The sequence below is a fragment of the Cryptomeria japonica genome, chromosome 8, assembly GCF_030272615.1.
Source record: "Cryptomeria japonica chromosome 8, Sugi_1.0, whole genome shotgun sequence".
In the NCBI taxonomy this organism is placed as follows: domain Eukaryota; kingdom Viridiplantae; phylum Streptophyta; class Pinopsida; order Cupressales; family Cupressaceae; genus Cryptomeria; species Cryptomeria japonica.
This window is the reverse complement of record NC_081412.1, coordinates 724,761,215-724,833,303: the sequence shown is the minus strand read 5'-3', so window position 1 is coordinate 724,833,303 and position 72,089 is coordinate 724,761,215. Positions and strand designations below refer to the sequence as shown.

The 72,089-nt window shown below is 35.7% G+C and overlaps 1 protein-coding gene across 2 annotated transcripts; it reads right to left on the bottom strand.

Moving 5' to 3' along the window:
• Positions 1 to 35,050: 35,050 nt before the first annotated feature.
• Positions 35,051 to 37,995, bottom strand: LOC131046825 (receptor-like protein 11). Of its 2 annotated transcripts, none has more exons than XM_059210792.1 (2): positions 37,575 to 37,995; positions 35,051 to 35,184 (listed from the first exon to the last, which is right to left on the bottom strand). In XM_059210792.1, the coding sequence occupies exons 1-2, from the start codon at positions 37,891 to 37,893 to the stop codon at positions 35,153 to 35,155; spliced, it is 351 nt and encodes a 116-aa protein (XP_059066775.1). In that variant the 5' UTR covers positions 37,894 to 37,995; the 3' UTR covers positions 35,051 to 35,152. The 2 variants fall into 2 exon arrangements, 1 of the variants encoding a protein (XP_059066775.1); XR_009358804.1 differs by having other exon boundaries at positions 35,056 to 35,184; positions 35,300 to 37,990.
• Between the last annotated feature and the right edge of the window lie 34,094 nt (positions 37,996 to 72,089).

Here is a 72,089-nt window from a genome sequence, read left to right as displayed (position 1 = left end):
GTACTAGATGCAATCTGAATTCTGAAACCACTTTAGATTCTACACTTGCCATTCTTGAATTTCAAATCATATCTCTTATCAACCATTTGGCCAACACTCAAAATATTATGCTTTATACCTTCTATATACAAGACATCATCAATATCATGCTTACCATCAAGAGAAATGGAACCTCTATCATAGATTATACAAGATTTGTCATCACCAAATCTAACAATACCACCATCATACTTTTCCATGCTCACAAACTTACTCTTGTCACCTGTCATATGATGAGAGAAACCACTATCAATAACCCATTCATCTTTCTCTTCAACTTTAGCAGCCAAAGCTTTCTCCTCATTAATGCAACTAGCAGAATCAGTAAGCACTGGTTCATCTTCCTTGATAACAATAAATACCCATTCATCATCACCTGAATTTCCTTTCTCAGATTCATCATCTATCACACCTTCATCAATGACATAATAACATTTCTTATGATAATTTGTCTTATATGGTTTCTTAGGAACTCTTTTCAGACACCTTGAAGCAAAATGTCCTATTTTATTACATGAAAAACATTTAAGAGGCAACTTTCCTTCATACTTACCGAATCCTTTAGGAAATATCCAGACAATAAGGACTTCAAGCTCCTCAAGTTTTTTTTATTGTTCTTGAATCTCCTTCATCTCATTTTCATATCTCGTACTCTTCTTGAGGAACATTCTCTCAGATCATATCGTTGCTTTCCCAAAATAGTAGCTTTGAATGCAGATTCTGTCTTAGGAAGAGAGTCACCAAACTCACTCAATTCAAAGGCAACAAGCTTACCAATCAACATGTCTCTAGTCACATTAGTCACAGTCTGGATCTCTTCAATAGCAGTAGCTTTGTACTTGTAAGGACAAGGTAAGGATCTCAACAATTCACAAAAAATCTATGATTCTTCCAATACTCCATCGGCACATATGATGTGCACACAAGCTCATTTACTTTCTGCATAAAAGAAGTAATGTTCTCATCTTTGCCCATCTTCAACAACTCATACTTTCCGTTCAAGCTCTATAACTTGGCAATCTTCACATGACTATCACCTTCATACAACTCAACAATGCTTCCTTAGCTCTAATATTGTATTCAAATTACTTTATCTCATCCAGAGTTGTAGGACCATTTTGAGGAACAATATATTTATTTTTAGTAATCTTCCAGTAGTCTTCACCAATGCATCTCAAATGACATTCCATCCGGATTTTCCAGAGAGTGTACTTAGTTCCATCAAATTTCAGACTATCCTTCTTATAAGCATAGGTTTCCATCTCGGATCACCTCAAGCGGTCAAGCTTCTTTTGGAGGATCTAGCTTTGATACGAATTGTTGGCAACAATGCAAAAAAATGAGAGGGGGAGGGGTGAATCAGTTTTCTGAAAATCTTAACTCAACTCAAACACAATTTCATAGCTGATAATTAACCATGGGGGCTTCACTAGCTAGGCAATATTATATCACGTGCACTTATATTGGGGGGTTAATATTTTAAAAATTAAGAACAATATATTGCCTATTTGGTGAAAATAGGGGGGTTTTTAATTTATACTATGAAAAAATACAATATTTGGTGAAAATAGGGGGGTTTTGAATTTGGGCTATGTATTGGGAGGGGGTGACAAAAAGAAAGTTTAGGGCAATATTTTTTTAAAATAGGGGGATTATTTAGTATGCCATGAACGCACATGCTATAACCCAGGCTCACTAAGTGAAGCCCCCGTGTAATTAATAGTGAAAGCACAAAGCAACGCCACATCAATAACACAAATAACACCAAGATTTTTGACGTGAAAAACCTAGTTAAGGGAAAAACCACAGTGGGAACCTACCCACAATATGATGATACCCTATTAGAAGTATATGAAAATATTACAGCGGGGAATGCACATACATTTAGGCACACTGCCTAGAGCTCACTGTCTTACATCTGGAAGATCATGAACTGATAGAATAACATCTCCTCATGCCTGGTTACAGTTCCGGTTAGGCACATAACAGTTCTCACTCTTATTCTTCACACTTATTCTCTACTACCGAATGCTTATTACATTATTCACACATTACATATTATTCCCCTCACAAGATTATAACATATAATTTTACATGACATCAATTGATCAACCTAATCAAGGTCGGCTCACACACCTAAAATAATTACAATGACATAGTTGTTGATCAAATACAAAATATCTCATGCGGACCAATACAATGTCGACTAAGACATAGTATGGACCTAAGCCACCACCTCGAACATGAAACTCCTCCAAGAATTATTCCTCGAACATCTATAACATGCTACAATCATCATGTCGGCTAAGAACATGAAGAACACCACTATATGGATAAAAATCATGAATAACATGCTCACCAATCAATGTGGACTGCCAATGTGCATAACACATAATCTAAAAACATCCACAAGCAATCTAAATCACATCGCAACAACTGCATCAACTCGGATTACTAGAATTGTCATCATCTCTCTACCGAAGCTCAAGAACACTAACATAACTAAATGTCAAATTGAAAGATTCACTCGTGGACCTCTAAATAATGAACCACTCAAACTGAGGACACACATCAACATCCAAAACACATCCCACAGATCAATATATTATAATGCGGAGCAATATAGAGCAAATTACCGAACACTGCCAATACTAAACAACTGAGAAACCGACCACAATACCAAATCTCATAAATCGATCAAATATCCATGCAAACCATTGTAACTTTAGCCGAATAAACTAGAGATACTTAACTCAAAACCCTTTAATCCGCAACCACTCATTTGCAACACACTAACTAAACCAACTCACTTAATATGACTACAACACTGAAACACACAGATGAATATGCTAACATCAATGACAACACATCACTCAACCAATACAAACACATATTTGCACATTATCCCAACAGTCATTCAATGAAGATGTTAAGGTGTAATATTTTCTACAATGTGCTAGAGAAATAGAGTTTTCTAGATATAAGAAAAAGCTATAAGTTTTCCAAAAAAAAACAACTTTCTAGTTTTAGAACTCTCTAGAATTATAGAAGCTTCTAAGCTCAGCTATAAATATGAAGTTTTGCAATGCCATGCAAGGTGACATACGCAATGTATTGTGGCTTATGATATTGGAACATACACACAATGCATTTTTTTTGTATGTTATTGGCAATACATAATGTGTTATGGATGTATGTTGTTGGATTGAATCAATAAAAGCTAGATTGTTATTTCAGTCATTTCTCTCTCACTAGTACCTGTTTTGCCTTGTTCTCTGCTATTATTTCAGTTCTTAACTATATTTTGGGCCTATTTTTTACACAAATCCTCTTCATGGATATCTTACAAGTAGGGCATTACATGATACTTATGTTTCTTTGAAGCATTCTATCACATAGTTCATGTCCCTTATCATTGTTTTCACCACGGGAGATTCACTTAGTGAACCTAGGTTATAACACGTGTGTTCATGGCATACTAAAGAATTCCCCTATTTTTAAAAAATATTGCCTTAAACTCCTTTTTTGTCACCCCCTCCCAATACACAGGCTAAATTAAAAGTCCCCCCTATTTTCACCAAATATTGCATTTTTTCATAGGTCGAATTAAAAATCTCCTATTTCATCGATAGGTAATATATTGTACCCTCATTTTTAGGATATTAAACCCCCCAATATGAATGCACATGATATAATATTGCCTAGCCAGTGAAGTCCCCGTGGTTTTCACATTTTCATACATGTCTACCAAAGCACACTTCTTCTTTGGTCAAATATGCCTGAGCAATTTTGTAGGTAGTCATTATTTCTTCTCTACAAAGCATGTTTTTATAGAGGAAGGAAATAAAGATGAGATCTAGTCGAGGGAGAACAACATTTGACAAAATTATTAATCCTTTTGCAATGCAATAACTTTAAGGCATGCATGGGTGAGTGGGAAGGAAAAGTAGGTTTAAAATTTAATCTGAGAAAATCAACCAAATGGTCTTTGTTGAAGGAAAATTGAAGTGGAACGAGTCACGACTAGGCCCACACCAACCAGTTAAGCAAGTCAATACTTAGGGTGTGCTGGTTAAGCCCAACCCGAAAGGAGTCATTTGAATGTTTGAATTTTACACCACTCTTCTTCTTACTATAGGTGGAGACAAGGTTTTACCATGTTGGCTCCCAAGGGTATAAAAGCAAGGTTCAAGACTTAGGAGCAATTTTTATGTAAGTTGGTTTGAGAGGTAAAATTAGGTGCATGACCACAAGTGATTACTATTTACTACTACATTTGTGTTTAAAATTGATCTAGCAACTTCTCCTACACAAGATAAAAAATGATATTTTTTTCTAATAAATGAACTTAAATATTATGTGCATATACATAGTTTTTCTATGATCTTGTTTATAAGACACAACTAGAGAGAAAAGTAAACCCTAATGTCTATTGCAAGATAGTTGAACATGTTGCATTAGGAGACTTCACTAGGCCGCCCCACCAAGCTGCCTTGGGGGAAGTGGGTAAGACTTAGATTTAGGTATGTGTAGCTTGATGATATAAGAAAACAAAGCCTTAACACTTTGTATTCCATTATTTCCAAGAAAAATTTGCATTGTTATAACTGCATCTATTGCTTTTTTGTTTTCTAATTTTCTTAGCCTTAGCCTAAAGGTTATATGATTATGGTGTGATCATAAATATCAACTATATGTAAATGATTTTATTTGGACATAAGGTTCATTAACTCTTTGGACAATGATTCTTAAATTGTAGACATTAAAAATTGTTCTAGGTCTCTGATGACACTTTTCATTAATTTTTTGTCTATGCTAATTAAATAATTTTTAATTAGTACTAATATTCTTCTTCTAATTCCTTATAATTAAATAATTTTAAATTATTATAATTTTTTTAATAAGTAAAATGGATATTGTATTAATTCATAAAAATATTTACAATCAAGTTTCAAGCCCTCATAAAAAATGGGCAATTTCCAACCCCAGGATTTCATACAAACAAAATTACAGATAAAACACCCCCCTGAACCGAAGTTCACCACCTCAGATTGATAGCCCCAAAAGGATTGGTAATTACACAATACAAAAATTCACTACACACTCCGCCTTCATCTACCCCTCCTCTGCCACCGCCTTGCCCTTTTCATCCTCTACCACATCCCTTGCTTCATTCTGCATCACCTCCTCCGAATCGATGTTTCCACTTGAACCCTCTCCCAAAAATAGAACATGACCCCTTCTTGCCCTTCCTCTCCCAGTCGGATGACCTCGCTTCCTCCGAGGTGGATCCATCCAAGCCTTGAAAGCTTGAAATTCTTCGTCGAGTCCCCATTTTGCTAAGTCCATCCGGGCCTCCTAGGTATTCACATAAGCAATGTACTGATTGATTCCATGTAGCCCTATCCACGCTGAGGCCCATTGCACTTCCTTGTTGCTTATAGCACCCCAAAGTAAGAAGGGATTCAGGGGAGGGGCAAATTCACTCATGTGAATCCAAACCCCACCCGGGAATTCAAATTCCTCCATGTCACAAACCATTGCTTGAGTAGCTCCTGCATACCACCTAACCACTCTTTCTTCACGCACCTACCCATGATCTCTTCCACCGACCGACACGGTTCCAACTCCAAACACCACACCATGAATAGGGAAACAATGTCAGAATTGGTGTGGTACCTTAAACCCCCTTCAAGATACTCTACATGCAGCAAAATCTTAACCCTGGTGATGAATGTCCTATCTTCAAATTAAAAAAATTGGCTAGCCTATCATCTGAGTTATGCTCCTAGAAAGTGACTTTTTGCTTGCTCATTCTCAGAGAGAAATTGGCCTCCATTCTACCTCATGCTCTGCAACACCACCTTTGGCTTCCTTTAGATGACAAATGATGAGTAACACTTTTCTTCCTTCTTGGTTTATAAGTCTCTCGCCCACCCGATGTTCCCCTTCCAATTTGGTAATGGGCATGAATTGGTGACTTTTCCAACTCAACAAAATCTTGCCCCGAGTTTGAGATTTATCGATTGTCGGGCTCATTACTCCTACATCATCGCACACACAGACAAATCATTCCTTACCGCCATCATTCATCTTGGCCACGATGCATTGATTGTTCTGCACTTCTATCACCTCCCCTGTACACCAATCCTAAATTCATTCTATACCTACACACACGATGGTAGAGTACCATCAAGATGACTCGACCTAAACATCCAAGTCGTTGAGGTACTTCTTCGGGCAATTCTGCATTAAACCATCTCAATTCTCCTTGTTTGAAATCCATTACTTCCTTTGCTTGTACATCTACCTCAACATTTCCCTCCCTTAATGTGTGTGAAATTTTGAATTGAGGAAATTTCATTTAGAAGCTTATTAATGACCTTAATAATCTTGTCAATTTTCCAATGAATTGTTTCCCCTTTCACAATTACTTGTGTAATGATTCTAGAATACCCTTCCAGTTGGAGTTGATTCACTCCAAGTTGTTTAGCCATTTGAATGGAGGTGCTGCATTAGCTTCCACCAAATTATTATTTTTAACACCCATACCTAAACCACACTTAGCTAAAATCACTCCCTCGTGATTGCTAGCAAGACAACCAACACCTGATCTACCAGGATTACCCCTTGTTGCTCCATCAAATTCACCTTAATCCAATTTGTATCTGGAGGACACCATTTAATGTTTTGCCTCCACTTTTCGAGAGGATCAACTCTAGGAGATCCATTAATGGGTTTAAATTATTTAATTGTTGTTCAAGGGATCAATTTCATAAATCTAGATTAAATTGACAATTCAAGGGATCAATCTCACATCTAATCAGTTATGTCCAGGCATACAATCAATGAAAAAATTAATCAGTTGATCAAACGGTCAAATTCTAAGATAAATTATCTTTTTGTTTTTTAGTTAAATCTGTAATGTGATGTATCTTGTGAAACAAAGGGTAAAATTCATAATAATTAAATATGTTTTCCTTTGATTTAATTCTTAGAAGGGAAATTTTTGTGCTACTAATCATTTGTTGTAGCGTTGTGGCAATTGTGGTATGAATATTTTGATATGAAACTACTAATCAATTTATGCAAGACAATTGTCAAAGAAATTTGAAACAAGAGTGTTTTCATTTATTGGTTTAAATCACACTTCAATTTTTTTTAATATAATGAATGAGTATTTGATCTATTTGGTACTTTTGACCACTTCATGTTGTATCCAAGAATCTTATGAAAGTATATTCCTCTTCCCTTGTCTTCGTGAAACCTGGGTATAAGAGAACTCACAAGATTCTTTAGGAAAGGCTTCCTTGGGGATTTCATCATCCCTTGGCTTGACCTTAAGCAATATTTTGTTTAAATTACTATACAAAAATGGTGAGCGTGAAATTGTAGCTCACCCTACAATCATATACCAATCATTTCAATTGAGAAGGGGATGTATGGGCCCTAGAGTGGTTGAATAGAGAGTTAAGTGTCTCACCTAAAATTTATATGCATAGGTGTCCTTTAATATTGACAAAGAACCTTTGTGATTGTGAGGCCAACCCTATACTTGATGGTTCAGGGAGTGTGGATTGTACCTTGTCAATATTCATCATGTACCTTCCATAGTAAAGCAATAATTCCTTAGTTCATAAGGTGTCTAGACCTTTGGGGTAAGAGAGAAGGAAAATATTTTGTAGGCTTAGATCTCTATCTGTATGCTATGGATAGGTATCTTATTGCAGCGGGAGCTCTATTAGGTAGTATCCTTTGAAGCCTTGAGTAGGACAAGTGCTTGCTTATATTTGTCTGTAAAATCATGTGTTTATACCAGTAGAGTCAGTCCAATATTTGGTCTAATTTAGGCTCTTGATGTGAAACTCTGGATCTTAGAGTCTATAGTCTAACTCAACCTATTATATTCTATGTTTTTTTATTGTTTATGAAATTGATCGAAACTTAAACCCAAAACTTAGAAAATAACCAGAATCTCACATTTGATCCAATCAATCTCATAGTAAAAAATCCATCATCAATTAATAGGCTTAGTTCTTGCATCTTAGGTCATAGTTGGTCTCAATAAAAAGCCCATCATCAATTCTTTAGCCTTGGTTGATATTTTAATTGTGGTTGTCCATTTTTGTGTAGTGTTCATAAATTGATGGTGCATATTCAAACTAGGTAAACAACTAAGTGAAAGAGTTGGCTTACACACAGATGACATAATGGCGAAGTGACGTGGTAGCTTGATTTGATAGGTGTTACAAGAAATTAAGTACTTTATTAGAACTATTTTCTTCTATACAATCAAATGCACTTGTTGAAATTTATTATTTTGAGCTCTGTAGTAATTTATAGTTAGAACTAGGGTTTACAGACGAAGTTTGAAGAAATGCATCTTAAGCAGTAAGTGGGCTTATTTTTTAGTTCTTTATAATTTTTTTTTTGTAATTGGAAGCTATTTCATGCCCTTGGTAGGAAAAGTGAGTTGAAATTTGTTAGTCAAGAAAAACCCTAGGTTACAGAGCTTTTAAACCCTAACTTGTGAATTGAGCTAATTGACTAAAAAAATAAGCAAGAAGCCTCTTCAAAAGGTTGATGAGGACCTAATCAGGTAGCTTGATGGAAAGAGAGTGCCTCTACTAGTACATGGGTATGGGCGGTATAAATGATAGATTGTTGGATAACCTACATGAGGTCAAGTATGCTAATATACTAGAGCCCAGATGAAACCTTTTTGAACATTGGTACTAGAAGAGAAGTTTGAAGATCCCAATGAGAAATGGATGGGAACTCGGTATGGGTAAGCCAACAATGTCAAATGTATTTTTTGATATAAACTTCATTAGATAAATAGCCCAAAGGTATGATATAAGAAAGAAATAAGTGTTAGCTACTAACGGGGTGCCAAAAATACTCCTTCTCTGACTTGTTTTATGTTGGGCTCCACTTGGATATGTGTCACAATATTATGATGTTGGGGGCATGACTAACTTCTCACACTTTTGGTTTTGTGACACCATGGTCCAATAAGATTGCATCAGAGTGTTCTACTATGTCTCTAGCTTGCAATGGGGACATTGAGGATGAGATAGTTTGCATTATTCCAGGGGACTGACATGATAGAAGGCCATGGGCACACAAGTGTCATCAATTTCCTTTTGAAAGACAAGAAAAATTAAAGCATAGGCTTAGTAAATATTTTGGACTAGTCGAGAAAGGTTTTAGGTAGGAGGGGCTGGTGATAGATGAAATTAGACCACGTGAAGTTATAACTTACAACCAGAAATTAACACCGCCAGGTCAATAGTAAAATATAGTGAGCAAGACTTAAAACTCAAAACATGACTTGCAGGCTAGGGGTTTAGGGTTTTAGGAGATTCAAGAATATACCCTAGCTTGAATAGAGAATTATGAGGCAATTTTGACTCAAAATTTGTATGTTCCACCAGGATGCAAGGTGGAAGAGACCTTCATCCAAAGATATCTACCTCAAAAAATAGATATCTTTAATAAAGATGACATCTTTGAGAAAGGGGAAGGAGAATAAGATTGCAGACCTTTCCTATTTCTAGGAAAAAGTGTATTCTTAGTGAGGGATTGCACACATTCACTAAGGAGAGATTATTTGTGAAATATGTGTAATTTCAAACAAAGAATAAGTCCAAACCAAGGGACACACATATACTTGCTTGAATGATAATTCTATACAAGAAAGGGCATCCAGTTCTAAAAGATGCAACTCAACAAAGGAAAAGTGAATCCTTAGATAGAAGAAATGATTAAAAACATTTCTTGCTCCCCAAGTGTGAAGACATGGATAAATATGCTATTATGTTGCTCACCGAGTATGATTGCATCTGAAATTGTACCTCCATGGATGAAAATGAGCCTCCAAAAGGTAAGCTATTGATGTCAAATAGTTAAGAGCAACATAATAGGAATTTAGATGTTATTTAGAATGGTGATGACAAAAATGCCACTCATTGTCACCTTTTACTTGAATGATACACGAATCGATGAATTGTTGAATTTTAATATTCTTACACTCATGAGTGGAATGGCCAAGTAGTTGATGATACACACAAAAAGTAGGATTGTCAAGATCTTGTCTATGTTTTCTCCTTTGTTTGGGCCAAAATAGGGTAATCAAATTAGCTTGAAGAAGACTAGACAAAATATTATGAGAAGACATGGATGCACTAGATGATGAGGGAGGGGAAATAAAAGAAGATATTGAAACCTAAATCTTTGTCAAAAGAGTGTGATTTCTCATGACCTTCAAAACTTTGTTGCACAAATACTAAACCATGTCCATTGTATCCATTTGTAGAATCAGATATAGGTGTTGAAATGTGTAGAGGAGAGGGTTCACTCTTAGTTTTGAGGTTCAAAGAGCTCCCATCATTGTCAAGACATGTGTTGGAAGAAGAGGTTGGAATAGAAGAAGCTTGGGTGAATAAAACATGAGACTCCTTAAAGGATTCATACTTAGATTGAGGGATATTATATCCACTAAAGGAAGGTGTAAAGTCTAATGAACCAAATTCCTTTCTATAGCATTAGTGATATGAAACTGTATTGTAGAAGGAATCATAGTGTGAAAGGGATATATGCATCCTACTTCATCATGAACAACTTCGTAAGGATTAGGATCAACCTTGATTGTGTGGAGTTAATTGCTCTTTATGAATTTGCTTGTGCGATGATAGAAGGGATTTGTTTGACAAAATGAATCCACAATCTACCTAGAAGAAGGTTAAAGCTGAGATAGTTGGGCATGACATGAATAAGTGGGTAAATTCACAAGTCCTATTTTGATAGGTAATATGACTATAATAAGTGACTCTATAGGAAAATTATCAAAGCCATGAACGAAAAGAGGATAAAGTTGAATAGAAGAAATTCCCAATTTATCTTATCCAAATAGTCAACACAAAAGATGTTAAGTGTTGATCCATTATCAATTGAGGTACCTCTCATTATTTTCTCATAAATACAAGGAATGATCATAAGGAGACCATCTCTCAAAGACTCCTAATGGCTAGTTTCATTACCGTTCAATAAAAATGGTAATATTCATTCCACTAATACCATTTACCATATAAGGTACTACTTTACACCTCTTACCTTAGAGGGCTAGCCTTTCCCAATGTGAGTTCTATATCAATATGTGAAAGTACATTTGAGCACTTTTCCCCTCCAGTAGCAATGTACCACAAAGAATAAAAACTAATAGGTCTTAGGCTAATAATTACACATCGAGATCTTTGAGGGAATCCATGAATGGAGTGGCCATCTACATGCATGAGATTATTAATTCCTCTCATCTTTTCTTCACTTCCCAAATCTCAATGAACCAAAGCTAATGAGACTCTATTAAGCACAATAATGACTTGACACTTAATGTACAAATTTTTCTCTCCTCCCTTTATTTACCCCATCAAAAGTATGCTTGAGTTAATCCTCTAAGGTGATGAAATACCTAAAGAAGCCTTGTAAAGAGAAAATAGTCTAAGTGTTTTCTTTGTCCAATATTTTCTTATAGTGCAAGGATAGGACATACACATGTAGACCCTTAGGATAACACATGTAGAACTAAAAGAGTTCCTTTTCTCTCTAAGATCACTTTGCAACATGAGGAGATATCATACTCTAAAAGTCCTAAAAGAAACAATATTAATTCCCTCTAGAAAACAAAGTGTCCCTAATTCTACTGAGTTGTTCTAGTCTTTGACGTGTGGTGCTACAATAAACAAATTAGTAGTTTTAAAAGATTGGTCTTGAATAAACAATTTTTCTTTAAGAAATGGATTTGGAATAATAATAAAAACCATGCAAAAAAACTAGTGTATAATGCTCTGAAATAAATTTTTTATTGAAAATATATGCTCATTGTTAGATTAAATAACCTACTAAAATTTCAATTTTTTCATATTCTACCACCTTGTAAAACTAAATCTCTTTTTTTTTGTTGGTAATTTTTAAGACACGCATGGAAATATAAAGAAAAAACCCCTATTAAATTTTAGAGATCTTTCCATAAATGTAAAGAAATAAAAAAAAAAATCTAATTTACATCTTGAAATGCAAAATGTACTAAATTTAACATACCTCCCTCAGTTTGGAAAAATCTTGTAAAATAGTTATACCAAACCTTCAAGTTATTTTCAAGATATGATTCATGAAAGAACATATATTCCAAGAGTGTGAAGAGGAGAAGCATGCAGAGAAGGAAGGAGATCTCAAGCTGAAAAGCAAATGGCTCAAATTCTTATAGAAGGATGTTTGGGTTTCAAATCCTGATAAGGATCAAAATATTTAGTTGGTTTGGTATTGTTGGATTGTATTTTTTTTTATATAAACAATAAATATAATGTTTATATGTGGATAGACATAGATTAAAATAGACTGTTTAAAATTGATGATCTCGAGATGCTAGTTTTGATATTGATTGTAGTTTTTGTTCTTATGGTGGATGGGTAGTTGCAGTAGGATTTGATGGTGCTCATGAACATGATATACTTTGATACATGTAATTTTTTGAATATTAATATATCATAATATATCAATTTTATCGATAAAAAAAGAACATTCCATTATTTTGGATTGATTAAATAATACAATGATAGTTATTTTCTTTTATTAATTAAATTATTTATGATTATCAAAATATTTTGTGGTTTGCCTGAGACCTTGATGCATCTCTTCTGGCTCTATAGAAGATCCCAACAACTGTGGGTTTGGATTCATGACTTTTTTAGGCCTTTTCGACCTGAACCCCTTTCTTGGTTTCCCTTCAAATTTACCCAAATTTGGCATGCTTTCAGGATGGAAATCCTTTTTAGTTTATGGAAAGATAGAAATGTTTTATTTATTTTTCTCACAACTCTCTTGATATTCATGTCTCTTTGTACGCTAAAGCCTGTATATGTAATAATGTGATGTTACAGATCTAGGTGGAAGCCAATAAAGTGGCTTTGGAGGTGGACCACTTATAGGTTTTACTTGATCACTGGGGTAATGTCTCTTGTACAGTTTCTAGGATTCTATCGGATCTTGCTTCCTTCGGTGATCGCTCTCCAGCTCGTGACCATCGACACGGCCGCAACTCTTTGGTTGACAGTTCCCGCACGCCTTGTTCCTAGGCTCCTTGTCGCCACTCTGGAGGGAGTAGATATTTCCCGCGTAACCACTCTACTTGTCAACCCCACAAATGTATGGGGTAAAAAGGATGATGTGGATCCTTCACCTCCATCTGATGCTATTTAGGTTTTTTTTTTAATGTTTATGGCATTGTAGTTTTTTGTTGTTCTCGCGCTGGGCCCATGTGACTCTCGGGGAGTGACTTTATCCTCCCACCCTTTTTTTGCGAATATTGTAAATCTTGTAATTTATTAATGGAAATGCCTATTCATAAAAAAATTGAGATAATATCGATTACTTAATGTTTATTAAATGTGGATAATGATGATTGCATGTTAGTAATATATTTGATGATATAAATACTCTTTATCACCAAACCACTATTATACATGCCACGTCAATGAATATTAGTTCTTTCTTATATTTATATATTCAAAATGCATATATTTAAATACAATTATATCAATATGTATGATCATATACATATGTATAATGTGTATGTACACATTATACATATAAATACATATGCATAGACATAAGAATGCAAGTTATTTTTCTCAAATCTTATCTTATCTTATAAAAGACAAGTATAGTTTTCTTTTCAGAATTGAAAATATAGTAAGATAGAAAACTCTCGAATTAGAAAATATAGTTTTAAAATCAGAACATAGTTATAACTTATAACTACATTTCTTCAATAGGAAACAAAGTGAGGAAACTAGAACTAATGAACGGAAACCTGGTATAACCATCCAAAGTTTGACAATATGCATAAGATCATTTTCTTACTATTAAATAGACTCAAAATATAGGAGATCAAACACAAATCTGAATTCATATGTCATTCCAAAAGGAAAATTCGTTAGTTTTATAACAAGAAAAACTGTCTTTCTCATAATCAGGTGAAATGGAATCAAAAGAACTGATACAGTTAACCTTAGCATGAAAAATTAAGAATTAGAAATACTATAACAATTGTATCAAACCTTTTTAAAATTATATGCTGTGCATTTCTATCTAGTATAATATGTTACTGAACTTGAACTTATACTTTGTATTCGTTGAAAAGTTGTCTTTAGTATATATATATATATATATATATATATATATATATATATATATATATATATATATATATATATATATATATATATATATATAAAATTAATTCAACATATCTTATTTAAAATACAAGTTATTTCTCAAATCTGAATGTGTCATTTTGTATGTTGCATTTAGAAACAATGATATAGAAAAAAATTAAATTTCATATTTTCATTTAGAAATACAAAAATATAAACAAATAACATACATTTAACATTCTGCATATATAAATATCGATGTACAAGAATTAATCTCTTTGGTTGCATATGAGTGTAGGTCTTGACAACTCAAAGGTAATAATATTGTATATAGTAGATTTATGAATATATGATAGAGTTGTGATAACATATAGTAGATATAATTTCAATAAAGTGGGAAATATTAGAGACGTTAAATCATGGAATGAGTTAGGTTATCCTTTATGTATAAATGTCTTCATTCAATTCTTAATGTTTGGCATGTTCATTGATTGAGTCATTAATTATTTAATTTAAGAATGTATACACATATATGTTCATTTGATTATATATATGTATTACTATACATACATGTATTATACCTTCTTTAGTAAATATTGCATAATCTTTTAATGATGAAATCCCCATTAATCCTATTTTGAGTTAGTACGCTTCTTTAAAATTGTATCATTATTACTTTAGAATAGCAGGTTTTATGAATATTCTTTTCAAAATTTAACTCATAGACTTATAATTGCATGTATGAAAGTGTGTTATCATCTTGTATAATAGCATTTCTTACCTTATTATAAAAGAAGGACTATGCATAGATTCATAATGGTGATTAATACTTGTAAGAAATGAATATAGACATGCCCTTATGCTTTCATGTGTTCATTAAATGCTTTTGTATACTTATCTACCTATGTCCAAAGACTTATTGGAATGAATTGGAAATCATGATTAAGATGCTATATTTATCCTTGTGAATGAGATGGACCTCGAATGATTAAGTTTGACTTCAAATAGGGATGTTACTTTTAGTTTACCACACTTCCATTACTCTTGCTAATATTACTTTGGTAGTCTTCCCCGTGTTGGGATAGGAATGAATGATTCCAAGGAAACAATTACTTCATGGTAGGGTAGAAACACACTCCAACAATGTTCTCACTTGCAATTAGGTGTTAGGTTCTAGGAATTTCGATCAATTTGATCTTCATGTTTTGCTGTTATGTACTCAATGTAATTGACCTTATGGTCAAATGTAAAGGATTGTGATTCCTTATGTAATATTTTGTAAATAAGTTATTGTACTAAACATTCTTATAATTAATGTAATAAATATTTGATCTATAGATATTAAACATGTATCTTTAATTTATGCTCTTTGTGTATGTTGTGAGTTATGTAATCATGGAGGATGTTACAAAGGTTGATGGCACTTGAATCCTAACAATGAATGCAGATGATTTATTAATTCAGTAAAAACTTGTGCAAAATGTCCCATTATAATTGAAATCTTATTGAGAGCACGAGTCAAATATAACATTAATTTTATTACATTTCACTTGTAGATTGATTTGGAAAATTTATGTGAGTTCTTAACTTTATAGGTTTGAGTTGTCACCCACATTTTGTACTCTTTTATTGAGTATAGCACATGTGAAAAAATCATCAAAAAATCTAAAGTAAACTCAAATTCTAATGGCTTGCAAATCACATTGACTTGCTTGTGGAACTATCACTTAATATTAATATAAGGGTTCCTTACTATATGCCACCCTTATACGAGTGTGAATTCTAGACACTCTTCTATATTTGAGAAAAAATAGGGACATTCAAATTTCTACAATGAAATTTTGTTTACTAAAATCTTGATATTTCTTAGTGAAATTTTCTTTATGCAACAAAAAATGTTGAACTATAATTAAAATATTTATTGGGTCAAATATTATTTGGATATTTATAAATAGAAAAAGAGAATAGGGATTTAAACTTTTCCACAATAAATAAATGTGACAAAAATACAACCATAGTCAAGCTCTAAATTTGTAGCCTTATCTATGTTACACCTAGACGTATAAGTGAATTATCCACATACCATCTGTACACAGAAAAACATGGTGATCAAAATGAATAAATTGAGATTAGATAACCTACATACCAATGAGACTTTTGGTGCAAATATAAACTAATTTTAACTAGTTTAACTTCCCAAGGGGTGTCCCATTGTTCTCTATCTCACGAGATCCCTAAAGTCAATGTTTTGCTCTGTAGGTCATTGAGAAAATGACTTAGGAATGACAATTCCAAGAACACATGATAGTGTGATCTATATGTATGAATGCATTCTAAGATCTATATGATATGTTAAAAGATATGATGATTAAGTTAGGATGAAGATAGTGATATGATAATGAGATTACAAATTATCCTAACATGATATCCTAGCATGGATATACTATTGATATGAAAATGCTTCTAAATGTTATGATGATATTATAACAAAGAGAGGCTAAAATGCTTAGTAAATTAGACTATAATGTAGATGCATGAGACTTGGATCTTGGATAATGAAGAATGTGAGCTCTATTTATAGGGAAAATAGGGCAATGGATGGTTAAGATTGAAAGTTATCAATCCATGTGAGGGATTCAGTCCAATCTCAAGTTGACAAATGTCATCTTGAGAGGGCTTGAGAGGAGATGTAAGAGGAATTAAATGCCTGAGGAGACATGGAGGTTACCTTAGGAGGTAAGGTTATAGCTAGGTTAGTGGATAACCAATGGATAAATCCTTTACCCAAGGGGTAAACTCTTGTGCAAGGGTTAATAGGATAACTAGGGTCAAAGCCATGAGTGCTTGATGAGATCCTTGGGTTAGCTGAGGGTTAAGTTAGAGAGAAAGTCTCTAACCATGAGGGGAAGGTTGAGTTAACCATTAATGGTTTATAAGACTTTGGGGACAAATTTGTAAGAGTCCCTCCAAATTTGGGGGAAGTCAACAAGTTAGCTTGTTGAAGGAAATAATATAGGAGTTGAGAAAATACAACACCACAGGAGCCCAAATAATCTCTGCAAGCTGAAAAACCTGTTACAAGGAGAAGCAATGAAGCAAATCACAGAAGGAAAGAATACACAGGAAAAATATGCTCCAAAAGATGAGAGCTCAATAATCTCCAAAATATATTGTCAATAATAATCCTTCTTCATACAATGAAAAGAAAGAACTCAACCTTTAATAGGTCAAGAAACCCTAAAAGGGAAAACCTAGGTTTGCACATAATAATTAATTAAAACAATTAATTATATGCACCTAAAATTAGCTTAAGTGTAAAAGAGATAAAGGGAACTTAAATAATTAAACAAATAATGTTTAATTAATCAAGTAAATATCTGAATACTCTAACCCCCCCCCTAAGCTAGACTTAGGGAGAAGCTAAAACCTAGAACAACTACTAAAAGCAATAAAGATGGGTCTCGGCAACAAGGCCTGATTAGGTACCCAAATACAATGAAATCTCTATGAACTGGAGAAATAGAGAAAACCACGTGGGAACAAAACTCTACTCCAAAAAGAGATGAAAAAGAATATCACTGAAGCATGAAGAACCTGCAAACTCTGTCAAAGAATAACTGCTGATCTGAAGAACATCCACTGAACTAGAACATGACCAGGTAGAGAAGACTGTAATCTGCATGAGTGCCCTCAAATGACACTACTCGAATCAGGAGGCAAACAAGGCAAAAAAAACTGAAATCGAAGATACAGATGGCATGAGAAACCAAAGCCTAAAGAGCTGATCAATCAAACCACAGAAGCAGTAGAACCAACAGGATAAACCTCCCCATAATGCGGAAGTGGGAGAGGGACAGGAACACTAAAAAGGATAGCCAAAATAACTGCATGATGAAGAACCAAGAACATCAAAGGTGCTGAGACACATCATCATGAGGTAAATGTCATGGAAGGAACACTCACTTGACAAAGGAATATGGCAAACAATAGGCAAACATCAACCTCCTCATGGCACTTGATCAATAATGCATGTACAACAAGACACAAGATATGCAAGATTCCAAGTAAACAATGCATGATGGCACTTTATCTCAGTGTGTTTGCATAAATACAAGCTACAATGATAAGAAGACTGGAAAAAGAAACGAGAATCAAAACAGAGACACCCTACTCAAAAAAGAGATCCTAGGACCTGAAACAACCACGATATCCACCAGAGTGCCGAAAAGAAAAAAACTAAATAAAATATGCATGGAGAAGAATCTGGAAAAAAAAACTCATATTTCTGGAAAGTACACAACACAAGCTTTCCGAAAATATAAAGTTTTCGAAAAACGGAGTTTGCATGCTCATTCTACGTCTCCTGGAGTACAAAACTAGACCTCACTTTGACTGTTAAAAAAAATAGTCAAACAGAAAAATTAGAAAAAATTACCAACACCATGAGGTTGGCCTCGGAACCAACTTTTCGACGCCTATTCATTTTCGAAAAAACGACTCCGTATGCCCAAGATAGGGCCAAAAAACCAAACCCCCCTCTGAAAAAGCCAAAAAAGGGGTTTGGTTGCACTTTGGTGGTCCGGTGGCCAGTGGGTGGTGGTCGGGTGGTGGTTCGGTGGCTGGGCGGAGCCAGGGTGGCCGGCGGGCTGGGCAGAGATTTCTCGATGGCAGAGGAGGCTGGGCCGAGTGGAGCTTTTCGACGGCGAGGGTCTGGGCGGGGCAGCGGCGGTGGGGCCGTAGGGAGGCCAGCGGCGGCAAGGCGGGGCTGGGGACTAGCAGTGGCGACGGGCCGGAGCGCGGTGGAGCAGCCGGAAGCGGAGCGGGAGGGCGTTGGGCACGCAGGGAGGTCGGCGGGGGGGCCGGGAGCTAGCAGGGGGCCGGAAACTGATGGAGGGACCAGAGGGTTGGCGGCCATGGAGTAGTATGGACCTGTGCAGAGCCTGCAACAAGGCAGGGGCCCCACGGTACCCTGCGTACTGTGGGGACCCCCAAAAAAACTTTTTCCCCCAAATTTTTTTTTTTCTTAAAAAGAAACAAAAACTTCTTTTATTTTTTTCGCTTTTTTGAAAGAATTTTTTTTAAAAGAAAATTTCAGCCTGCATGCCGTAAAAAGGCAAAAAAATTTTAATTTTTTTTTCTCGATTTACATGCTAGGGCCGTACGACCTGGATCTGAGAAAAAAAATCTCCCAAAGGCTCAGGAACCAAAATAGGTCAAATTTTATATGACCATAGGGGTTTTGGGGCCTTCTAAGCACGATGGTGAGGTCCGTTTAGGCCCAAAGTGCTCAAAAAAAAGGGTCAAACCCTAGGTACATAAAAAATTCTTGAAACCCCAGATCTGCTTCCAAAGCAAAAATTCTCAAAACAAGAACAGGCAGCTGCAGATCTGAAGCTTTGATACCATATAGGAGTTGAGAAAATACAACACCACAGGAGCCCAAATAATCTCTGCAAGCTGAAAAACCTGTTACAAGGAGAAGCAATGAAGCAAATCACAGAAGGAAAGAATACATAGGAAAAATATGCTCCAAAAGATGAGAGCTCAATAATCTCCAAAATGTATTGTCAATAATAATCCTTCTTCATACAATGAAAAGAAAGAACTCAACCTTTAAAGAAACCCTAAAAGGGAAAACCTAGGTTTGCACATAATAATTAATTAAAACAATTAATTATATGCACCTAAAGTTAGCTTAAGTGTAAAAGAGATAAAGGGAACTTAAATAATTAAACAAATAATACCCGAATACTCTAACAAATAAAGTCTTAAATGCATTTAGAAGACTTTCTTCCAAATTTGAGAAGTGACCTCCTCAAATTTAGGGAAAGGACATGATTAGGAGTTGATTAGGCTAATAAAAAGGGTTTAGAAGAATCTAGAAGGCTCTAGAAGAGGTTTAGGAGGCAAGTGGGAGATGTAGGAAAGGGCAAGTGGGAGAAAAAGAATTTTAATTAAAATAAATTTTTTTTATTTCAACTAAAATAGATGCAACTTGCATAAATACAAGTGGGGGATTTTTATAAATAAATTAGATTTATTTATTTGCAAGGGTCAATTTAAATAAATGCAAATTTAATCAAAAGGAAGAAAGGGGAATTAATCTAATAAAGTGATTTATTTAATTAAAGGCTAGAAAAGGTCTAGATGAATTTAATTAAATAAAATGAATAATTTATTTAATCAAATAGATGAAAATGAATAAATTAATTAAATACAATTTAATTAATAGGGGTGATGGGGTTTAAATAAATATTAAATATTATTTAATAAGGTGGTTAGATTTATACATCTACATTATTCATTTCTTAAAATATGAATAAATTGACAACATTGTGAAGTCCTTTTTCTTAAATACGCTAAAGAATATATAATGAATTGAATATCCACTACAAATAAACTATGCTAGAGTTTAGTAAAGAAGGTTTTGATTCAAGTAAATATTAATTTTAAGTTATATGATAATTTTTTTTTTCTTAAACAACAAGCTATTGGAAAGTATGTAGCCATAAGAATGAGAATTTCCACATAACCCATAAGAGAAATTTATGAAAACAAGTATTCAAAATCCATATGAAAAAGAATAGACAACATATTGTAGACGTATAAAAATGACCACTTTCCTAAGTGAATATTTAATATTCATTTTAACCTCATTCCTCTATTTAATTAAATTCTTTATCTTCATCTATTTGATTAAATAAGCTACTTAATTTATTTAATTAAGTTCACCTAAGCCATTCATAACCTTTGATTAAATAAATCACTTTATTTAATTCATTCCCCTTTCTCCTTTTTAATTAAATTGATCCTTGCAAATAAATAAATCCCCCACTTATATTTATGCAAGTCGCATCTATTTTTGTTGAAATAAAGTAATTTATTTTAATTAAAATTCCACCCCATCCACATGCAAAATCCTACATCTCCCACTTGCCTCTCTATACCCCCTTCTAGATTCTTCTAATCACTTCTAATTTAGCCTAATCCATCTCCTAAATATTGTCACATCCCTAAGCAAAGGGAAGTCACTTCTCAAAACCTCAAAGTCTTTGAAAACCATTAAAGGCTTTATGTCCTCAATAAGTTAACCCTCAAAGTTTTCATAACCATTAATGGTTAACTCAACCTTCTTGCATGATTAGAGACTTTCTCTCTAACTCAACCCTCATCTAACCCAAGGGTCTCATCAAGCATTCATGACTTTAACCTTGGTTATCCCTTTAACCCTTGCACAAGAGTTTATCCTTTGGGTTAAAGCTTTATCCAATGGATAACCCTAACTTAACCTTAACCCTTACCTCCTAGGGTAACCATCATGTCTTCTCAATCATTTAATGCTTCTTAAATCTCTTCTCAAGCAGTCTCTTGTTGACAATTGTCACCATTTCATTGCTGAGAATTGTAAACATGGATTTATAACTTTCAATCTTGGCCCTTGATAAGATTATCCAATCTTGACCATCCATTGCCCTATTTTCCCTATAAATAGAGCTCTCATTCTCTCATTTTGATATCCAAGTTTCATGCATCTAATCTATAGTCATTTTATTAAACATTTAGAAGTAATTTTAAATATCATAGCATATCCATGTTAGACTAGTATATATTGTTAGGATAGGATTACTAATTCGTATCATAACATCATATTCATGCTAGTTTAAATCATCATAGATTCAATATCATTCACATCTAGGAATGCATTCATACTAAATTAATCAAACATCACTCATTCTTGTAGTTGTCATTCCTAAGTCACTTTGCTCAGTGATTTGAGAGCAAAGGCATTGACTTGAGGGATCCTATGAGATAGAGAACAATGGAACATCCCTTGGGAAGTTGAGCTATTTAAATATAGCTCCATAACTTGCACCTAGAGTCCCATTGGTGTGTGGATCTTTTTGAAACCAAATTTTATGTTTCTGCTAACCACTTTTCCCGTACACACATACTAATCAAATATGATAATAAATAACCTGGTAAAACCCTCATGAAAGAAAAATCCATCCTCTAGAAGAATCCATCCACCACGTATTATTCAACAATGTAACATTACAATACATCTATGAACACCTTTGAATCACAAGCTCTCTACAAGCACTCCATGTGAACAAGCATGTAACCACACATCTCATTCCATGCTTCAAACCCTCAAAAATGCTAAACAAGAGATGCTCTCAATCCCTTAGCCAAATTAGCCAACTAGGCAACCTTAAACAACTTTCCCTTGTGGTTGCTTTTATAGAATCAAGCTCCCACAAAACCATCAAGTGGTAATACATAAAACCATGTGACTAATACCATGAGATTACAAAACTGTGAACCCACATTTAATATTGGGTACTAATTTTTCACTCTATTAACTTACTTTCGCCAATATTAAATAAATACATTACATGTGACATACAACAAATAAAGTGGCCCAAGAATGTTAACTCCTACTGATGCACATCCATCTAGGTTTCCATAGGTGCACCACACACATAATAATAAATCATACATTATACACATTATGCAATGTGTACAACGCCTAATTCTAAACACAAGCAAAATGGCATAAGTGACATTTAAACTTGAAAATCCTATTTTAAAATATTTTAGTTTAATAAATGAAATTGTATTAATTATAAAAATAATTTATCTTGATTTTAAGGTAAAATTATTATTTTTTTTCATTTTATTTTTTAATCCTTTTACTACATGTAATATTTTTAGATCTAACAAATAAAATTATTTCTTAGTACAATACATTTATAGAATCAAAAAACATTAAAATAAAGGAATTTTTTAGATGTAAATTAAAGGCCACAAAAATATTTTATGTTTCTAATTTTATTTTGTACCAAGTGTTTGGAACAAAACTTATAAACATATTTGGATCTACCCATATGAAAAAACAATACAATAATAATACTCATGATGAGTTTATTCAATCTATCTAAAAATGATTAATGCACCATTAAAAATCTTCCAATTTCTCCACAATTTGCAAGACACACAATAATAAATTTAAATTAAATAATATTTAAAAGATTAATAATAAGGAGAATGAACTTTGAAACCCAAAAAATAAAAATAAATAAATAAAATAAATCCAAAAGAGAGCTCACCTTAAAAAATATCCTTTCGTATTGTTAAATTTTGAAGCCATGGAAATAAATATTTCTATACTATATCAATTCCATCAAAGTATTTTTGTCCCAATCTCTTTATTAGTACAATAAATATCACCACAACTCCAAAACCTGCACTGTATGACAATCCCACTCCAATACAATACCACAAACTTTCCTTTCTTTATTCTTCTTCATTAGTAGATACATAAATGAGAGGAGTAGGAGTAAATTTTGGCCAAGAGCACTTATTTGGTAGTGGGCATTCCCATAAATTTGAATTTCCTTCATATGAATATTTTGTAAATGTTGCCATGTGTCCTTGGGGTATGTTGTCTAAAAGGTTGTTGTCAGATAAGTTCAACACTCCCTTGTAGCTCAAAGATGCAAGCCCCCATGAAATTTGTCCTAAAAAGTGATTTGTAGAAAGATCTAATCATTCTAGCCAACTCATAACTACAATACTATTTGTAATTGTACCATTGAGATTATTCATGGATGGGTTGAGCAACATCAAGCCTTTCAACTTTCCTAAATCAGATGGAACATTGCCAAACAATTGGTTGTTGGAGAGGTCAATGGATGCTATTGTGGAGAAAATATATGGGTAATACTCATCTCTTCCTTTAGAATTCATATTCAACTCATCCTCATAAATGAACAATTATCCATTAATGAAATACGTTTGTATTTGAACCATGATAAATCCTTGTTGTGGTTCTATCAACATTGCTTGTAAACTAAAAATGTTGTATGGTATAAAGCCTGATAATTGATTTGAAGAAAGGTCTAATATTTGGAGGTGCTTCAACTAGCCAATTTCTATTGGAATACTAGCTTCAAAGTTATTTTTCCTCATTGCTAAGACTTGTAGCTCTAAAATGTTTCCTATTAACTTTGGAATTTGGCTTTTCAATAGGTTTTCCCCAACATCTAAAAAATTCAATTTTGTGCAATTTGATTTTTTCAGAGAGGGAATGTTCCACTCAATTGATTGATCTTCATCACTAGTGACTATAGTTGACTTACCTTTCCAAACTTATATGGTATCATACCTCCCAAATTATTATCTCCAAAATTCAACACTTGAAGTTGGGAACAATTGGCTATGCTTGAAGGGATGATTCCATTCAAATGGTTATTTGCCAAATTTAATATTTGTAGTGAAGATCTAATTTGCATGCTTGGAGGAATATTTCTTATTAGTAAATTGTCATTGAGTAATAGTATAACTATATGAGGAGGCCAAATTGGTGGTATCTATCCACACAAAGCATTATTAGACACCTCTAGGACCTCTATTGCCTTCCCACTAGATGTATTTAGTAGAAGCTGGACTTGTAGATGCTTTCTTGTGTGATTGAAGTAGTGTAGACTCATATATAGTAGTAGCCAAGAAGGAATCTCTCCAACAATATTACTACCATCTATTCATAACTCTTCAAGTGATAATTGAGTTGAAATCTATGTAAGGGGATTCAACCATCCATGTTACATGATTTTATATAAAAACCCATCTACTGGAATGACGGAATCCAACTGGTGCTCATATTAAGTACACAATTGAATAAATATAGGTACACTAATTTCCTATGCTTTTTAAAGAAAACCTCTACAATAATTTGAGAGACATTGGAATTAAGTACATAATTGGATAATGTTAAAGACTCTAATTTTCTAAGTCTTTTTAAGAAATACTCTAAAATAATTTGATGGTTGTCTAATGAGAGAGAGAGAGAGTTTTAAGAGTAGTGGGATATGTTGAGGAAGCAATAATTTAGTTGAGTGCATTCCCACCAGCATAGAGGTTAGTCAGGGACAATAACTTTGAAAATGAGGAGGTAGTATTTCCATTCAATCAATTGTATGACATGTCCAACATTTTCAATGAAGAGAGATTGCCTAAGGAATTCGAGATACAAGCACTCAAGTGATTTTAAAAAAGAAATAGAATAGCTAGAGAAGATAGAAGAGAGAGAGAGTAGGGAATGCTTCCTTGATTCATATAAAGATCTAGGGTAGCTAGAGAAAATATATTTAATAGAGAGGGAATGCTTCCTGTAAGTTTATTCTAATAAAGAACTAGGTTAGTTAGAGAAGAGAGATTAGATAAAGAGGAGGAAATGTTTCTCGTTAGTGTCGATTTATAGAAAGATTTATGATACTTATAGAAGATAGATTAGATAAAGATGAGGGAATGATTCCCAAGAGTGTATTCATAGAAAGTTTTGGACTAGTTAAAGAAAATAGATTGAAGATAAAGGAGGGAATGCTTCCTATGAGTTAATTATTAGAAAGAGATGGATTAGTTAGAAAAGAGAGAATAGAGGGAGAAGAGGGAATGCTTCCTATGAGTTGATTATTATAAAGAGACAGGCTAGTTAGAAAAGAGAGATGAGAAAGAGAGGGGGGAATGCTTCCTCTGAGTTGATTACCAAAAAGAACTAGTGTATTTAGAGAAGAGAGATTGGCAAGAGAGGAGGGAATGCTTTCTGTGAATTAATTCCTCGACAGATTTAGGCTAGTTAGAGAATAGAGACTAGAGATAGAAGGAGGGATATTCCCACTCAACCTATTATAATATAAATCTAGTTGTGTGAGAGAAGTGAGGCTTCTAAAGAAAGGAGGAAGAGTGCCTATTAATCTCATTCCATATGGACACATGTTTGCAACTAAAGTGAGGGTGCACAAGCTCTCAAATATAACGCCCTCCATTTCAAATGACAGGTGAAATATTGTAATATCAACACCAACTACATGATGAGTTGTGCTATCACAAAATATGTCATCCCAAAGGTAGCAATATCCTCATTTATCCCAAAAACTCAGTACATCTGTAGGATCATTTAGGTCGGCTTTGAAGAGGAGAAGAGCATGGGCTTCCCTCTCAATAAATTCGCAGCAAAAACGAAGAAGAAATTGTGTAATGATAGTAAACAAAAGTAGGTTGGCCATGGAAAAATGAAAGGTTGGGTGTTAGTACTTGTAATTTAGGGTTGTGTAATGAAAATGAGAGGGAAAACTATTATAAGGAAGAAGAGGTGGTTAATGGGGTCAAAACTTGAACTTCTAGCGGGGTCTAGAAATATTGATAAACAAGCATGATGATTGTTATATTTTTGAATAATTCTTCTCGTACCTTTCTATAAGAGTGGAACTAGAAATGAGAGGGCAAGTGATTACATGAAATAAGAGGCGCGAGTCAAACAAATGTGTACTTTTGGGGTCAACACGATTGTGAGTCATGCATTTTAGAGTATAAAATAGACTTGGGTCAACTTTGGAAAAAAATGCATCAATTTCACTCACTTTCTATTGACTATTGATGTGGAGAAGATTACCTACCTACTTCTTCAATCAAATCAAATAAAGTCTTTATTATTTAATATTTAATTTAACTTTTTATTATTCAAGGAGAATGTATTTTATGCTATTGTTTTTCTACATTTCGCTCACTTTCTATTGACTATTGACTTGGAAAAGACTTCATGATAGTATTATTTGAGGAGATTACCTACGTACCTGAATTTTGCTTGCTCTCTATTGACTATTGACTTGGAGAAGACTTCATGATTTAGTATTATTTGAGGAGATTACCTTCTTACTTCTTCAATCAACTAAAGTCTTTGATATTTGATATTTAATTTACTTTTTTATTATTTAAGGAGAATGTATTTTATGTTAATATTTTTTTACATTTCACTCACTTTCTATTGACTATTGACTTCGAAAAGACTTCATGGTTTAGTATTATTTGAGGAGATTACCTACCTACCTCAATTTCACTCAATTTCTATTAACTATCAAGACTTTGAGAAGACTTCACGATTTAGTATTATTTGAGGAGATTACCTACTTACTTCTTCAATCAACTAGAGTCTTTAATATTTAATAGACATAAGGTTTCCACAATCCATGAGATCTCAATCACCTATTTCTGGATTTGATTGTGTGTAGATTTTTTCATAACGTTTCGGATCACACTTCATGATCCATCACGAGGATGTAAAAAGCTATATTTTTTCATATCTGCATGCACTCTAGCTTTCAACATCTTGATGATGGATCACAGAGTGTGATCCAAAATGTTGATGCAAAAATATACACACAATCAAATCCGAAAAAATCTGATTGAGATCTTTAATATTTGATATCTAATTTAATTTTTTATTATTTAAAGAGAATGCATTTTATATTATTAGTTTTGTACATCTTTATAGTTGCGAAGGAAAATACAATTTCTTTACTTGCCTAATCTAGACTAAACTAACAGAAAGAAATTTTGTTTTGAGGGTACTGCCCCCCAAAAGCCCTATTGGGACGTTCTAACCCTTGGAACCCCAGATGGTTACAGGATTGGGGCTGGAAAGGGGGGTATCCCCTTTTCATCTCCCCACATATGGTAGCATTGCCCTCAAACTCCCGTCACTCACGTATCAATAGTATCTTTGTATTATTGCCAGGTTGAGACACTATTTTCCTAACAGAGACATGAAATAATCCGATTGAGATTGCCCACTAGATAGGCTTATTCATAGTCCTTATTTTCTAATACTCCCATACATATTATTTGACCCATAGTTATTTATAACTTTATGCCTCTTTATCATTTCTTATGTTGCCAATTCAATAATCTATTTAATTTAACTCCTACATTTTAAGTAAATAAATACATATAATGATGGTTAGCCATATCATATAATGCTTCAAATACATGATGATATGGTATAAATTTATACACGAATATATTGGTTAATGTTAATTTATTTTCATTTAACATGACAAGAAGTTGAATAACCCTACAAATTGTAATTTTGAATAATAAAATTAAATATATACTAACAATTTAAAATTCTCAATGGTAAAGCCAAATAAGAACCCTAATCACCATCATACTAATCCCTATTTTAATTCCTTAGCTATGTTTGTTTTTATGGGTCTAGTTATAGGTTTCAAGGGAGAGTAATAAGTAAATTTTGACCATTATGTCAATTATACACCTTGTTATTTGTTGTTTGTTGTAGGGTGATGAGATCCAAATATTGTATACATTACTATTGTTTGTTCTTTCTTTTGTTTTATTCATTAATTTTTTCCTTCAACATTTTTTAATATGAATTTAGAAACCTATTATTACTAGGCTGTAGGAATGAGGTAGCCCCCTATAAATTGTAGCGTGTTGGGTAAAATTTTTGATGTGACTGATAATGTTAGCATGACATGCCTTCCAGTAACATAGGCTAGGGGGAGACTAGAGCTTGTGACCTCATGCCTACTACAAGAATCTCTTTCCAATTGACCTGAACCTAAAAACCAAGTTTAGAAACTTATTATTATTTTTTTGATCGGTAATAGGCCGAAGTCGATAAGATGTACATACCCTACCCCCTATGGGATTTGAACTTTTGACCTGTCTTTCAAGAGCACAAGTTCTCCACCACTAGGCCAACTCAGGCTGTACTTAGAAACTTATTATTAATTATAATAGAATTTTTTAGTTTTTCTGATTTATTACTAATAGATATAATTACTTAAAAATATTGCACATTATTTTATAATATTTATTGTTGAAAACTAAATTATTTTATTGATAGTATATATAACATATTTTTTCTGATTTAAAACAAAATGTTAACAAGATTATCTTGAATTTTGTAATCAATTTTACATTTATTAATACTAATAGTTACTATTATTTTCTAATTTTACACACACACGACTAATAATTAAATTATTTGTATTAGTTTATTAAATATATTAATTTATCAATGTTTACTTCAATCCATTTGATTTATTAACAAAGACAAATGGGCTTCGTTGGTGAAATTAAAATACAACGGATGAAAAGTTTTTTTTAAGACCAATAATAGTTTTGTTTTATTTTCTCTTTGGTGGATTCTTGGTGAGGATTTATTTTTATAGATCAAACTAGAAACGAATAAAAATGAATACAATAACCCAAAATTAATTGAATTTGAGCATGACAACAAAGAAAAAATAAAGACAAAAATAGGAAGTTAGAAAAAATCAAGAAAGCTAATGGACTTATAGACATACCTAGAATCATCATGACAAGAAGAACACAAAAGGTGAAAGCGAGGAAATGAAAAAAAAACATGAGAAATGGAATAAAGAACCATGAATGCACACCACACATAAACTTGCAAACACCAAAAACTAGAGAAACATGAGTAAACACAAAACATAATAGCTAGGAGTTAGGGTTATGAAGAACAGTTATAGAGAGCTTGAGTGACCAAGAGAAAATGTTCAAATGACTAATAAAAAAGTGCAATTTGGATATTAAAACCCACTAACCATAAATGTCTTATCAAGCATTTTTAGGTTCGAGGCCTGAGGTGAAAAATGTCAGCATCATCAGAGGTTAGGGTTTAGTATTTTGATTTATGAAATGACATAACCTAAAACTCCAATGATTTTGATAATTTGAAATACAACATGAAGAGGAAGGCATTGGGGATTGAGACCAAAGTATTTGGGATGCTGAATGGGTGAATCCCACAAACCAAAATGTTAGACATAACACAAGGAAAAAATTGAATGAACCAAAAGGGGAAAAGAAAAGGGGGTCCCTCATTATGTTGTAAAATGATATAATGGGGTGTGGGTGCAAGGTTCAATGAAAACAATCACACTTACCTTAGTGAAAGTTGCATCACTGCTTTGATTGATAGGTGCTAATGTTGAAGACCCAATATTAACCTCAACATCCAATGTGAGTTATAATATTACCATTAATATAAGGTTAAAGTATTCATATGCATTATATATTTATTATTTATTAACTAGGTACATACTTGTAGACTTGACGTCATTATATAATTGAGAGGTGGAGGGCCACCAGAAGAAATATGAACATTTTGACCCTAAAATTTTATTATAATCAATCTAGTAATGTATTTAATCCTATATTTTAAATTTACCGAACTATCAACTTGATAAGTTTGATTCAACAACTCATCTCTTGTGACCTACCCATGTAATATATAGATGTGCTCTCCTATTGTCCTTGTGCATCCTCACCATTCTTAAATTAATATGAAATAAAGAGACCCAGAGTTTTGACATAAGTGAGGTGTATGCCAAGGCCTACAAGACTCACCCACATCACCCTATACTAAAGGCCTAGTGTGTTGTACACGGGTCTTACTGAGAAGGCTAATAGAATAAAGGGTCTTGACTTCAACACCTTCCTTCAGAATAAAAGGGATAATGACATGTTGAAACTATAGTTTAGCTATGGGTGTCAGTGCTTAGTTTTGGACATGTTGTGCCCCCCAATTTGTCCTATGTAAAACCGCTACCTCTACTCTGGAACTTGTACATGTCAAAGTAATTTAGGATCTCATTGAGGACAAACTCATAATAGATTTTTTATAAAAAAATATTATGAGACCTTGCATTATTATTGCATGAGGATGGTAAAAAAATCATTCACTTCTGTTGGTGTAAATAAATATTCATTATGGATATTATTACACTTTACTTAAGTTAACTTAGGATAATGCATCTCTTCATAGTTTGGATTTGAGACACTTAGGGAAGTGTGCACATAGGGATATAGCTTGTAGGAGAAGTTCCACCTTTTGTGGTCTTATTTTGCTGTTACACTCCACATTCGGTGGGTCATCCACCTCTTGTGGAATATTATATTATTTCTCCTACCTACCCCTAGTATTTCTTACCTACCCTTGTTTCTCATTGAGCCACATGTCATGATTGTGTGCTCGTACATCCATATAGCCTTGCCTATATAAGCAGGCCTATATTCATTGTATTGGTTAATCCAGTTGATCATTTGCATATTGATGAGAATACAGTTTATTCTTGTCATTCTTTTGTCTCTCTTTTATACTTTTCATTGTGCCCTTGATCTTGGCAAAATCTCACATGGTATCAGAGCCATTGGGGCTTCATTGATTGGTTTTTTGAGACAACTTAGAAGGCTTCTATTTTTGGATTTGAGGATCCGTGGTTTTTGGAGGAATCTTAGAGCATTTTCGACCTCACCATTGCATCTGGGAGGCCATTTCCATAAAAATCGAGTATAAATTTGACCTATTTTGGCGAAAATCAAATTTTGTGTGTTGGAGGAAAATTTTTGAAAAAATTTAGACCCCTCTCCATTGAGCAGTTTGGATTTTTGGGTCAACTTTGGAGGCCCATATATTGCTCAATTTTTCTCCTTTTTGGGTGCAAGTTTTTTTTATTTGGGCTAGTTTTTTGTGCTCTTCGTAGTGGTGTGGTTATTTTCTAATTTTGGTGCATAGATTTTTTGAAATTTTTGGATTCTCTCAGCTGTACCTGTCCAATCCTCAATTTTGCAACTTCAAAGGCTTCGTTTGAGCTCATATGACCTCCTTTTCAGTGCCATTTTTTTTGATAGTGCATATTTTTTTGTCTACTTTCATAATCTATGATCATATTTCAGAGATTTTGAGTGAAAATTTTGCTTTCAAAAATTGGTCTTATTTGGCCTACTTGGTACTTGTAATTTGCTTGGATCTTATTTTTGATCTCTTGCATTGTTAGTTTGAGTCTCTTTTGGCCTTATTGAGGCAGTTGTAAAATTGAAATCAGAAGTCCACTTTGCCATTTTTTGCAAGTGGCCCATTGTACACGCACTAAGTATAAAGTGCCAAATCATCACTTTTGGGGGGGTTCTTTGATTGAGTGAATTTGGGGGGGTGTCTTGTGTGATTGTGCCTCTCTTTCCTTGTGATCTTTATTTTTTGTTGCAATGAGTCCTCATAAATTTCCACCTTTAACTCCACATAATTATGCATCATGAAAAATTAAAGTATGGAGCAAATTAATGGAAAAAGGTCTCACGCATTACATAGATGGAACAATAGAAACACCATCTGATCCTAAGGCTGATCCTAATGCTCAGTTAGAATGGCCTTATCCTAAAAATTATTCCTTATCCCTTGGCAGTGGTACAAATGGATAGGAAACCCTCTAGACATGTTATATGTATGGTTGCATTAGTTTGTGGGGCAGTGAATAATGTACACAAGACATATTTCAATTATTTTCTATTTTATTTGGCCATAAGATAATTTATCTTCATAATTTTTTTTTTCTTCCCTCTTGTTTGATATAGTGTTGATTTGGATACTCATGGATACTATGTGAGAGATGATTGACTCTAATGAAGTGATGAGGGTAGACACATAAGAGTTTGTTGCTGATGGATCTCTCTACCTTCTAATTATTGTGTCAATTTCTCTCTTGTTATTTTTTTATTTTACCTATTATATTTCCCTTCTTCTTAAGAGGATGTCAAGGTATTGTAGGAGAGATCTATTATGGTTGTTCTTCAAAAAGGTTTTTGTGAGTAGATGGATGAAAGTTTTGATCAACTTCTAGTGTATTATCGATTCTAAAAAATTAAATAAAATCCACTAAAATAGCTTAGTAAATCTATCTATTTAATCACAATATTACACTAGAAAACTAGAAAACTTACCTCTTACACCTTAATGACATCATAGTGACAATTTTGTGATTATTTGGTAGACAAGCGATGATGTAAGGGTTATTGCAAAATGTGAGTGCACTTCAAAAGAGTTGCAAACCATAGGTTTCTTTGAGGGACCAAGTTGAAATAAAGTTTAAAACTATTTTTTTAATGTCAACAACCCATAAAGCAACCAAGTTATAATGTGCTTTTGTTATGTTCACTATGGGGCTAAAAAGTGCCTTGGCCACTTTTTTGATCCCCCATATTTTTTGCACTTACCCACTTTCTTCCATAAATGAGATATTTCTTTTTTATGTTGTTTCTCTTTTTCCTTTTCTATGAGGGCTTGACTACCTTGGCATTATCAAGTCTAAACATATATTTCTTCTTCTTGTTGAAGTGAGTTTACCGATTCAAAGATGATATTTTACTTGCTAGATTGAGACAAGTAACAAATATGTGAAACTAAGGGGGTATTGCTCATAGGACTATAGATGTAAGAGAAGAATTTTTTATTTCTTTCCTTAATTTTTGTAGAAATGTTCTAAGCTCTACTACTTTTCTATGAAATGTCTCTATGTTTTACTCAATTTGCATTTGAAGTAATGTAAGTGGTGTTTCAAGTGAAGAATTTATTCTGATTTTGGCCCTAATATATAATTTTAAGATGACCCTATGAAACATTTGTAGTAGTGGTTATTATAATATGAGGTTAAAATTCTTTAAACACTCCAAATCGAATCATCAATTTCACCTTTTGATTGGCCTTGGTAAACCTATTTTTTTTCACCAACATGTGGGGGTTCAACGGTGTTCAGAGAAACTATATCTCAAAGGTCTTCAATCTTCAAATGAGTTTGGACTTTAACTTTTCAATATTATTAGCCATTTTTTAAAGCTTTAAAAATCCTTACCTCTTAAAAATATTGTTAACTCCTTAATATATGATTTTAATAGATTTCTTTTCAAACTAGCAATGATTTCCTGAAAAGAGAATATGATATTTTTTCTCCCAAATAAAATAATTTGTTTTTAATTATGCAAAACATAAACTAAGGTGATCAAAATGAAAATCACGCCTTTTTACTACTTAGACCTCCAATTTTTGATTCACATTAGACATATTTCCAAATTTACTTTACTAGTTTCTAAGTTTGTGGGCCTACACTTGTAGACTCTTTCCATACTAAGATTCTACACCAACATTTCTTTTTCTTTTATAAAAATGTTGAAACAAAATGCTAGCCTCATTCTCACAAACATGCTACTCAAAACATTATATAATTATGTTAGAAACCATACTAAAGTTGTTCTAACACTTTTGCTTAATGCTTATGCCTTTCTACAACAACTTATCCTCCTACTCTTGTAAAAATGGGTGATGGAAATGTATTATCAACCAATTGACTAACTTGGATAAGCGACCCTCAACTTATCAAGATGGTTATGGTATGATGTAAGAATGAAATGCTAACACAAATTTTATCTATGAAAATCTATTTGTTGTAGGTTGATATATTTCTTAGTGGAATTTGATTATGGAAAGAGTTAGAATATAATTGAAAATATAATTAAAATTTCTATTGATTTTATTGTTGTTTTCGAGATTCAAATAAAATTTTATGTAAAGGAATTATAAATATAGTATCATTCATTTTTTAAAAACCAGATAATTTGCAAACATTGTAAAATTCCTTTGTTCAAAGACAATTATCATAAATTGTACTTAAAATTTATAAATAACATTCTTTAGAATTTGAAGTTTAAATAAAAAATAAAATATCGATATTAATGCAAAAATTTGATCTCTCATGCTATGAAAATTGTGTTAATTTAAATAATTATTATACATTTAACATTTAAATTCTATTACTCATTATCACATACTAGCACTGTTTTGTAAAATTTTGGTTTAAAAAATGAAATTGTATACCACGAAAAATGACTTCATCCTATCTTTAAGATAAATGTCTTCATCCTAACTTAAAAATAAATGTGTTTAACTTTTTCAATGAGTATATCATTTTGCTACATACAATATGTTTGGATACAACAAATGAAATATAATTTTTGACACCATATACTTTAAGAAGTATAAAAGATTTAAATTGAAAATAAAAAAATATATTATTGTGAAATCAAATGGTACAATTTTTTTTTTAGGTTTCTAAATTAATTTTATACCAAGTATTTGAAACAAAAGCTATAAATATAATTAGCTAACCATATAAAAAAATTACAATAATAATAATGAGCATAATGAACTTGTTCAATCTATTCAAAAATGATTTAACACACCATTACAAATCTTCCATTTGCTCTGCTCCATGATCTGCAAAAGGCAAAAAATCAAATTAGTAAATTAAACAATATTTTCAAAAATTTATAAGAAAATGAATGTAATTCCAAACCTAAAAAAATATAGATAAATAAATAAGTTAGCTCACCTTAAGAAAATATCTTTTCATATTGTGAAATTTGGGAGCCATGGAAATAAACATTTCAAGACCATATCAACTCCATAAAAGTATCTTTCTCCCCACTTCTTTATCAATACAATAGATATCACCACAGCTCCAAAACCCACTCCATATGACAATCCAATCCCAATCCAATACCACACACTTTCCCCATCCCATTCTTCTTCATTTGTTGATGTAGAAATGGGAGGAGTATGTGCAAATTCTGGCCATGAGCAGTTCTTTGGAAGCGGACAACCTCATAAATTTGGATTTCCTTCATATGAAGATCTTTTAAATGTGTCCATGTGTCCTCCTTGTGGTATTTTTTCTGACAGATTGTTGTTGGACAAGTTGAGGGCTCCCAAATAACTCAATGATCCAAGGTCTCCTGGGATAGGCCCAAAAAACTGATTTGTAGAAAGGTCTAATGATTCTAACCAAGTCATTTCTACAATACTATTTGGAATAGTACCATTGAGATTATTCATAGATAGATTGAGTAACATCAACCCTTTCAACTTTCCTATATCAGAAGGAACAATGCCATTCAATTGATTGTTAGAGAGGTCGATGGATGCCATGGTAGACCAAATATATGGGTAGTGCTCATCTCTACCTTTGGAATTCATATTCAAATCATTCTCATATGTGTACTGTATTTTAGCAGGCTCACCAGGTTCTTCATATATTTGAATCATGATAGATCCCGATTGTGGTTCTGTCAACATAGCTTGTAAATTGAAAATATTCAATGGTATAAACCCTGATAGATGATTTGAAGAAAGGTCTAAAATTTGGAGTTGCTTCAGCTGCCCAATTTCTCTAGGAATACAACCTTCAAAATGATTCTTCCTCATTGCTAACACTTGCAGCTCTGAAAGATTTCCAATTAATTTTGGAATATGGCCTTTCAATTGATTTTGCCCAATGTCCAAGAAAGCTAATTTTGTACAATTTGATATTGAGAGAGGGAATGCTCCACTTAGCTGGTTCTTCTTTAGCACTAGTGTTTGCAGATGATTTAGCTTACCAAACTCAAATGGTATCACACCTTGTAGGTTATTATTCCCCAAATTCAACATTTGAAGTCGAGAATAATTGGCTAAGCTTGGAGGGATGATTCCATTCAATCGGTTATTTGACAAGTCTAACATTCGCATTAGAATGTTAGTCTGCAAGCTTGCAGGAATATTTCCTGCTAGCAAATTGTCATTGAGAAACATTTTCATTATATAAGGAGGCCAAATTGATGGTATATCTCCGCATAGTGCATTGTTAGACACATCCAGGTACCTCATCATATTCATCCAAGCTGAAGTATTTAGCAAAAGGCGGCCTTGCAGCTGATTTGTTGTGAGATTGATGTAAGAGAGGCTCAAATCTGATAGCCAAGAGGGAATTTCTCCAACAAGATTGCAATCTGCTATTTGCAACTCTTCAAGTGAAAATTGAGTCGAAATCCATGAGGGGATTTGACCATCCACCTTACATGATGTCAAATACAACTTTGTTAACTGAAATGAGGGAATCCATGTGGTGCTCATGTTAAGCACACAACTAGATAAGGACAACTCCTTTAATTTTCCAAGGTTTTGTAAGAAGACCTCTGAGATTATCTGATGGCGGTTTAGTGAGATAGAGAGGCGTTCAAGAGAAGAGGGCAGTGTTGGCTGAACAGTACTCTTGTTGAATCTATTCCCATTGGCAAGGAGAGCGGTAAGGGCGGAAAGCCTTGAAAACGAGGAGGGAAGAGTTCCATTTAGCTGGTTGTAAGATATATCCAGGTATTCCAGTGAAGAGAGATTGCCCAAGGACTCTGGGATACAGCCATTCAAGTGATTGTCACTAAAACTTAGGCTAGTTAGAGAAGAGAGACTCGAGAGAGAGGAAGGAATGCTTCCTGTGAGTTGATTATCATCAAGAGATAGGCTAATTAGAGAAGAGAGATTAGAGAGAGAGGAGGGAATGTTTCCTGTGAGTTGATTCCTATAGAGCCATAGGTCAGTTAGAGATGAAGGATTAGAGAGAAAGGAGGGAACGCTTCCTGTGAGTTGATTCCCATTAAGATATAAGCCAGTCAGAGAAGAGAGATTAAAGAGAGAGGAGGGAATGCTTCCTGTCAGTTGATTGAAAGAAAGATATAGGCTAGTTAGAGAAGAGAGGTTAGACAGGGAGGGAGGAATATTCCCACTCAAACTATTAACAGATAAATCTATACTTGTGAGATAAGAGAGTTTTCCTAAGCAGGGAGGAATAGTACCTGTTAATCCCATGTCAGATAGGCGTATCGTTGCAACAAAAGTGAGGGTGCACAAACTCTCAGATATGACGCCCTCCATATCACCTCTGTGATAAAATGCTCTAAAATCAACACCAACTACATGATGAGTGGTATTATCACAGGAAATGCCGTCCCAGAGGCAGCAATCTCTTTCTATCTCCCAGGAACTGGGTACATCTTTAGAGTGATTTAGGCCGGCTTTGAAGATAAGAAGAGCATGGGCTTCCCTCTCAATATATCCGCAGCAGAAGTGGAGAAGAGACAGTGTAATAACAGCAAACAAAAATAGTTTGGCCATGGGTGAATGAAAATCTGGATGTATCGACTTGCACTTTAGCAGGGTAATGAGATTGAGAATGCAAATGTTTATAAGGAAGAAAACTTGAGCTTCTAGAGCGTAGACTTGCGAGACTTGACAAAACAGCCGTGAGTCATGCATTAAAAGTGTCACGAGTCACGCATTATAACATCTGTACAGTTGGAATCTTGGCCTTTCCAAGTGGCTGACATGTTATTAGTCTTCTTTTCCAAAGTGGACGACAGGGTTGTATTGACTACACATCGCTTAGAAAAACGATTTAGACTTCGCTTTCTATTGACTTGACTTGTTCTAAAAGATTAGAGAAGGCTTCTCCCAGTTTTACAAAATATTATTTAAAAGATTATTTACTTTTTAATATTTGAAATTTAATCGTAAAATATTATCTTAATAAACAATAATCAGACTATTTTTATCTTGTTCAATTAAATAATTCATATTATAATTAATTATTTCTGAATTTAGAATTTTAATATCATATTCAAAATAAATGAATTAATTATATTACAATTTTTAAAAAATTGTGTTACATGTTATCAATAATGAGGCATGATCACCGATCAAAAAAACAATGAGGCATGATTGTGAATAGAACTCCTCTAAATTGATATAGCTTTGCACTTTCCTCTTAAATTAGTTAAATAATCATCTAATTTTAACTTTCTATCTTGTAAAAACAAATTAATTCAAACGTCTAATTTCGTTGGGGAGAAAGAAACTCTTAAAATAAATTAATATGTATATTTCCTACATAACATATCTCCCCTATTTTAAAATTAAGATTTAAATTATATTCGATCATTTTTCTTTCTATTTTTAAAATTCTATAATTCTTGAAATATAAAGATTAATTTGAAAGCATATATAGTAAACCATTGAGTTGTTTCTAAGTGATCATTCAATAAGATGATTTTCCATTATATCTAACTCAAACACGATAAAATTGTATGTCATAATTTTTATATTGAGTTTTACTAATTTTCATATTCTAAATCATAAGAACAATAGAATATCAAATACAAAAGTTCATTCTTCTCTTCCATTTTATTGATGTGGTGAAGCATTCTACAATGACGTCAAGAAGTGGAAGAGTTATCGAGTGAGTTGAAGAAAGGAGTAGACAATCTGCGTGTAAAACTAGAGCTTGTAGAGCGTAGACTTGGCAGACTTACAAACAGCCGTGAGTGATGGGAGTCATAAACAGCCGTGAGTCAAGAGTAGTTGTGATGAAGATGGGGACTTGCCGTGTGCATTCAAATACAGTCACGAGTCATCCATTCTAACAGCTGTGAAGGATTAGAGAAGACTTCCACACTATGGTATACATATATGATAACACATCACTTTCTATTCATTACATACAATATTGGACAAGACTTCACCCATAGCTACAAAATATCATTTGAAAAAATTCACTTTCTTTTATCAAATATAACTGTATAAGTTCATCTTAATTAAGAAAGATCACAGTTTATTTTTATCTTTAATTTTTTTTTAATTAAATAGTTTATTATATAGAATTGAAGAAATTAATTTATTTTAAAAATTTTAATTGACATCAAATTTAATTTGGGCGTGAGAGAGAGCTTGATATTGTGACGATTTACTTTAGTGTTCTATTTGTTTAGCTTTTTTTCCCCTTGTCACACCACATTTTTTGTGGGCTTTTAAACTTTTTAATGGCCTTGGCCAACCTCAAACCAACAGTTGATGTTGGTGTTGCTGCTTTGGCATCGAGCGACCATGGCACCCTCGAACAAACGACCTTGCAAGTTTGTCCTGAAAGTGCTTCATGAGGTACGTCTTCTTAGATCACAAGAAGCTCAAAGAGCCAGTCTGGATTGAGTTCTCGGGTCTCCCTTTGCCTTGTTGGCCATTTTTGCAAACCATTGCTTAGTCTATTGGCAAGGTGGTTTGCATGGAACTTGACTACTTTTTTCATGTCCATCCCCAAAAAAGGGTTTGTGTGGAAGTATTATTTTCTTGAGACCTCAAAGAGACAATTAAAATTCAGATTATAGTCTAGGTCAATGCTACTCTCAACGATTGCTCTATTTGAATCTTCCTAATACTTTCTATTAGTGCCAACCTCTGAGCATAAAATTAGGGATTTTCCTTTGGCCACCCCAAGGGTTAAAACTCCACCCAAGGAGTCAGCCCCTCTGTGTTCCTCCAAGGTTGCTAAGAATGAGGACAAATGGACTATAGTGGTTTGCAAAGGAAAGAGTTCTTCAATTGCTTTTCAAAAGCAATCTAATTCTATAGCTACACAACTGCAATCATAGGAGCCAACTCAACCACTATCATAGCCTATGACTCAACCACATTTGCATGTTTCTTCAAACCCTAATTCTTAGGGGAAAAGTTCGACTACTAAGAGTGTTTCCTACCTTGTGTGGGTTCACACTCCCTAGGTAGATTTAGTTTTGTCAGCTCAGTCGTCTTCCTTACACCGCTCTCGTAGCCTTTCTGGGAAAGATGCATATAGCAATGAGGTTCCATAAAAACATAGGGTGGTCCCTAGGGATTCCTACCCTAGTTTTTGGCTAGCTTCCAACTTCTTGTAGAATAGCTTCTCCTCTCTTGAGGATGGCGATGAAATGCAAGATTTTGAATCATATATTTCATGTCATGGAATGTCTGAGGTCTAACTAACCACGCTAAGAAGTATTCCATGCAAGATACTCAACATAAATTTCATGGTATTGATGTCTTTTGTTTTCAAGAGATTAAAATTGTAGCTCTCATGTTGGTTGTTGCATTTCATGTGATTTAGCTAGATGGCTTGGTTTTTGCTTTAGTATATGAAGCTGGTCAAGGAGGCGTTATCACCCTCCTCTCGCCATGCTGGCATTCCTCTATTGTGGCTCATGGGTTGGATTCCACTTATCAGCTCTTGTGGGTCCTCATGTCAATTAATAATCATTCATTTAGGATCATTAGTGTTTACGCTCCCAATGATGTTGTTGAAAGATCTCATCTTTGGCAGTGGATAGTTGATTCTCTGTCATCGACCACTTGGTTTTTGTGTGGGGATTTTAATATGGTGGAGATGGCCTCCAATAAGGAAGGGTTATTACTAAGAGAGGCATGGTTCTATATGCATAATAAATTGGGTCTTTTTGACCCCAATATGAACCACCATCACCCTCAAGGTATTTGGCACACTTGGAGTAACTATAGGGCTGGTTCTGATAGAATTTTCATATGGATTGATCTAACCATGATCTCGATTCAATCTTTTTTCTCTTATGGGGAAAATCGAGATCTTCCAATTTTACCTCTCCCTAAGGTTATGATGTAGAGGGAGTTGACTCTCACCTATTTGTGGCTACCTTGTCTTGGTATCTCCTCAAAGCTACATTAGAACCATCCAATGGTTCTACACCTTCACACCCTCTGGTGTAGGGCACCTAACACTCCAAGAATGCAATTTTGTTTTCTTCTAAGTTTTGTGTGTTGTATTTTATGATGTAATAATGGACCAACCATTTGGGACTTAGTAGAGCCATGGTTGAGTTGTCCAAGTTTTTGATTGTGTCATTTGTGTTCAGGATGCTATCAACTTAGGAAGTTGTAATGCTAAGGTTGATCACAAGAGTAGTACTCTGGATCATTGTCAACATGTAATAGGGGTCTATTATTTTGTGTTTAGGACTTATAGGATGCTTGAGGGCCTTTAGGAGCCTTGGAATGCATTGGAATGAAAAGTTGCATCTTAGGTGGCAAAAAGATGTAAAAGTTGTTGAGCAACATTTTGCAACTTTTTGCAAAAGTTGCATTTTTGATGATTGGCGTTGCAAAGTTATTTAAACCAGATAAACCATCAACATATAAGACAAAACATACTTCATTGTATAGGTTGGATAATTTGGAATTCAAGAACAAGTTTGTGTTTTCAAGTAATCTTGGTTTTTTCACCGTTTTTGACAGTTTTTCCTTATTTTCATTGCTTGGTACAGTCCAGTACAGACTTGTTAGAGAAATTTCATTGCAGGGCATGAGTGATTGTTGAGTGTACTTTCCAGCAAGGTATATTAGTAAGTTTGTTTGTGTTTGGTTGCAAAGATCTTATTCATTCTCTGAAACTAGTTGTAAAACCCTTGCAAGGTAGGGTTTAAGAGCAAAATGACTCTAACATGAGCATCCATTCATGGTACCTATTGAAATCATGTGGAATTATAGGTTAGGGTATGTACATATTATTAGAGTAGGTTTTGTTGTCTTGAAGGCCTTTGTGGAGGAGCAACAATGAAGCCCTAGGCTCACCGCTAGGAGTTGGTGAGTTAGGACAACAAAAGATGTGCAAATTCTGAGCACATATGGATTGGTGGAAGACAAAATGACACATGGTTGGAAAGCCCTATAAGTTCCTTTAAATAATCCTCAATTTTTTTGAGCAAGTGTTTTTACTTGTGAATGGTTTTAAAACCATCTTTCCAAGTCATCCGGGTAGGCTTAAACCCTTGAAAATAGTGGAGTATTGGAAACCCCATGTGTACAGATAACCCAGATGCAATTTTACAATATTGTCTATAAATTTGAAAAGGGTACTCTAATCTAAAATTTTTTGTGGCCTTGAGTGGAAATTTTTTAAACTAAGCCCTGAAAACTGCCAAGGGAAGGCTAATTAAATTAGGCCTATTTGAGCCCGTTGGAGTCAAAGAGAGGCTAGGAAACCTTAACGATGGGTTTGAATAGGCCCAAATACCTTAAAGACCTCAAAGACATATTGTAAATGCATTTAGAACATAAAGAACCAATTAGTGTATTGTGATCCTTTGCAGGGGTGGTTGTAGCCTGAGAAGTGGTGTTGGGGATTGAGGTGAAAGCCTCAACATGAGGTGTTGATTGACCAGGACTAGTGGCTATACCTTGGAGGAAAGCCAAAATGGATCATACCTTGAAGGTATAGATAGAAAAACCCCTACCCAGTGCCATTGGATGGGCTTAAGGAGTTAGAGGGTTGAGTAGGCAAGTAAACCAAGAAGGTGATTGGAACAAGCTCCAATACTCTCTGCATCACCCTCCAAGGGTCTGCAGGAATTACCCTCTTTGACCTTCCCAAGGTCCTTAGACTAGGATAAGCCCTTTTTGTTTTGTGAGTTCCATACTCTCGCTTAGGAGACCTTGTTTGCTAACTCCTTTTCACACTCAACCTAAGAGTTCAACCCCTCTACCACACGATCTTCATTCCCCACATTACTCACACAAGGATGGATGAATTTGTATGGGTTTCCAACCCTACTCCTTCCCCAAGATATTTGGTATTTACCGATCCCAAGCTTCACAAGCAAACTGCACTTTTAGGTCTAATAAGGGACCTAATTCTAGTAGCCCCGTTAGCGGGGTATTCTGTGATTATCTGCCAATCTTCCTTAAAAATCCTAAGAACACTTTGCTATTCCAGACACCCCTTTTTAGGGTTACATACAATATCTCAAAACCAGAGGTGGGTTATGTCGTTAACATGTCTAACCCTTATAGGGCGAACTAGGCCTAATTGCCCCTTCCTAGGCCTAAAAAGTAGGGAATTGCTAAAACACCTTCACCAGTACTATTGCCTGAGTGAACTAATGTTAGTTTTAAGTTTGTGCTTCCATAAGGAATTCCAAACCAACCATACTTCACCTCCATCCACCTGATTCACCCAATTAGGGCCTGTTACCCTTGTTACCTTATGCTTGCCAACTCAACGTGCCAAGCCTAGGGTATGATGACAAATCTCTGGTTTAGATTCTCATGTCTCAAAACCAAAAAGAAAACATAAAATACATTGCATCCTAACATTCCACAAGGTTTCAGAGTGGGTATCCATCATGGAATGTTAGGTTGGAGCCATTGTACTCTCAAGACCCTGGGTTTTTAGGACTTTTACAACCTCCTACAACAAAATGAAGATAACTTCCAACCTATATCACTTCAGAACTTCAAAACAAAAGAAAAATGAAGGCAAGGCAACAGTATAACAATCCATGTCCCTGATTGGGAATTATCAATCCGTACAAGCCATACAAACTTGCAGAGTACAGGTAATAACTCGGAAGAACACACCAAATGGAGAAACCAAACTTGTCTATTTGCTTCAAATATTCAACAAAAAATTCTCATCAGTCTTTCCAAGCCTTATATTGGCCTTGGAGTAGTTACACATGCTCACAATCAATTGTGACAACCAACTGGCTGTTGGTGTACAAGGTTTGGTGAAAATGTTGCAAAGTTGCTATGAGCAACTTTTGCAATTTTTTGCCTTGGTGAGAAACTTGGCACAACCCCACTCTTGGTCACTTCCAAGTGACTCATATGACCTCAAAAACCTCAAAATAACACCAACCAACCTCCATTAACCCCAAAACAACTTATCCTAGCAAGTGCTCTACTTAGCACCCTTAAGAGCTCACATGCCAACATTGGCCAAACAGAGACTCTTAGGGCCCTTACAATCATTTGAACACACACTCAATGGCCTCTTGGCCATCCTGGAAACAAATTGAACAAAATTGTTGAGTACCCTTGCACCATACTCCCAGGGTAGGAAAGACTCAAGTTCCTTGAGTGGATAGGGCTTGAACAATGGTTCCATGCTTCAGTATATCTACTTTGGACATCCATGTAGCTTCAGATTCAGGTAGACCTATCCATTTAACTAGGTAGTCTCTATAGACCCCTTTTCTAGTCTTTTTGACAATGTTGGAATCTAGAATGCAATCCAATGTCACTGGTTGGCTTGGAGGTAGGTCTTGTATCCAATCTACATCTTCAGTAGCAGTAGGCTCTTCTTGGTTTGCAGTTGACTGAGTTCCTTTATATCGAAACAAATCACATACATTAAATATTGGTGATATACCCAAGTTTGGTGGTACTTCCACCTTATAGGCATTGTTTCCATATTTATGCACAACCTTAAGAGGTCCAATATTCTTCATGCATAGTTTATGAGGCTTCCCCTTAGGGAGTCTCTCCTTTCTTAGATATGCCATAATCAAATCGCCTACCTTGTGGTGTACTTCTCTTCTTGTTTTGTTTGCTTGTACCTTGTATTTCTCATTGCTCTTCTGCAATGTTTTCTTGACTTGTTCATGTATCTCCTTCATATTCTTTGCAAAGTTTTCACCTTGGGAACTCATATGGTCCATGGAGATAAGATCCCCAAGTTCTAAGATACCCCTTGGATGACATCCATATACAATCTCAAATGGACTCCGACCTGTGCTCCTATTGATAGAGTCATTGTAGGCATACTCTGCTTGTCCCAATACTAGATCCCAAGCTTGACCATGTTGTTTGGTGAGACATCTCAACAAATTACCCAAGGATCTATTAACTACTTTAGTTTGACCATCAGATTGTGGATGGTATGTAGATGAAAAAGAAAGGTTGGTACCAAGTTTCTTCCACAATGTTCGCCAAAAGTGGCTTACAAATTTTGTATCTCTATCACTCACAATGCTGAGAGGCAAACCATGGATCCTCACAATCTCTTTCAAGAATAACCCTGCTATGTAGGAGGCATCATTAGTGCATTTGCAAGTCACAAAGTGTGCCATCTTTCTAAATCTATCTACTATGACATAGACACTGCCATGTCCTCTTGGAGTTCTAGGTAAACCAAGGACAAAGTCCATACTGACACACTCCCATGGCCTCGTTGGTATGGCAAGAGGCTGATATAACCTTGCATTTCTAGAGGTACCCTTAGCCCCCTAGAAAATAGCACATTGCTCCACAAATTTCCTAACATATGACTATAGTCTAGGCCAATGGTAGAACCTGCCAACTTGCTCTAAGGTCTTGTCAAGACCAAAATGTCCACCTAGGCTGCCTTGATGCTTCTCCTTGATGATATTGTCTCTCATGGATCATTGTGTTATGCAAAGTAGGTGTGCTTTAAACAATAAGCCTTCTTGCAACATAAAATACATATAGGCAACATGACAAGCATTAGAAAACTTTGAGCAAACATCATATGCTTGATCAAAATCTTTGTCACCTTGGTAGAGATCTTTGAGGTCACTTAACCCCAAACTTTGTAGCTACACCTCTTCAATGGTGAGAACCCTTCTACTTAAGGCATCTACTACCTTATTAGTGACTTCTTTCTTGTGCTTGATGGAAAAGGTGTAGGCCTGCAAATACTCAACCCACTTAAGGTGTCTTTGGTTTAATTTCTCCTACCCATTCAAAAAACTAAATGCATGATTGTCAGTGTAGACTATGAACTCTTTAGGTAGAAGATAATGCCATCACTTTTTGAGTGCTTGCACCATGGCATACAACTCTAGATCGTAGGTAGAATACTTTTGCTTTACTTCATTGAGCTTCTCAGAGAAGAATGCAACTGGGTGACCTTCTTGACTCAAAATGGCCCCTATACCCAACTTGCTAGCATCACACTCCACAGTGAAGACGTGATTGAAATTAGGGAGCCTAAGGTAAGGGAGTTCTGCTACCTTTTGTTTCAACAACACAAACCCCTTGTCTACTACACTAGTCCACTTAAACTGACATTTTATCCCACCTTTGATGGTGTTCAAGATAGGTGCACACACATGGCTAAAACTCCTAATGAACTTCCTATAGAAAGAAGCCAAACCATGCAAACTTCTTACATCTCCTACTTGATCCAAATGTTTGATGTGCTCCTCTCTTGACCTACTAAAAATTAGAATGTCATCAAGATAAACGATGACAAACTTGTCAATGAACTCTGCAATAACTTTATTCATGAGCCTCATGAATGTACTAGGTGCATTTGTGAGCCCAAAGGGAATCACCAACCATTCATATATCCCTTCGTTTATCTTAAAGGCTATCTTCCATTCATCACTAGGTCTGATCCTAATTTGATGATAACCTGATTTCAAATCCACCTAAGAGAAGTAGCAAGCTCCACCTAGGTAGTCCGTTAGATCCTCTATCCTTGGCTTTGGAAACCGACATCTAGTTATGCTTACTTACGCGGTCCCGGTAACTTAAGGCGCTGACCCTATTGGATGAATCTGGTTCCCGGTTGAGCCCCAAGATGAAGGATCTCGCGGTCCCGGGCTCTCGCTTACCCTATTGTATAAAGGCTAACGCTTCCTTATCTCTTTTTATCTTTTGGGGGGGTGCGGCAAGGCCGGCCTTACAATCTATACTATTATCGAGGCGGGATCTCCCGAGGCTCAGAATGGGGTAATTACATATAGAATATCAAGAAAGCTATCGCTCAGTATAGGGGGGTAAACCCAAGGTAGGCGAGGTAGAACCGTTGGATCAATCTCGTTCCTAACTGTCACCTTACTATCTATACTATTGCTACTATCTATACTGTTATGGAAGGTAGGCGAGCCCGGCACTGCGCCACCTAGATTAGGCAGTCTGGCGGGCCCAGTCTCTGGCTTACCCTACGTAAGGGTTGGATGAGTCTGGTTCCCGGTTGAGCCTAAGGAATGAGGCAGTCTGCCTAATGGGCAGTCTCCGAAACCGTGGGGGGGCGAGACGTATCTAGACTTGGGTCTGTAATCCCCAATGAATGCTTTCCTTGTCGTTCCCCTAGCAGTATCTAAGGCAGTATCTTATACCTACTATCCCCACTAGACCTATCGCTTGGCTAACTCAGTACAATGTTAACAGTGTATCTCGCTTCGCGTTGTCTGTTCCTTCCTTTGGTAACGAGGTAGGAAAGCTTTCCTTGTCGTTCCCCTATTGTAGAGAACCACTGGTTCCCGGAGAGAACCAATGAAAGCTTTCGTTTTCGTTCGCGTTCCTTACTGCGAACCCCTACGTTACCGCCAATGAAAGAAGTGCTTCCAACCCAGCGAGTGTTACTTTTCAGGTAACGAATGAATGCTTTCCTTCTTGTTCCCCCCGAGAACGAATGAATGCTTTCCTTCTCGTTCCCCTTCCTGCTATTGGAGGATCTATCACGTTGCAGGCACTTTACTATGAACATCTTATATACGATGCATTCTTCGCGCAATCCAGTATCCAATTAATGGTATCTGTAGCAGCCAACTTGGTACCTTGCGCATTTTCCTAGCAGCTAAGGTGGTATGTACATTTATCTTTTATTACGATGCATCAATAAGCTAGGAGGTTGGTTCTTTCACGTACACATCTATGGGTTATTGTAACGTTGCTCCTAGCGGCCCGCTCCGGGTCGAGAGGAACTAGTTCTTGATCACGATGCAGTACCGGCGAAAGTATATCCAGCCACCCGCCACTATTACTACCGCAGCCAGAAAGCCACCAGCCTTACCTACCACCCACTAGCCTTATCCGTCCAATGCACAGGCAGGATCCATAGACGTACACTCATCGGAATAAGATTGACCAGCAAAGGCAGAGTCATAGGCCATCGGAATAAGATTGACCAGCAAAGGCAGAGTCATAGGCAGAGGCTAAAGTGGTGGAGGGAACATAAATACCAACAGCAAAGGCTACGACACCTACAGTAACAAGGTAAGCATCACCGGCAAGGACAGATGCAGTAGATCTTACGGGTGTAGATTTAGCAGTTGTTTCTGATAGAGAAGCAAAGGCATGGGTTCCAGTGCCAGGTGTAGATTGGCTCAGGCTCAATGAACCATATTAAATAGGTCACAGGCGACCACGGGCATCAACCAATTGAACAAAAGCAGATCCATACCCAGTGAACTCAGTTGACCCCATGCCAGTTTTTGATCCATCCATTGGAGATTCGACGTAAAGCAGTAGCCCCATTACTAGAGGCATAAGTAAGGATGACAGCAGTAGGAAAGGCAGTTTACCTGGCAGAGGCACGAAATACAAAACTCGTATGATAGCCAGCATCTCACCCGGATCCAAAAGCATCCCCTCCAGTATCAGTCGAAAATCCAAGTGCGGAGACATACCTATTGGGGATTACCTATAACCTAGAAGTGAGAGGAACATAAACATGAGTCGAAAAAGCTAAATCCGAGGTTGATATCAAGATCAAAGGCTCGAAGCAGGATCAAGACTAAATCAGAGCCTCTGAAAGCAAAGACATAAATTGAAGCAGCGAAGGTTCCCGAAAAGCAGCAGGTACGGGGTTGGATGATCGCTGTCCTTTTGCTAGAATTACGTTTGCCCAAGCAGCCACTCATGGGCGCACAGTTCAATTGTTCCCACCGCCTAGATTGAGCTACGCATCTCACTAGCACGGCTCTCCGGGCGAACGAACCAAGTGATCGGAAGCAATGGGTACCAGCGGCGACTTCCATAGACCATGCGTTCCATAACCGGGATCTGATTCTTCAATATTCTATAGACGATGCTTTTCACGAATGTTTTGACTCTAGGTAATACTTTGTTGGGATCGACTATGGGATAATACTTTGCTGGGATAAAACATTTTGCTGCTTCTTAACTATTTGTTCTCTCAACCCTTGTTCTCTATCCCTCGTAATGGTGTTTGGCTTTTGATTGAGTGGGGAGATCGGGGTTCGAACCCTCATTGCCTGGATAGGCCGACTAACCTAATTGTCTTATCCACCCCGCCAGTTCGGGGTTACCTTAGGCTTGCTCTCCTACCTCTGGCCACAGCCTCTGAGACTGTGATTTTATGCTGGAACCGTCATGAACTGATCAATCACAACCCTGAAACTGATAAAAAAAACCACGAGTTTTTTTTCAGGCAGCACCAAAGTGCTGATCAGCAGCACCCCATAGCCCTCGACATTCTATGGGGCCGGGGAATAGATTCTATACGTAATATGCCAGAAGGAACTAGAACTCTGGAACTAGAACTCCGGCCCCCCTGGGAGGTATATTATTGTTGGCATGTTACGTATAGAATCGAGCCCTACTATTCTATTATTCCCCTACTATTCTATGGTGGAGTCTCTTCCACCTATCCTTCCTCTTCTATAAAGATAGCCCGCCCAATCGCCAATAAATAATAGGGGCCGGGGCGAAGGCGAGATTCTATACGTCACATGGGAGGGCCCCTACAATAATCTACCTCCCAGGGGGGGCCAGGGTAGTTATTGGGGGGGCAGGTCCCATAGAATTGATAGGGGCATGGGTAGAGGTAGGAATTTGAATGGGTAGGGGTAGGTTCCCCGGGTGGGCAATCTCTCCTCCCACCCCAATAGATCGAACCATCTCTCCATTGATCCCCTTCCCTGGCAAATAGGCCGGGGGTAGGGGATCCCACCCCATTCATATAGGCTAGCCCCTACGATAATATACCTCCCAGGGGGCGGCTGGCCAGTTTAGGGCGGGCCCCCTACTATTCGCCCTATTATTCTATTATTGCTCGATTCTATACGTAACATGCTAACTATCATTCACGGGGAGGGCGGCTACGGGAGAGCGACCTGTGATTGAGTTGAGCAGAAAACGAGTTTATTTCTTTGCCAATAATCTAATAGGCGAGCTAGTACAATATGTTTGTTTTTGAGGTCGGTCGCTTTACTTGTAGATTCTCCGACAAGGCTATTAATCAAAATAGCCCCCCTCCCGCTCCGTCTAGCATTGGGAATGGGAAAAGGCCACATCCTCCTTGCATTGATCTGAGGGCCCATCAGGTTAGATTGCTAGCTAGTCATCTTTCCCTGGCAGATGGACCAGAACAAGAACCCGTTGATCCAGCTCATCCACCAGCACCAACAACAGTAGATTAAGTAGATTGAGTTCAAGCATAAGAGGCAGAGCTTTCTCAGGCAACAGAGGCAAAGGTAGGGCCGGTTGATCCAGTCAAAGAATCCGTTGATCAAGATCGAGATAGAAACCCAATAGCATAGGAGGCAGGAGCAGTACCAATTTCAATAGCATTAGCAGTAGCAGGAAAGGCAAAGGCACCTAAAGCAGTACCACTACCTATTGAACCATCATAACTTTCTATAATTGGGGTCACAACTGTAGCTTCTCCAGTTCCTGGTCCGGCAGTAGCACCACAATTAGAGTTATAGTTGCAGCCATTGATGTATATAAAGCATAAGTCTACTTTGCACCTGCCCTCGCACCTGCATCAGCACCATTACCAGTAGAACCATCGGTGGAACCATCAGTAGAGCAAGTAGCAATAGCGGTAGAGCCAGAGGTAGAGGCAGCTAGAGCAGTAGAGACAAAGGTAACTAAGATGGACGCAGATTGAGATCGGCAAGAGCCGGGTGTTCGAAGGGGATATTATGATGTTCCGGATCGAAAGGAAGAGCCTAAGAAAAGTGATCGGGATAAAGAGTTGGATGCTTGAGCTGAAGAGCCTGATGCGAGTCTGATGCTCGTAAGCGAGATGAAGATTCTGATGCTTGCGGTAGAGAGCCAGATTCGGATGTTCGTGATAAAAATTGATATTCTCGAAAGGACGAGTCGAATGATGTTCCATATGCTCCGGATGTTCCAGGTCGAGATCTAGGCCTTCGTAAGCGAGCCAAAGATCCGGATAAAGAGAAAGATCCAGTACCAGGATAGAGAAGATCCATCCATTGAAGCAGCACGAGTAGCAGTTAAAGGTCCAGCAGCATCCTGACTAGTTGGAGATCGAGACCCGGTAACATACATATACAGTAGCATATCCAGCAGCAGAAGCAGTTCGAGATCGATAACTAGATCAGTCTTTGATCCAGTTTAATTACCTGTGGAAGCGTCCGTTTAAGCACCACCACTAGCAGCTCAAGGAGCTAAGCTACCAGTTCCAGGTCCAATAGCGAAAGTCTATTATTTTGTTCATGAAGCAGTACGTAGAACACCATGAGTAGTAGTGGTGTTAGTTGTTGACTAAGTTTATCTCATCGAAGCAGCACGAGTAGCATCCCGGGTTCTAGCATCCCTACGTTTTTCGACTTTATGCACATTCCTAGCAAAAGCAAGGGCAGGAGCATGCCCGTGGCATCCCTTCCATTTCCTGATTGAGACCCAGCAACTTTAGCCCTTGATCATGAAATTAAGCTCCGAGGGGGGTGGGAGGAGGATAGTTGTCACGATCTCGGTCTTGAAAGTCATAATATTCATTCCGGGAGGAGTCTTAACCAGTACCGCCGGAGAAGGCGGTACTGCCAGCATTCTATCTGTAACAGACCTCCTCTAGCTCTTCCTCCTCATATAGCTCTATCCACTCGGCATCCACTCATAAAGTGGAGTTATGCCGAGGTTGGTAGGGCGCCCTATCCTCTATAGTGCTCCACGGTCATATGACTATCAAACCGACCCATCCATTTTGAGCTAGTACTGGCGGAATTGAGCAAAAGAAAAGATCATATGACTGCCCTATAGTTCCTTTGGCCGACCCAACTTGAGGTGAAGAGCGTAGGACCTTTAGGCTCGCTCCGCTCACTCTGTGTACCTCCATCCTATCCAGATTAGGTAGGAGATCATTCTTAGAATTCGTATTACCTACATAATCGACTATAGACCGGGAAGGGATTAGATTCGGTTCTTTTCTATAGTTGCAGGGGCAGGATTCAAACTTGCAGTCGAAAGGTCATGAGCCTGATCGAGTTAACCCGCTAGTGCCGGTAGGGCTCTACCCTGCCCATCAAGAGATTCTATTATAGACGTAACATTCATGCCCCGAATAGGGCCCCACTATAGAGGATAGGGCCTTTCCCTCCTTCTGGTTGTGCGGTTTGAAAATAGTTCATTCACACGCTCGCCGGAGATCGATCAGGGCAGAAAGGATTGAAAGGGAACAGCTGCCCGGGGGGCCCAAGTTTCAAAGAGCTTGCCAACTCTTCTCTTCAACAGATCTCCTCGTTAGCAGCATAGGGCGAGCGAAAGGCCTGCCTAACACAAGCAGCCCCGGTTAAGTAGCGGGTAGGTGGGAAACAGTAGATTGAATAGGAAATCGGAAGCAAGAAGCTGGACCCGTACTACACATGGACTTAAAATTTTCTTTATCAACCCTTTATCTTGTAATTCCTGCACTTGCTTTGCTATTTCCTCATTTTGAGTAGGTGTCAGTTTGTAAGCAGCCTTGTTTGGCAAAGTTGCACTAGGTATGAGGTCTATCTGATGGTTAACATCTCTTATAGGGGGTAAAGCATCCAGTATCTCATTGACAACTATGTCTTTGTATCGGTCTAGCAAGGTCTACACGTCTTGAGGTATCATCGGTTTGGTTTCAGCCTTTGTCTCTTCTTTGGGTTTCACTATGAGAGCACATCCTTGGTTCCCTTCATGCTTCAACAAATTCAAGAATTATTTCCCACTAAGAAACATAACACTTGATCCAACATGTCTTTCTTCACCCTGATCAATCAAGGGATCCATTTGAAACTTCCTACCCTCCTTGGTGATAACATAGGAATTATTCTCCCCATCATGTATGGCTTTGACATCAAACTGCCAAGAGCATCCCAACAACAGGTGGCATGCATCCATGGGAAATATCTCACATAACACCTTATCCTTGTAATCTTCTATTTCAAAATCCGCCCAAGTTTTCTCATCTACAAGTACATGTTGACCCTTACTCAACTAAGACACCTTATAGGGGGTGGTATGTGGCAACCTTTTCAATTTTAGTTTGTCTACCATCTCAACTGCTACAATGTTCTCAGTAGACCCTGAATCCACTATAACTTTAAAAATCTTACCATGATATTTGCAAGTGGTTTTCAAAAGTGTTTTCCTTTGCATAGGTTCTTTGGACCGTGGTATCTTCAATAGGGTCCTTCTTAGCATCATACTCTCTCCATCTAGGAGTGGTCTAGCCTTGCTGATTGGTGAGGTAACACTTTGACAATCTTCTTCTTGCACCAACCAAGTTATCCTTTCTTCCATGTGAGAGATTGAAGTCTTTTCAAGACACTGACTCATGGTATGCCCTACTTGGTGACAATGGTAGCATTTGCCAGTAAAGACTGTGGTTCCTCTTCTTGAATTGCCAAATCTGCCTCTATAGTTATTTCTCCCTGTAGAGTTGCCTCTAAATTGTCCTCCTTTGCTAAGATTATCACCAGTGTTCTTTGATTGATTGCCTTCTTCATTCTTACTAGGGTTATAGCCTCTTCCAAAGGTGCCTCTTCCTCTGAAACCTCTGCCACCTCTACCCTTTTGGTTATGTTCACCTTTCCTTTTGATCTTATCCTCTGCTCTCAAGGCTAACTGAAAGCATTTATAGACTGTGTCAGGTGCTATCATGCTGATCTCATCTTGAATGTTTTATCTAAGGCCATTTAAGTACCTTGCAACCTTCTCCACTTCTTCCTCTTGCTTCCTATCCCTTAAGATAAGTTTGTTGAACTCCTTTGTATAGGTACTCACATCCATTTCCCTCTGTTTCAAATTATGGAACTTCTTGTGTATTTGTACCTCATAGTCTATAGGTAGGAATTGAGTTTTAATCCTAATCTTCATTCGCTCCCAAGAGATGATCTTCTTCCTCCCTGTTTGTTCTCTTTCCTCTTGCATCATGTTCCACCACACTAGGATAGATCCCTTCAATCTTATCTTGGCCAAGTTTACCCTCTTTTCTTCTGCAACTTATTTGTATTCAAAATGATTGTTCAAGGATTCTATCCAATCCAATAACTCTTCTCCATTTAGGCTTCCATTGTAGATGGGTAAACCTTCTATGTTGTCTTTGTTGAGTGACTTAAGGGAATCCAAGAAGATCTGTTGGTCTTTGTCCAACTCTTTCTTTTTTGTTATCACTCCTATCACATTTGTATCTTCATCATCAGTTTCATCACCCCATTCAGTGATTTTGCCCTTGCCTTTCTTATTTTCTTGCACCCGGGCTTCAGTTAGCATATCTTGGACCATCTTCCTGATGGCCTCTTGGCTCATTGCCTTTGGTGGCATGCTACTGGCTTCTGTCTCTACCTCTAGGTCTGACATACACCACTTTGTTCAATCAATTGGCTCTGATACCAATATGATGTAGAGGGAGTTGACTCTCACATATTTGTGGCTACCTTGTCTTGGTATCTCCTCAAAGATACACTAGAACCATCCAATGGTTCTATAGCTTCACACCCTCCAAGTGTCTATAGGACTTACCCTCTCTGACCTTTCCAAGATCCTTAGACTAGGATAAGCCCTTTTTGTTTTGTGAGTTCCATACTCTCGCTTAGGAGACCTTGTTTGCTAACTCCCTTTCACACTCAACCTAAGAGTTTAACCCCTCTACCACATGATCTTCATTCCCCACATTACTCACACAAGGATGGATGAATTTTTATGGGTTCCCAACCCTACTCCTTCCCCAAGAGCTTTGGTATTTACCGATCCCAAGCTTCACAAGAAAACTGCACTTTTAGGCCTAATAGGAGACCTAATTCTAGTACCCCTGTCAACGGGGTATTCTATGATTATCTGCCAGCCTTCCTTAATAACCCTAAGAACACTTTGTATTCTAGACACCCTTTTTAGGGTTACATACAATATCTCAAAACCAAAGGTGGGTTCTGTCATTAACATGTCTAACCCTTATAGGGCTAACTAGGCCTAATTGCCCCTTCCTAGGCCTAAAAAGTAGGGATTTGCTAAAACACCTTCACCAGTACTATTGCTTGAGTGAACTGATGTTATTTTTAAGTCTGTTCTTTCATAAGGAATTCCAACCCAACCATCCTTCACCTCTATCCACCGGATTCACCCAATTAGGGCCTCTTACCCTTGTTACCTTATGCTTGCCAACTCAACGTGCCAAGCCTAGGGTATGATGGCAAATCTCTGGTTTAGATTCCCATGTCTCAAAACCAAAAAGAAAACATAAAATACATTGCATCGTAACATTCCACAAGGTTTTAGAGTGGTTATCCATCATGGAATGTTAGGTTGGAGCCATTGTACTCTCAAGACCCTGGTTTTTTAGGACTTTTACACCCTCCTGCAACAAAATAAAGATAACTTATAACCTACAACACTTCAAAACTTCAAACCAAAATAAAAATGAAGGTAAGGCACCAATCTAACAATCCATGTCCCTGATTGGGAATTATCAACCGGTATAGGCCATACAAACTTGCAAATTACAGGTAATAACTCGAAAGAACACACCAAATGGAGAAACCAAACTTGTCTATTTGCTTCAAATATTCAACAACTGATTCTCATCAGTCTTTCCAAGCCTTATAATGGCCTTGGATTAGTTACACATGCTCACAACCAATTGTGACAATGAACTAGTCGTTGGTGTACAAGGTTTGGTGAAAATATTGAAAAGTTGCTATGAGCAACTTTTGCAACTTTAGCAATTTTTTGCCTTGGTGAGCAACTTGGCTCAACCCTAATCTTGGTCACTTCCAAGTGACTCATATGACCTCAAAAACCTCAAAATAAAACCAACCAACCTCCATTAACCCAAAAACAACTTATCCTAGCAAGTTCTCTACTTAACACCCTTAAGAGCTCACATGCCAACATTGGCCAAACAAAGACTCTTCGGGCCTTTACAAACATTTGAGCACACACTCAATGGCCTCTTGGACATCCTGGAAACAAACTCAACAAAATTGTTAAGTGTTCCTACACCAGGTTAGCTTGTCAAACCACTATCCCATTAAGTTTAGCATTGAATGGTAAGTGGGTCATGTATGACCATAAAAACTCAGTTTTTTTTAAACACTTCATTGCTAAATCACCCGCTCATAGTGGCCCACAGTCAGAGGTTATAGAATCTTGATAGATGTCCCACTCAACTTACTAGCTAGCTTACATGGTGGAATGATGCCATCTAATGCACGACTTGTTTCCTCTACATTTATGGTAGGCAATTGGTCATGTACTGACAGTGGTCCTATGAGGTGACCACCATGGATTTGTGCAACGCCATAGAGGCTCTAGCTGCGAACCCTTTCTTCTCTAAGTTGGAGGTCTAGGTTGCTCAAATTCAACACCAGAAGTAAATTATTGATAACTATGTTGTGCATGGTGCCCAAATTAAAACCATATTACATTGGCTTAAAGTGGGGGAACTAGTACAAAAACAACAATATATGACTAAAAAACTACCAAAAGTTGTAGATAAATGACTAAATTTGATCACGTGACCACTGGTAGTTTATTGCCAGTCATAAATCAATTTGATCACGTGACCATTGGTTGTTTTGATTGATCAATTTCGTCATTGATTTGGTCATCGATTTGGTCATTGATTTAGTCATTGATTTAGTCACTAATTTAGACATTAATTTAGTCATTGATTGTTGTTATTTGGTCATTTATTTAGTCATGATAGTCACTAATTTAATGTCTAAATAACAACAATAATGTCTAAATAACAAGAATCAATGACTAGTCATATATTTAATCATCAATTTAGTCATTGATTGTTGTTATCTGGTCATTTATTTATTCATGATAGTCACTAATTTAGTCATATATTTAATCTTTAATTTAGTCATTGATTGTTGTTATCTGGTCATTTATTTAGTCATTCTAATAATTAATGATCATCAATTGGTAGTATATTTAGTCATTTTATTTCACCCATTTCCATCCAGTGGTAGTATATTGTCATTTTTATTTACTGGTTTCCATTAATTGGTAGTATAGTCATGACATGAATAATTTATTAAATTACCATAAATTTAATAATACAAAAATGACATAATATTAAACTTAAACTAAAACATAAAAGCAAATAAAATATTACATATGCGAACAAGCTACAACATGCTAGAATTAAAAGATTGATTCGACATCATGATAAATAAAGATAATCTACAATAAAAATATAATGCAAAAGAAATATTTTTTCTCTTTAGAAACAATACTAGGCCATCACCAAATTATAGAATGTAAATATGTTATCTTAGCTTCTCTATTCTATCTAACTCGTTGACAACTAATACAAGTGGAATTACACCTAAGATACCACAATTCAGCATTTGATTGGCATACTATGGCAATGTACTCATGTGAAGTAGATCCTAGAATTGGAGAAGCAACCATGAAGTTTACTACAATGGTGTCAGAAATGCACAAGTACAAAAAGAAAGAATATCATTCTAAAAAGAAATATTTTATTGATTTTCAAACACATTTGTCTCACACATGAGCCGTGAGACTGGCAGTACATTGCTAATGTATGAAAACACAACATATGCATAGATACATGAATGCAAAAAGGGAAACATGGTAGAGATGAAACCAATCATTTCCTAAATGATTGGTGAACTTGTTATGTTGTCTTCCGTTAATGTTGTTTTCCTGAAGCCTAGTTGTTGTCCTCTCCAAGCCTGCCTCTGACAAGGGTACCTACATAATAAAGATGTAATGAATTAGAACTTCTAGTTTTGATGTATGAATGCAGATACTAAGTTACCACACATTAGAAGTGTACAGACAGTCACATATAAGAGATGCACGAGATGTCAAGCCAACATGCCTCAGAAGGAGAGACAAGTACTATGCATGAAAATAATCATATGTTTTTAATTAACTTGTTTGCTTCATGTGTAGGAACATGAAAAGTATTATTTGTAGATTATAAGATTTCATGTATGAGTGGGAGTAAATGAGGCTCCCACAAGGGTTGAACCCAATTCATCATGGTGTGCATTATTAGAATGCAACGAGATCATTCAAAATACGGAGAAAAATGAAACAAATGAGAGACATATACCTTCATGAAACCAATGAGAGACATATATAAAAATGTCAAATGATTACAATTTATGTCCATACACAAATATGGCATAAACGCAAACTGAAACAAAATGTATGTCTAAATACATGAATGTATGTCCATATACAAAATATACATGCCAACTAGACATGTAAGCATCCCAAAACTATCTATAACATCCTAAGCTGTTGATAGATCATCAAAATCGATCCTCTTCGCCGCACTGCTCGGCTGTGAAGGATCATGCACAAGAAAAACAAACCACGATTAATAGTAGTTATATTATATAATGCACATTTGAAAAGTTAACATAAAAATGAACTATAATTGAACTATTCATGTTTACCTCATCTCCACATTTTCTCTTCGGCTTTGCAGGACTCTTGATGTATGTCTTCGGTAGAGGAGGTATGTTTTGAATATTTTCATACACAACCTACATATGTTCAGAAACATGACATTGATACAAGTTAGCATATAATTGTCACTGATAATAATAAATTATATCTACTAATCACAAAATAACAAATTATATCTACTAATCACAATATAAAATAAGCACACATCTACTCAAGGCATCTCTTCTTCTTCTTCAGGTACACTAGGTGTAGTCATCAAGGATGTGAAGCCAAGAATTCTCTGTATATATACACAACAAGTATATGAAACTATCAATCTATATCTAGACGTGTATAATCACTATAAGTTATTTAAACTATTCATTCAATCATATTTGCATTCAATTACCTTTCCCTTGTCTCTAACTGCACTACCAAATCCTAAATCACACTGCCCCGCACTAGTGCTACTTGTGCCCTACAAGAGTAAAATAAGATATACATGCAAGTTACTACATAATCTAATTAATACCAATATAAATGATGAGCATGTATGTACAATAAAATACAAACAACTAGGTGCAATAATATATGTACCGTCAAGCTATCAAGGCCAAATGAAATGGCTAACAAGGTACCTTCCTGAATCTATCTCAACTCCTCCTCAGTCATCAACTGTTAAATAGACCATGTAAATAAAAATTAGTACTTAATATTATCTAGATTATAAATATTCATTTAAAATATAACATGAACTATGAAAATACAAATCTTACCACTACATCATCAATGTATGATGACGGTGCCTCCTCGCCTCTAGCATGTGAGGACTCCCCAGGGTATCCTCCAGTCTGTGTAATAATATCTGGTGCATCATGCATCTCATGCACCTCATAATCTGCACTATCCATAGGAGGATCAATGAGCTGTCCAACTGGACCCAAGCATACATGCCCACACATGACACAACTATGGGGCACACATATGTGTGGAGTCGAGGATGATGTGTCAGAGCCACCAGATGTACCACTACCATCAAGAGTAGGTTGAGCTACTGACCTAGCTTAAGAAACCAAAAGGATACTCAAAGAGTGAATAGCCGATATGGTCTGTGTAGCTGCCTCACAAATGATATCAGGATGCTGCACTACAGGTGGGGGATCAATAGGAGGAGGGGGGACATATGGGCCCTGGACTACTCTAACTGCCCTAGGTCTATTTTGGGGCATACCCAAACCTACACCCTGGAAAGGTTGGATGTTAAAGTAGTTAACATGTTTGCGTAAAACAAACTCAGCATACAATTTTTTTATGAAATAGAAGGGGACATCAAGATCGTTGTTGGGTGGTTTGTCGAAAACTATCCACCAACAATCCCAAAAGTTTTTCACAATACCATCATTTGTGCACCATTTAATAGAAAGTTTTATTTTTTGGGGATCTACGGGTTGACCAATGTGGGGATTCACAAACAATGAGGTGATATCGACTTTGGATATCTAGAGATCCTTGATATCCTTATACGACAAGCCATCTGCATATTTTTCCCTCATAGAATCTCACCACAAAAAGGCGGCATTGTGCTCCTCATTCATGGTTTCCATACTCTTTATGATCGATGCGAGAGGATCAAACATTGGGTTTAGATGAGGGATATTACGATATACTTCTGTAATCCCCCTCAATTCATTCAAATTTTGTGCAATCAAATCTTGAATTGAAGAGGTGTTTTCCCTAATAAAATGATTATGGATGACTTTGGGGATTTCATTTCTGATATGAGCCTTTTTGATTGTAAGTCTTAGAATGGAGTTTTCACATAGACAAACATGAGAAGGGATTTTTCTCAGATTGCTGAGAGATTAGATCAGTTTTTGTTATTTGAGAATTGGATTGATTCAGATTTTGATTTCTTTTCCTCTATTCTACCGGTCTCGGGTTCTGATTATTTTCCAATTTCCCTTTTAGTTATTGAGGATAAGACTTCTTTTAAGTCTCCATTTAAATTTGAGCCCATGTGGTTTAGGGATTCTTCCTTTTTGCCTCTGCTTATGAAATGGTGGAATTCTACTCCTTTTTGTTCTGGGTCCTGTATGTTTCAGATTGCTAAGAAGTTAAGTTATTTGAAATTGAATATTAGGGAATGGAATATCTTGCATTTTAAGAACATTTTTCAGGAGAAACAAAGGATTCAAGATATGATTGAGTGTCTTAATACTCATGTGCTTCGACATGGTATGGTGCCACAAATTTTTGATGAATTGAAGTCACTAAAATTACAACTTGAGGCTAGAGAGGAAATCTATTGGAGACAAAAATCTAGAGAGTTATGGCTTTCAGATGGTGACAGGAACACAAAATTTTTTCATTCTTCAACTAAGATTAAAAGATGTAAGAATAGAATATCTTATATTCAATGTCAGAATGGGAATTTATTGACAGAGCTAGAGGACATTGCTTTAGAGGCAGTTAGGTTTTTTAAGTCATTATTATCTTCGAAAAATGGAAATCTCAGCAATGATATTATATCTAATATTCCTCCTTTAGTATCTTTGGAAGACAATAAGATGTTGATGTCTCCCTTTTCCTTAGAAGAAGTTAAGAGTGCTGTCTTTGCCATGAATCCGGATAAAGCTCTGGGACTAGATGGTTTTACTCCTTTATTTTTTCAGAAATGTTGGGATTTTGTGGGAAATGATGTTTTATTGGCTCTCGAGGAAGCTAGGAGAAATAGGTCTATTTTAAAAGAACTTAATACTACAATTATTGTAATTATTCCTAAAAAAGAGGATACTAAGACTTTTGCTGACTTTCGCCCCATTGTTTTATGTAACACTTTGTATAAGATATTTACGAAGGTAATTTCCCTTAGGTTGGCAAAAATTCTACCTAGGATCATTTCATTGGAGCAAGGTGGTTTTGTTCCTGGAAGGGAGACGACAGAGGGTGCAATTGTAGCACATGAGGTGCTGCATTCTATTTCCACCCAAAGAACCCCTACCATGAAACTTAAACTAGACATGATGAAGGCTTCTAATAGAGTAGAGTGGGGGCTTTATGTGTTGTTCTTGAGAAGTTAGGTTTTTCCAAGGCCTGGGTCAAATGGATTCATGCATGTATTTCTTCTGCAAGATTCTCGGTTTTAATTAATGGTTGTCCTTGTGGTTTTTTCACTTCCTCTAGGGGTTTGAGATAGGGAGATCCTCTTTCTCCCTTTTTGTTTATTCTTCTAGCTGAAACCTTTAGTTGGGCTATTAGGGCTGCTAAAGTGGGGGGGGCTTTGGAAAGGTATAAGGATTCAGAATATTCCCCAAAGTATTTCTCATTGTCTATTTGCAGATGATACTCTGTTGTTTGGACATGCTTCATTAGTAGAGGCAAAAGTGATTAAAGGAATAATACAAAATTATGCATCATTTTCTGGTCAGAAAGTGAATGGTGATAAATCAAAGATTTTTTTCCTTAATACATCACAACTGGTTCAGCATAGGTTGCAATCCTTTTGGGGATTTGAGACTGGAAATCTTCCATGTACTTACCTTGGGATTCCTTTCTTTATTAAACATGATAAGATTGGTTTTTGGGATAAGATTATTTTGGTCATTTCTAAAAGAATTCTCTCATGGAATCATAGATGGTTAACTTTGGTAGGTAAAATTGTTCTCATCAAATCTATTTTGAATGTTGTTCCCATATATCTCATGTCTGTTTTGAAGTCTCCAAAAGAAGCTATTGTTAGTTTATAGGATAATCTTAGAGATTTTCTTTGGAACAATAATAAAGATGGCAAGAAGAAACTCCCTTTAGTTCCATGGGATAAGGTATGTTTGCCTAAGGAACTTGGGGAACAAGAATTTGGAGTCTGGAAAATCAAAATTTAGCCTTAGGTGCTAAGTTGGTTTGGAAATTATATGACAAGCCTAGCTCCTTATGGGCACATATTATGTTTGCCAAATATTTAAATAATGGACCGAGGGAGTACATTTTTAAAGTCTCAAATTTTCCTTCAAGTTCTGCTAACTATTTGGAATTTCCTTTGTAAATGTAGATCAGTTATTTTGCCTCATCTCTCATGGATTGTTCATAATGGTAGAAAGGTCAGATTCTAGGATGAAGTATGGAATGGACACACACCTTTGGTGAATATTAGGGATTGGTCTCCTCTAATCACTGTTCTTTCCTTCCTTTGGAGTGTTTTTGTAGTGGATTATTTTGAAATTGTGACTAGTGGACCCCTTAAGCTAGCTAGATGGAAGTCAATTGATTTATTAGATGTTGATCAAAGCATGAAATTAGATTTTGAGAAGATTTTGGGGGATATAATTTTATTTCTTTCTGATTCTGAGGATGAACTTATTTGGACAAAGAATATTTCTGGTAAGTATACTGTTAAAGATGGTTACAACTCTCTTATGGTTGCTAAAGATTTATCATCTTGGCCTTATAAGTTGTTTTGGCATTCGGCTTGTCTTCCTAAAGCTGGAGCCTTTGCTTGGTTGGCAGTTCAGGACAGAGTCCTTATAGGTATGAGACTAGACAGGCTTGGTATTACTCCTATTTTCCCTTGTGTCCTTTGTAACAAAAAATTAGAATCTTCTTCACACCTGTTCCTACATTGTGATTATGCTTATGAATGTTGGCAGTGGTTGTTTGAGAAGTTAAATATATCCTTTTTTATTGGTAAGGATCTCATTTCCCATTTCAGATCTTGGCCCTTTATGTTTGCCTCATCTTTTTATGCATGCCTTTGGATCATATCTCCATCTATTATGATTTGGAATGTTTGGCTAGAGAGAAACAATAGGATATTTAAAAAAACAAGGTCTCATGTGTCTGAAGTTCTATTAAAAATTGAGTCTTCAATCTCTGAGGTTGCTTTGTCATTTATTTATAAGAATTTGGAAAATCTTACTTCTTTTTCGCACTGGGATAGTAGAGTTACTAGAGTTTGGAAGCTGCAGTCAGTTTTACCCTCTCATGGTTCAATTTTAAAAAAGAATGATGCAATAGGTAAGAGATGCTCTGCTAGATGGAAACCTCCTCCACAGTGGCACTTTAAACTGAATTTTGATGGGGCCTCTCGTGGTAACCCTGGGCCGGCTAGGGTGGGCATTGTAATTTATGATCACAATGCAAATTTTATTCGAGCTAAGTGTCATGCTATTGGTTTTAAAACTAACAATTATGCGGAATTTCATGCTTTGTCTTTTGGATTGGATATTGCAATCTCTTTGGGAATTAAGGACTTAATAATTGAAGGAGATTCTATGGTGATTATTCAATGTGTTATGAAAAAGAAATCGAATTGTTGGAATTTGCAGTATATACTTGATTCTATTTTACAAAAATTAGAATTGTTTGAATCTTTCTTGGTATCCCATTGTTATAGAGAAGTTAATAAGATTGTAGATTATTTGGCAAATTTAGCCATTGATAGCAATGCTAATCAGCGAGAGGTGGGTTTTGAGGAAATTCCTTCTAGGGTATGGGAAGGTTTGCAACAATAGTTATATGATTTTCTTGAGTAATGTTGATGTAAAATTTTATGATGATAATTATTCCCGCTTTCCCCTTTCTTTTCAATTATTCATGTTCATTGTCTAGAGGAGAGTTCGAGGTCATGGTATTTGATACAATAGTGTTTTTCCAAAGGTTTTTTGATACTTTCTTTTTTGACAGGAAGGTTTTTGGCTCATGGGATTTGGCACAGGGCTTTGGAAAATTTTGTCTTCTTCCATTTGTAGCAGCTGTGGAGTCTACATTTGAAAATTATCCAATGGGTTTTTTTGGCAAATTGTCATATGGGCTCTATGCAAACTGATATTATATGTGTTGTGACCGCATTTTGTATGTGGTTTTGGGCGGGGTTTATAAACTGATCTGTTAGATACTATAGGTTTATTTTATGAGCTGTGACCAGAGGTTTTCTCCCTAGGATTCTTTCCTTCGGTATGCTCTTTGAATCCTGTGTAAAAAAATAAAAAATATTAATAAAAAAGTTTAGTGGAATAATCCACTTTTATTAAAAAAAATAAAATTATATAATATAATAATATATTATATAATATATTATTATATTATATAATACGTATTGTATTATATTATAAAATATATTATTATATTATATTATATTATAATAATATATTATATAATACGTATTATATAATATATTATTATATTATATATATTATAATATAATATAATATAATATTATATATTGTATAATACGTATTATATAATATATTATTATATTATATTTTATAATATAATATATTTTATAATATAATATATTTTATAATATAATATATTTTATAATATAATATATTATAATATAATATATTATAATATAATATATTATAATATAATATATTATAATATATTATATTATAATATAATATATTATAATATATTATATTATAATATATTATATTATAATATATTATAATATAATATATTATAATATATTATATTATAATATAATATATTTTATAATATATTATATAATATGTATTATACAATATATAATATAATATAATATTATATTATATATTATATAATATATATAATATAATATAATATATAATATAATATGTATTATATAATATATTATTATATTATATAATTAAATAATATATTATTACATTATATATATTATATAATATAATAATATATTATATATTATATAATATGTAATATATAATATATTTTTTAATTTAAAATTACAAATAAAAATTGAAAATCCGATTTGCATAGGTAATTACCATGTGAAGGTGTACTGATACCCGGGCCAAGCAAAAAGTCAACACGGATTTTCGCTTTTTTAGGCGAGTGAAGAAGGTTATTTTTTTCACATCACCACTTTTTGGCCCCCCATGATCCTGCACTAACCCTCTCCTTTCTTGCATAGAGTTATTCTTATGTGAGCATTTAATTGTTCTTTGGTTTTCCTCTTTGCTTGGAAAGGAGCATCTTTAATGAGTAATCCAATTCTTCTCTTGCCTTTATTCTCTTACCTCTCCTATGGTTTTAGTTATTCACAAGTATGATATGCCCCCTAGCATGGAATGTTCTCTCGGGAAGTAAATGTCCCTTCCTTGAGAGTATTTGTTCCATTAAGGAAGGCATATCGCTTGAAAATAATCATTATTAGAGGTTGTGTAATGCTTCTCCTTGTTCTTCTCACTTGGGGGGCAAGGATTTCGCTTATTTTTCTTTCTTTCTATCTCATATATCTTTAGGGGTTGTATTTTTCATACGTGATTATCATTTCTTACAATGATATGTTCTTATGACTAATCCCTCTTGGGGAGTATGAGATACCATTTCTCTCTTCTCTTAGAAGATTACCACTTCTTGAGACATGTATTTTACATCTACTAATGTCTTTTCTTGCATGTGTTCGTGTAAGTTCATTGTGAATTTTCTTATATTTAATCCCTCTCTAGAAGATTGTGTAAGCCCTTCTCATTGTCTCTACACTTGGGGGGCAATGATTTTTCTCTTTTTTTCTCTAAGGATCCACTCTTTCCTATGTTGTGGAAGATGTGACTTTCATTACGTGATGTCATTCCTTGTGTGAAATCGTTATTGTTTTCTCAAGGGTTCTCTCTTATACAAGAGGTGTAAGTCCTTGACTACAACCTCTTTTACACTTGATAATGTACATCTATAATGAATTCACCCATCCACGTTGGGTTAAAAGTGAGTCATCCTTCATCAATAATCCCTTTCACCTAGCAATAGGAGGAAGGATTTTATTCTTGTTCTCTTTTGTGCTTTGTTCTAGAAGATTTTATATTTGTCTAAGACAACTCCTCTTGGAGGTAGATGTCTTCTGAGAAAATATCTCTTCTCCTCCAAGGATCTCCTTTAGATTTACGACAAGATATCTCTTTTCAACTATCTTATCCTTGCTTGAAGAGTCTTCCCTCTCTTTCTTGGATTTATGACATTGTTACATTATGGATATCTTCTTTATGTCAAAGGAAGGTATCCTTGTTCTACTTTTCTTAGGATATCAACATTAAATTGTGTTGACATCTTAATGGGGGAGTCACCCACACTACTCCTTTTGTACTATATCTCTCTCACACATTGTTTCTCTTGTATTGTGGGTCATTCTAATTGGAACCAGAGGGAAGCCTCTTAGAATGAGATGTTGTCACTTTTATTTTGTACAGTGGGTCATTCTTGGAAATAGAGGACAACCTCTTAGAGAAAGATGTTGCCACTTTCCTCCTATACAGTGGGTCATTCTTAGAACCAGAAGACAACCTCTTAGAACAAGATGTCACCACTTTTCTCTTATATAGTGGGATATTCTCAGAACTAGAGGGCAACCTCTCAGAGCGAGATGTTGCTACTTTCTTGACATTTTTACTATACATTTTATACATGTTGTACCATACTCGGGCATAGACTCCTATGAGGTTCTTAAAACCTCACTTGCACACATGCGCACGAGGTTGAGTGGAACTAACGACGTTCTCACCTTCCTCCCTTACATGGGTCACCTAGACAAAATCTGGGGGCTAGTTTTTCATGTCCTCTTTTCTTCAAGGATCACCTAATTCTAGGGGCGAATTGTCCATGGTTCCTTTCATTCGCCTTCTTCTCGTGGATCACCAAAGTGTGTATTCATGTCTTCTCCCTCCTTCCTCTCATGAGCTCATAGTTTTACTATCGACAGTTCATGGATTATGTCAACTTTTCTCTTTTATGTGATTATTGGTGTTTATGTGATGGTATTTGTCTTTGTGTTTCAATTAGTTGTTGAGACACTTGAGTATTGAGGTCTCTTCAACTAGTTGATGTGTGGTCTTGTATTTTGGTTTTTGTCGTATGTCTTTTGTGCTTTGTCTTGTTTTGTTGGTTTGGTTCTTTTTTATTTTGTGTGCCCTTGCATATGTTTGGGTGAGTTAAGATCCTAATATTGGGGGCTTTTGTTCCTCAAGATTAGTGATGTCTTATACTCCTTGTGGTATTTCTCTGCATCTCTTATCTTCATCTCCCTTTTTCTTCTACTTTACTAGCATTATTGGCATAAGCCATACTCCAGCTAAAGTGGGGGCTAAATGTAGCATGATAAAATTGCAACCCTTGCAATTTCGACCACATCTTAGGTTCTCACCTACGCAACTACATCTCTCTACTCGATTGAGACCACTTTCTGCACCTTCATTCTAAACTTCTTCCATCTCAACCCTGATAACACCTCAAGACCCTGTCCAGGCCCCAAGATAGGGTAGGACAGGGACATGGCACCCATGTCCCCCCTAGGACAGGGACATTGCACCCCTTTCCCTCTTGGACAGGGGCATGGTACCCCTATCCTCCCTCTTAAGGTGGCCCTAAGATGGGTCTATCCGGCTCTTGAACATAATTTACTCTTCGACGACTTAAATTATCCTTTCTCGGCCTTCGGTGGGATGAAAACTAATCCTCTTAGGCATGTATAAAAGGAGAGATAGTTCCCTCATTTGATATACATAATATATATACATAGAATACATACATAAATTCAAGAAGAAGGACTTCATTATCGTCATCAAGCATTCAAGGCTTCAAGAATCCATCAAGTTCTCTTCTTCATGTGTCTTCTTCATTCATCCATTGGAGCAACATTACAGTATTCATTTGCAAGAATGTGTGTGTTAGGGTTTTGTCATGTTACATGCCATTTCATGCAATATTTTTTATTACATTCAAGAAGCATAGCAACCATTATCAATAATTTGCAGATCTACAAGGTATAAATTTCCATCATTTACATTTAAGCATTTGCAATTACTTTCTTTGAAGGTTGATTCCTCAACTAGAGTTTGGTTGAGGCAAACCCCTATCCACAACCCTTCTTTCCCTCTTTTTTGTGTGTAGGTTGCAAGTGTGCAAGTGTAATTGTAGGTTTGGACTTCATTTGCAGAGACGAAGAAACCCTTTTTGGTGCGTGGATTTTTTGAAGGACCAAGTACACTTTCAACCTTGTCCCGATGACTTTTTTTCAAATTTGCAGGGCGGATCCGTATTAGTCTAAATATCTCAGATCTGAAGTTAAAACGAGATCCTGAACCGATAGCTCCTTATTTCATCCATTTTGTCTCCCTTTTCTACATAGTCAACAAGTCAACATATCCATCTACAAAGGAGGGAAAATTGCATTCTAACCCTTGCAATCCACTTGGTATTCACATCTTTATTCTCGTTGGATTTGGATCTAGTGGATTCGACCCCTCTTTTGAACGTAAAGTATCTCCCAAGTGAAAATCATCCTAGTGGTTTCCTTTCTCTCTCCTAGGTGGGGAACAACTAGGGTCCAATTTTCCACTTTACAAAAGTATTACAATGGGGAATGCACATGTAATCAAGCACACTTCCTAATGCTCACTACTCAAAGTAAAAAGGGCTACAACCCAGGGAAGGCTCACTGTCTTACAAACAATCACTGATTACTTCTAGAAATCATGAACTAAGAAATAACATCCTTAATGCCTGGTTATAGTTCTAGTTAAGCACATAACGACTTTCATTTTTTTCTTCACACTTATTCTCCGCTCTTGAAAGATCAATATATTATTCACTCACATACTCACACTCATCCACTCTTCCATGCCTCACACAATATTATTATATTTATTTAGACATGACATCAACCTCAGAAATGTCAACAAGGTCAGCTCAGCACACATAAAATAATTATAGTGATATAGTTGTTGATCAGATACAAATTATCACATGTAGACCAAAGAAATGTAGGCTAAGACATAACATGGACCCAAATCATCACCTCAAACATGAAACACCTCCAATAATTATGCCTCGAACATCCACAACACGCTACAAGCATCCAGTTGGCCAAGAACATGAAGAACACCAATATACTGAAGAAAATCACCAATTATAAGCTCGACGATCAATGCGGACCACCAACACAAAAGACACACAATCTAGAAACATCCACAAGCATCTTGAAGTTTCATAGCAACATCCACACCAACAGAAATGGCTAGAATCACCAACATCTTCATATAGAACCTCAGGAACACTAACTATAATAATTGTCAACCTTGAAAAATTATGTGCGGACCTCTAAACCATGAACCACTTGAATTGAGGATACACACCAATGTCCCAAACATACCTCCATATCCACCAAACAAAATATTACAATGCAAAGCAATGGGGAGCAAAACATTGCAACATTGACACCAATGAACAACATAAAAACCAACATAAAATAGATACCCATAACTCAATCAAATCTCCATATAGACCTCTAAAACTTGAATTGAATCATCTATAGACAATCATCTACAAACCCTTTAATTTGCAAACTCTGATCTTCAACATATTGAACAAAGTAACTCACTGAACTTTATTGTATCACTATAATAGATAGAGAAATACGTTGACAATAATGATAACACATCTCTCAAATACCTCTCAAGAACATATTTACAACATTCTTCCAACAATCTCACCAAGCTTCAAATAGAATGGGCCTTAGGTTGGACTTCTTACTAGCATCTTCGAGGGACAAGATTTTGGTTTAGTTATAGGGGCATTCTTCACTACCATGTTTTTTATTGCAAGTTGGACAAAAGATTGCTATGAATTTTTCAACATCTTCCCATTTTTTTCAAGTATAAAGAATATCTATCTATTTAACCATATTACTTAACAAATCAATTTTTAGGTCTTCAAGTAACGTACCAAGTTCTCTTTTAGTGATACTTGATGTACCTCCTACCAAATTATTCCTTCCTCTATATCCTCGCATTAATCAAGCAGATCATGAATATTTCTTGCATGCTTCACAAATGTCTTCAAAACGTACTTTAGAAGTATCACCCCCACCCATAAGATTCAATATTTCCATACAGTCATTCTAAATTCCCTTAAGAAACAACATTTTAATGATATCGTTAGTCAAACCATTTTGTCCAAGCTTGTTGAAGACTAAAAAATCATTGTAAATAATATTCCAATGTTTCCTCCTCACACTATGTCATACAAAAGATCTCATCTTGTACCTCTTTAGTCTTACAATACTCCTAATACTTCACAAGAAACTTTTCCTTCACCTTGTCCCAAGTGTGGACTGATTATGATCCAAGACTCATAAACCATCTAAGTGACACATCCTTTAAGGTAGTTGGAAATAATTTGAGTTTATGTGCATCATTATGATAATCATAGCTGTTACACAAAACTTTAAATTTAAATAAAACCACATCAAGATCTTCCATAGTTACTCCCTACAATACCGATAAAGTAGAGTGAGAGATGTTTTTCATAGGAGAATCTTCGATAGGGTAAACAATAGGGAACTCAAAAGTTACAGGATTATTATTTGCAAGTATCCCCCTATTATTGTTGTTGTTGTTATTGTTGTCAGCCATACTTTCTTCAAATGCCCAAGTAGTGTAAATGACTATGAATGGATTTTCATTAGACCTCCCACTGTGTAGTTCAAAAGAAATAGGAAATTGCTTAGCAAATTCTATAGTAATTAATGTCTCTTGAGAGAAATCAGGAATTGTTTGTGATATGCTTGGTGGAGAAACAAAAGATGGTTCTATACCACACTTTTCTAAGTCAAGCTTAACTACTACTTGTTTGATCAATGACTTTTTCTTGGTTTTGGTTTTTGTTGTTGAGAACTACTTACTGCATCTTTCCTTATGAATATACCTTTACTATCCCTATTGTGATTCATGCACCTATATGATTTATAACAGTGCAAACCAAAGGTAATCACCTAGGCAAGGTTGAAAATTGCATGGACTTTCACCTTGGCGCACTGGTCCTAACTTAACTCACTATGATTTCACACCTTTAATACCTTTCCCTAGCAATGACATGAAATGATTGGGTAAAACTGAGAATCAAAATTGACGGGAAAATGTTTTCAGTTAAATTGGCTTTGAATTGATCCTTCAGTTTGGGTCTAAATATGTTAATCTGGGATTCATAGACTTGTGAAAGATATTGAGGCTATTTGCCTAAGGGATGAAGATAGTGATTTAAGTAGGGATGAAATGCAACTAGGAAAATAAAATACACTTGATTTAATTTACAAGAAATGAACAACTATAACACTCTCAAAGAAAACCTTATTAATGAAAAGTTGACTTGTAAGGGTACCTTTGAATCCATATTTTCATCCATCACACAAAATGGATGAAACTAAACTAATTTGTGTGAAAATGGAAGACATGTTTTCATCCATGACACACAATATGATTTTATCAATCATGGAGCAATCATGGCACAATGCATGGCAATGCATAATCTTCCTTTTTCCACACATAGACTAAAGCTTACTCCCAAAA

Excerpts from the sequence above, each read along its gene's own strand:
- LOC131046825 (XM_059210792.1), bottom strand. The coding sequence starts at position 37,893 with ATGGCCAAACTATTTTTGTTTGCTGTTATTACACTGTCTCTTCTCCAC. Across the intron at positions 35,185-37,574 it reads ATCTGACATGGGATTAACAG|ATCATGGAGCAGAGCAAATG; the intron begins GTACTATTCCTC and ends TGCCTTTTGCAG.